This window comes from Cajanus cajan, chromosome 2 (genome assembly GCF_000230855.2).
Source record: "Cajanus cajan strain Asha chromosome 2, NIPB_CcT2T_4, whole genome shotgun sequence".
Taxonomy (NCBI): domain Eukaryota; kingdom Viridiplantae; phylum Streptophyta; class Magnoliopsida; order Fabales; family Fabaceae; genus Cajanus; species Cajanus cajan.
The window spans coordinates 45,548,621-45,620,709 of record NC_138518.1 but is presented as its reverse complement, the minus strand read 5'-3'; the positions used below and the strand labels follow the sequence as shown (position 1 = coordinate 45,620,709).

At 35.8% G+C, this 72,089-nt stretch overlaps 1 protein-coding gene across 1 annotated transcript; it reads right to left on the bottom strand.

The window, feature by feature from the left end:
- Positions 1 to 38,815: 38,815 nt before the first annotated feature.
- On the bottom strand, positions 38,816 to 67,838 carry LOC109792941 (uncharacterized). The gene is given in 15 exon segments (XM_083068285.1): positions 38,816 to 57,205; positions 57,349 to 57,467; positions 57,562 to 57,621; positions 59,127 to 59,222; positions 59,354 to 59,506; positions 59,754 to 59,840; positions 60,737 to 60,804; positions 61,501 to 61,624; positions 62,198 to 62,293; positions 62,401 to 62,510; positions 62,617 to 62,734; positions 64,982 to 65,047; positions 65,703 to 65,863; positions 67,052 to 67,169; positions 67,429 to 67,838. Coding segments are annotated over 14 exon segments (1,410 nt in total). The 5' UTR covers positions 67,065 to 67,169; positions 67,429 to 67,838; the 3' UTR covers positions 38,816 to 57,066.
- Positions 67,839 to 72,089: the final 4,251 nt, after the last annotated feature.

Below are 72,089 nucleotides of genomic sequence, written 5' to 3'. Positions count from 1 at the left end.
CATTATCCAATCTTTCCTTAAGAGTTTGAAACATACTCTCACATTTATTATCCCATACAAAGGCAAGTCTTTCCTAGTCAATCTAGTCAAATAGTAAGCAACCTAGAGAAGTAAGCGACGAAATGCTTTGGGGAGTTGAAAATAAGCATAGGTTCGGGGATCCTCGATATAGGTTAACCTTTTGAACTACTGTTGAATTCATGGGTAGGCAAAAGACAACTTAGTGAACTGAAACATCTTAGTAGCTGTCGCCACCGGCCCGAAACGGGCTTTTGGCATTCGCGAAGGATGGTTGGACTCTTTTTATTTGTTTAAAAATATGGATTGCTAGAATGACTTATTCTCAAACTGAGACCTTGTCAAACGAGCAATTTTATTAAAAGGCTCACCAATCCATGTTAATCCCAAGCGGGACCCTCCATGGATTAGTGGTTTTCATAAAAGGAAGGGTTCATGGAGTCGCCACCAATGTTTTACTCAAAACATTGGAAAAAGAGGTTTAAGGCAATCGATTCAAAAATCGACTTCGGCCATTACAACCAGAGTCGGGTAAGGGAGTCGGTTACGCGTGGGGAAGGTGTTAGCACCCCACAGCGCCCCTTTCGGGTTCCCTATGACAGATTATTTAAAAATAGTAGTACGAAATTACTAAATTACCCCTATTTATTCTAAGCAATTGTAAATTAACTATCTACATGATGACAATTTAAATATGTACACACAGAAAGCGGTAAAAGAAGGGACTTTAAAGAGATAAACCTTTGAAGCGTGCTTTCTTATATATCTTGACAGAAATTGGGAAGCGTTTTGGCGTTCCCTCCCTCTACAAGACCGCTCGCTCCCTCCTAAAAAATTATTTTTGACTTGGAAATCTGATGGATTTCCCTTCGACTTAGTTTGAGACGCAAGCAAAATGCTCAGAACTCAAAAACTTCGTCGGATCAACTCTCCGAGTGATTTCTAGGCAGAGCACTGCTCAAAAAAACCCAGAATACTCAAGAAGAGGGTTAAAACTCAGTCCAAAAGTGTGAAATGACGTCCCATTGACGTCATATTTATAGGGAAAAGGCTCAATACGGTCTCTGGGGGTCAATACGGTCAACATTGAAATTTTGAACTACAATACGGCCGTATTGGATTCAATACGGCCGTATTGAAGTTCAAAAAACCTCAATACGGCCGTATTGAAGTTCAGTGCAGCCGTATTGAAGTTCAGTGCAGCCGTATTGAATTCAATGCAGCCGTATTAAAGTTCAGTGCAGCCGTATTGAATTCAATGCAGCCGTATTGAAGTTCAGAAACTTCAATACGGCCGTATTGAGTTCAGTGCGGCCGTATTGAAGTTCAAAAAGTTCAAGACGGCCGTACTGAACCTCTGGGAGGCCGTATTGGGCTTCATTCCTCCCACTTTTCTTATTTTAGCTATTCTAAGACCTCTAAACCTACAGATAGTCATCCTATGGTCTTCTGGGAGTCCTTCCGGCTGACTTTCCTTTGGTCTTCGAGAGTCTTCAAGCTTTATTTCCGACCCGGACAATTTTAGGGGTCTACAGCTGCCCCCCCTTTACTTAGTCGGACGGCCTTTTGGTGTACCGGCTGACAAGTAAAGGAGTTGACCCAATTGTCCGGGTGATGTGCCAACCTTCTGACTTGTAGCGTCTTCCGGTGGAAAATTGTTGAGTAGCCTCTCCAGGTTGTTGCATACCTTGGCGTTTCTGACAACCTCGGTAGCTAAGTTTACCCTCTCCAGGGTCAACTTCACTCGACGCCCGAGCCGGAAGTTGAACACCAACGTGCCTCTGACGACGCTGATGGTTGAGTACCGCCTCTCCAGGCCTAGCCTCACTCGACGCCCGAGCCGGAAGCTAGACACCAGTGTTAACATCACCGATGATTGAGTACTGCCTCTCCAGGCTCTGCTTCGGTTGTTTCTGAGGACCTAGGCAGCTAAGTTTACCCTCTCCAGGGTCAACTTCACTCGACGCTGTCGCCACCGGCCTGAAACGGGCTTTCGGCATTCGCGAAGGATGGTTGGACTCTTTTATTTGTTTAAAAAATATGGATTGCTAGAATGACTTATTCTCAAACTGAGACCTCGTCAAACGAGCAATTTTATTAAAAGGCTCACCAATCCATGTTAATCCCAAGCGGGACCCTCCATGGATTAGCGGTTTTCATAAAAAGGAAGGGTTCATGGAGTCGCCACCAATGTTTTACTCAAAACATTGGAAAAAGAAGCTTAAGGCAATCGATTCAAAAATCGACTTCGGCCATTACAACCAGAGTCGGGTAAGGGAGTCGGTTACGTGTGGGGAAGGTGTTAGCACCCCACAACGCCCCTTTCGGGTTCCCTATGACAGATTATTTCTAAAAATAATAGTGCAAAATTACTAAATTACCCCTATTTATTCTAAGCAATTATAAATTAACTATCTACATGATGACAGTTTAATATGCACACAGAAAGCAGTAAAAGAAGGGATTTTTAGAAAAGAAACCTCTTGAAGCGTGCTTTTTATATATCAAGTAAAACTGGGAAGCTTTTTGGCGTTCCCTCGCTCTACAAGCCCGCTCACTCCTTCCTAAAAATAATTTTTGACTATGGAAATCCGGAGGATTTCCCTTCGACTAAGTTCGAATCTCCAAGCTAAATGCTCGGAATTCCAGAACTTCGTCGGATCGACTCCCAGAGAGATTTCTAGGACAGAACACTGCTCAAAAACCCCAGAATACTCAAGGAGGGAGTCAAAACTGTGTGGAAAAGTGTCAAATGACGTCCCATTGACGTCATATTTATAGGGAAGAGGCTCAATACGGTTTATGAGGGTCAATACGGTCAACATTGAAATTTTGAACTAATACGGCCGTATTGAATTCAATACGGCCGTATTGAAGTTCAAAAAACCTCAATACGGCCGTATTGAAGTTCAGTGCGGCCGTATTGAAGTTCAGTGCAGCCGTATTGAATTCAATGCAGCCGTATTGAAGTCCAGAAACTTCAATACGGCCGTATTGAGTTCAGTGCGGCCGTATTGAAGTTCAAAATGTTCAATACGGCCGTACTGAACCTCTGGGAGGCCGTATTGGGCTTCATTCCTCTCACTTTTCTTATTTTAGCTATCCTAAGACCTCTAGACCTATAGAGAACCCTCCTTGGGCCTTCTGGAAGTCCTTCTGGCTGATCTTCCTTCAGTCTTCGAGAGTCTTCAAGCTTTATTTCCGACCCGGACAATTTTAGGGGTCTACAGCTGCCCCCCCTTTACTTAGTCGGACGGCCTTTTGGTGTACCGGCTGACAAGTAAAGGAGTTGACCCAATTGTCCGGGTGATGTGCCAACCTTCTGACTTGTAGTGTCTTCCGGTGGAAAATTGTTGAGTAGCCTCTCCAGGTTTTGTGCATACCTCGGTGCTCTGGACATCTGGGTAGCGTGAGTTTTGCCTCTCCAGGCTTGTGCATACCTCGGTGCTCTGGACATCTGGGTAGCTGAGTATTGCCTCTCCAGGCTTGTGCATACCTCGGTGCTCTGGACATCTGGGTAGCTGAGTATTGCCTCTCCAGGCTTGTGCATACCTCGGTGCTCTGGACATCTGGGTAGCTGAGTATTGCCTCTCCAGGCTTGTGCATACCTCGGTGCTCTGGACATCTGGGTAGCTGAGTATTGCCTCTCCAGGCTTGTGCATACCTCGGTGCTCTGGACATCTGGGTAGCTAAGTATTGCCTCTCCAGGCTTTGTGCATACCTCGGTGCTCTGGACATCTGGGTAGCTAAGTATTGCCTCTCCAGGCTTTGTGCATACCTCGGTGCTCTGGACATCTGGGTAGCTGAGTATTGCCTCTCCAGGCTTGTGCATACCTCGGTGCTCTGGACATCTGGGTAGCTAAGTATTGCCTCTCCAGGCTTTGTGCATACCTCGGTGCTCTGGACATCTGGGTAGCTAAGTATTGCCTCTCCAGGCTTTGTGCATACCTCGGTGCTCTGGACATCTGGGTAGCGTGAGTTTACCCTCTCCAGGGATTTGTGATAGTTTTGTCTCCAAAGTCCACGATGCTGCTTCGACAGTTGTTTTTGATTTTGGTGCCGCTGAGGGCTGGATAACGCAGGGATCCGTCTAGGGGATGTGCAGTTACTCATAGGTTCCTGTGTCCCAACTTTCCATTGCGTAGTTGGTACCCATTGGGGAATTTCTGATTCCTTAGGGTGCAGACACAAAGATGCTCTTTCTGATGTGAGCGATGCCTTATGATTGGCTGACGTCCTTTCGACGTTGGTGGAGTATCCCGGTTATCCTTATTCGGGTATCTCTTTTGGATTTTCTAATTTTTGCTGCCTCTGTGTAGGCTGTTATCCGCTGGGGATTCTGGATGTTGATTTTTGATTAGCCTCTTCTGTTAGGCGGATCATCTTGACGCTTGATTTTTGGCTGAAAGCCGATTTCCACTTGGGGAATGGTTTATTGATTTTCTTTTTTGGATTTTCCTTTTTGTAGGAATGCCTCTTGAGTAGGCGACTGGGGATTTAGGGATCTTATGTATCCCAGAGTATTATTTAGGAAGCCTCTACAGGCTTAGACTCACTCAATGCCTGAGTTGGAGAGCTATCTTCCACTGAGGAAGTTTTAAGTCCTTTGACTGAATATTTTGCTTTGGATGATCGCGCTTCCATTGGGGAATTTTACTGATCTTGGTTTGATAGCTTTCACTGGGGGATTTGGCCCGTGAGTGGAAGCTGAGATATCTCTGGGGAGTATTATTTCTGCGAGCCTCTCCAGGCTCATTTATTCTGTACAGTTGGGGAGTATTATTTCAGCAAGCCTCTCCAGGCTCAGTTATTCTGAGAGAGTATTATTTCGGCGAGCCTCTCCAGGCTCAATTATTTTAAGAGGGAGTATTGTTTCGGCAAGCCTCTCCAGGCTCAATTATTCCGAGAGAGTATTATTTCAGCAAGCCTCTCCAGGCTCAGTTATTCTGTACGAGTATTATTTCGGCAAGCCTCTCCAGGCTCAGTTATTCTGTAGGAGTTTTATTTTTTGTTCAGCCCGAGAATGCGAGCTGAGACGTCTTTTGGAGAGTATTATTTCGGCAAGCCTCTCCAGGCTTAATTATTTTGTGGGAGTATTTTTTCAGCAAGCCTCTCCAGGCTCAATTATTCTGTGGGAGTATTATTTCGGCAAGCCTCTCCAGGCTCAGTTATTCTGTGGGAGTATTGTTTCGGCAAGCCTCTCCAGGCTCAGTTATTCTGTATGAGTATTGTTTCGGCAAGCCTCTCCAGGCTCTGTTATTCTGCATGAGTATTGTTTCGGCAAGCCTCTCCAGGCTCAGTTATTCTGTACGAGGCGATCGATTTTCTAAATCTTTTGCCTTTTTTGTCATTTTTGGCTTTTTCTGTATTTTTTGCCTTTTTTGTCATTTTTTTGGCTTTTTCTGTATTTTTGCCTTTTCTGTTGATTTGTGGCTTTTTCTGTTGACCGCTACCATACACAAGCAATTTTTCCTATTTTCTATTTTATGCAATTGCCTCATGATAAGGTCTTTGAATGTGCAACTAATGTGTGTGATGCACAAATGCAAGTTTTATTATTTAATGTTTTTAGAAAAATGAATGGCTCTCCCTATCCTCCTTTTCTTGGAGGAATTTCTGTCATCGACGTGAGGGAATATTTTTGTGAGCCTTTTATGCAGGAGATTATGGATTTTATAGGAACCCCTCCAATTTTCTTTATTGACCGATTATTAAGGAATTTCATACAATTTTTAGAAATACCAATTTAGAGGCATAATCACATGGTCAAGAGAGAAAATAAATGAATAGATATTTTATTAATATTCACAAGTGTTTTTACAGAAAGATATACAGAAGGAAATTTCTGAAGAATGGCTGGCCTGGGTAGGCTATATACATTGGGCTTAACAATTATATCTGTAATTGTTGCTCTTTACATTCCCCTAGTTGCTTTGGGTGAGATGCCTGAGCCAGGAGTGTAGATGCTGCAAGACGCTTGCTTCTAGAAGATAATCACTTGAACCGCCTTTCGGTTTTCGATTCAAGTGACCGTTGCTTGCTTTGCTTTTACATCTTATTCTTTTGCCCCTAACTTTTGCCCAGGACGTATCCTAGCGGGGATAATTTTGCCTTTGTTTTGCCTAGTACCCTTGTACTGGCGGGCTTTTTGTTTTGCCCTAACTTTTGCCTAGGATGCCCTTTTTCGGGTTTTCATCCTAGCGGGCTTATGCAAGCAACGTCTTCAAGCATAGTACTTCTTTACCTCGTCAGCGTTGACTGGGTATCGAAGTTCTTTTCCATCCATGTCTGTGAGGATCAATGCTCCTCCTGAGAAGGCTCGTTTTTCCACGTATGGTCCTCCGTGATTTGGGGCATACTTTCCGATTTTGTCCTTTTGAGTTGGTAGCAATTTCTTCATTACCAACTCTCCCTCATGGTAGACTCGAGGGTGGACTTTCTTGTCAAAAAGCCTTTTTGATCTTCCTCTGATAGGCTTGACCATGGCATATGGCGTTCAGCCGTTTTTCTTCAATGAGGTTCAACTGGTCATACCGGCCTTGAACCCATTCTGCTTCGGAAAGTTTTGCTTCCATGATTACCCTTAGGGAAGGTATTTCGACTTCGACGGGTAGAACTGCCTCCATCCCATAGACGAGGGAGAATGGAGTAGCTCCTGTGGATGTGCGTACAGAAGTCCTATAACCACGGAGGGCGAAGGGTAACATCTCGTGCCAGTCTTTAAATGAGACAACCATCTTTTGCACTATTTTCTTGATGTTCTTATTGGTTGCCTCGACTGCCCCATTCATCTTTGGCCGATATGGGGAAGAATTATGGTGTTGGATCTTGAATTCTTGGCACAGTTCTTCCACCATTTTATTATTCAGATTAGATCCATTTTCAGTGATGATTTATTTCTCCATGCTTCCACTAGATTATCCTAAAATCTTTTGGGACAAGAGAGAAAAGAAAAGAAAGATATTTTTGTTCTGAAGTTTGTGTTTTAGAGGGGATTTATTTTTCAAAAATGGTTTTTGTAAGAATGGATGGCCAATGGTAGGCTTAAGTGTTTAGGCTTGTTTGATTAAACACTTATGAAGTTAAGAAAATCTTTGTTTATTGACGTTGTGATTTGACAACTTAGATAACTTCCCTTGAACCTTTCTTTTTGAATTCGGTTCATGGTACCATCATGGATTTATTTTTGTTTTTTGATTGTCCTTATTTTTGCCTAAAACACCCTTTTGTGGCGTTTTAGCGGACCTTTGTTTTTGTTTATTTTTGTAACCCTAACTTTTGCCTAGGTCACCCTTTCGTGGGATTCCTAGCGGGTCTTTTGCTCTTATTTTTGCGCAGTCCCCTTTTTGAGTTTCCTGCCGAGCTTCTTTTATTTTGAAAGGTTTCTTTTTACCCATGATGGCATTTGTCAAGGCCAAGGGAAGGTGCTCCAAGTTGTCACGCACACCTCCACATGAAAATGATGTGAGTTTATTATTAAGATGATTTTAACCTCATTCATGTTTATTCAAACAGGGTTAAAAATAATGTGGTTTAGAATTTTATTATAAGCAAGAAAAGAAGCAATGAAGAATGATTTTATTATAATCATAGCGGAAACATGTGTCCTTATTTCATCACTGATATGGGTCCCAATGTTGACCTCTTATATCTCTCGGCCATGCCCCAAATTCACAGTCTCCAATTTCTCTTGACGAGCTTCTTGATCTAGCAATCTTTGCAGATCCGGAGAGATGGTCTCCTCATCACTGTCCAACTCAACCCATTTATCCTCAACTTTCGGATCCCGGTCAAAGCGAACAATTACAGACATAATTATTTTATTGGTTCTGTTTAGGTTTAGAATTTTTAATGAGGAAAGAGAGAAAAGAACAAAAGAGAGAATGATATGTGAAAAATGCCTCTTTATTGATATGTATTAAAACTGTAAAACCCTTATTTACATGAAAAGGTTCTCATGATCTCGGGTACTGATCATGAGTCCCTAAAAGAAGAATATGGAAAATTAAGGAGGGGCCCTATCGTGGCTTGTTCTTCTCTCTAATCCTGCTTTGGCCGAGGATTCTTGCTCACGTCGGGCGCTGTTGAATCAAAAGTGATCCACCCGGCATCAATAAGGCTTTGGACCTTGTGTTTGAGAGCTAGGCAGTTCTCTGTTGAATGCCCTGGTGCCCCCGAGTGGTATAGGCATTTATCTTGTGGTTTGTACCACTCGGGATAAGGTGGATCCATCTTCTTTGGTGGAACGTAAGCTAGAAGACGTGCTTCCGCTAGCTTCGGCAGGAGATCGCTGTAGGTGGTCGGAAGTTTATCAAACTTCTTCACAGGGGTGAATTGCGATCTTCCTGACTTCGAAGTGGAGGAAGATGAGGAAATGGTTATGGCACTGACTCCTCCCTCCTTCTTCTTCCCAAAGGTCTTCTTAGCTTTAAATGATTGGGAAGGTTTAGCTAGCTTCCCACTTTCTTGTTCCACTCTTCCTCCAACATGATGGGACTCATGGTCACTGTGCTCAGCCCCTTGTATGTTGTGGTGACGCATGAGTTCCATCATTTGCGCCATTTGCTCCTTGAGCTGTGAGAGCTCGGTTGTGAGCTTCTTATATTGTTCCTCCAGCGCTTCCATCTTCTTGATTTTCTGTGCGCGTGTGAGGACAGAGAGATGACCAGCCACTTTCTAAAATGAATGTTTTAATTAGTTTATTTATGGGATGAATACGCTCTTGACATGAGCTTGATAACCCTCCATTTTTAAGGCGCTGCCTTTTTAAAATGGAGTGTTACCACCCTCCTTGACTTATGATCCCTCCCCAACGGAGAATCTCGATAATTATGGGTCTCTTTTACTCATGTCAAGAGGTATTGGTGAACCTAGAATGCATGGTTTATGAGGATGCATGATATCTTATTGGTAATGATGCACATGCTCCTCACTTTTATTATATTTTCACACATTGGTTTTTCCTCTCATGTCATGACATTTTCATGCATGGGGATTATTCCTTAGACCTTATCGCGAGGTTATTTATTAATGCACAAATAATTGCACATAAGCATTTACACAAACAATTCACTCATCCACGAACAGTCACGAGCGAATCACGAGGTAGGGGTTTCCTGCAGAAAGGTGCATATTCAAGGTGGTTCTAACTGTTCTCACCGGTCTGAGGCCCCCAAGGTGCCCCCATTATAGGGACCCAATTCCTCTCGTCGTAAGCCGATGGAAAGCTCCAACGCACTGTCGGACTCGAGTTCATGGTTATCACCTTGAGTGATGCTTTCCGACAACGGTCTACGGGCACCTATAGACCCATTCGACAACCGGCCGTACTAACATCCACTCCCTATGGCTTACCACTCATGCCCCCGGGTATAGAGGGAACTGTTGTGTGCAAAGGTTTGTGTGCAGTTTTTATTTCAAACATTTGCGAAAATTAAACAAACAACAGCTATTAAAAGCCAAATAGGTAAAACATGTTATTATACAAGCGAGGGGTAATGAAGTAATTTTAACTATTATTTGTTAAAAATAATCTGTCACTAAATGGGACTGACTCTCAAGGCTTCCCCAGTGGAGTCGCCATCTGTCGCCACCGGCCCGAAACGGGCTTTCGGCATTCGCGAAGGATGGTTGGACTCTTTTATTTGTTTAAAAAATATGGATTGCTAGAATGACTTATTCTCAAACTGAGACCTCGTCAAACGAGCAATTTTATTAAAAGGCTCACCAATCCATGTTAATCCCAAGCGGGACCCTCCATGGATTAGCGGTTTTCATAAAAAGGAAGGGTTCATGGAGTCGCCACCAATGTTTTACTCAAAACATTGGAAAAAGAAGCTTAAGGCAATCGATTCAAAAATCGACTTCGGCCATTACAACCAGAGTCGGGTAAGGGAGTCGGTTACGTGTGGGGAAGGTGTTAGCACCCCACAACGCCCCTTTCGGGTTCCCTATGACAGATTATTTCTAAAAATAATAGTGCAAAATTACTAAATTACCCCTATTTATTCTAAGCAATTATAAATTAACTATCTACATGATGACAGTTTAATATGCACACAGAAAGCAGTAAAAGAAGGGATTTTTAGAAAAGAAACCTCTTGAAGCGTGCTTTTTATATATCAAGTAAAACTGGGAAGCTTTTTGGCGTTCCCTCGCTCTACAAGCCCGCTCACTCCTTCCTAAAAATAATTTTTGACTATGGAAATCCGGAGGATTTCCCTTCGACTAAGTTCGAATCTCCAAGCTAAATGCTCGGAATTCCAGAACTTCGTCGGATCGACTCCCAGAGAGATTTCTAGGGCAGAACACTGCTCAAAAACCCCAGAATACTCAAGGAGGGAGTCAAAACTGTGTGGAAAAGTGTCAAATGACGTCCCATTGACGTCATATTTATAGGGAAGAGGCTCAATACGGTTTATGAGGGTCAATACGGTCAACATTGAAATTTTGAACTAATACGGCCGTATTGAATTCAATACGGCCGTATTGAAGTTCAAAAAACCTCAATACGGCCGTATTGAAGTTCAGTGCGGCCGTATTGAAGTTCAGTGCAGCCGTATTGAATTCAATGCAGCCGTATTGAAGTCCAGAAACTTCAATACGGCCGTATTGAGTTCAGTGCGGCCGTATTGAAGTTCAAAATGTTCAATACGGCCGTACTGAACCTCTGGGAGGCCGTATTGGGCTTCATTCCTCTCACTTTTCTTATTTTAGCTATCCTAAGACCTCTAGACCTATAGAGAACCCTCCTTGGGCCTTCTGGAAGTCCTTCTGGCTGATCTTCCTTCAGTCTTCGAGAGTCTTCAAGCTTTATTTCCGACCCGGACAATTTTAGGGGTCTACAGACGCCCGAGCCGGAAGTTGAACACCAACGTGCCTTTGACGACGCTGATGGTTGAGTACCGCCTCTCCAGGCCCTGCCTCTCAACATGAGGTAGTTGAGTATCGCCTCTCCAGGCCCTGCCTCTTAACATTCGGCAGTTGAGTATCGCCTCTCCAGGCCCTGCCTCTTAACATTCGGCAATGTGAGTTTACCCTCTCCAGGGTCTGCGTCTGTGTCTTCTGATCACTTCGGCAATGTAAGTTTACCCTTTCCAGGGATTTGAGATGATTTTTGTCTCCACAGTCCACGATGCTGCTTCGACGGTTTTTCTGATTTTGTGCCGCTGAGGGCTGGATAACGCAGGGATCCGTCTAGGGGATGTGCAGTCATTCATAGGTTCCTGTGCTCCAATTTGCATTGCATTGTTGGTACCCATGGGGAATTTCTGACTCCTTGGGGTGTAGACACAGATGCTCTCTCTTTGAGTTGAGAGGTGCCTTTGGCTGACGTCCTTTTGACGTAGGTGGAGTATCCCGGTTGTCCTTATTCGGGTGTCTCTTTTCGATTTTTTTTTTTTTTTTTTTTTTTGATTTTTTGTAGCCTCTGTGTAGGCTGTTTATCCACTGGGGATTCTAGATGTTGATTTTTGATTAGCCTCTTCTGTTAGGCGGATCATCTTGACGCTTGATTTTTGGCTGAAAGCCGATTTCCACTTGGGGAATGGTTTATTGATTTTCTTTTTTGGATTTTCCTTTTTGTAGGAATGCCTCTTGAGTAGGCGACTGGGGATTTAGGGATCTTATGTATCCCAGAGGATTATTTAGGAAGCCTCTACAGGCTTAGACTCACTCAATGCCTGAGTTGAAGAGCTATCTTCCACTGAGGAAGTTTTAAGTCCTTTGACTAGATATACTGCTTGGGCGATCGTGCTTCCATTGGGAATTTTGTCGATCTTGCTTTGATAGCTCTCGCTGGGGAATTTGGCCCGTGAGTGGGAGCTGAGATATCTCTGGGGAGTATTATTTCAGCGAGCCTCTCCAGGCTCAATTATTCTGAGAGAGTATTATTTCGGCAAGCCTCTCCAGGCTCAGTTATTCTGTACGAGGCGATTGATTTTCTACATCTTTTGCCTTTTTTGTCGTTTTTGGCTTTTTCTGTACTTTTTTGCCTTTTTTGTTGATTTGCGGCTTTTTCTGTTTGACCGCTGCCATACACAAGCAATTTTTCTATTTTCTATTTTATGCAATTGCCTCATGATAAGGTCTTCGAATGTGCAACTAATGTGTGTGATGCACAAATGCAAGTTTTATTATTTAATGTTTTTAGAAAAATGAATGGCTCTCCCTATCCTCCTTTTCTTGGAGGAATTTCTGTCATTGACGTGAGGAAATATTTTTTGTGAGCCTTTTATGCAGGAGATTATGGATTTTATAGGAACCCCACCAATTTTCTTTATTGACCGATTATTAAGGAATTTCATACAATTTTTTAGAAATACCAATTTAGAGGCATAATCACATGGTCAAGAGAGAAAAGAAACAAATGGATATTTTATTTGATATTCAAAAATATTTTTACAGAAAGATTTGCAAAGGGAATTTCTGAAGAATGGCTGGCCAAGGTGGGCTATTTATACATTTGGCTTAAACAATCATATCTGTAATTGTCGCCCTTCTCGTTCCCCTAGCTGCTTCGGGTGAGATGCCTGAGCCAGGAGTGTAGATGCTGCAAGACGCTTGCTTCTAGAAGATTATCACTTGAACCGCCTTTCGGTTTTCGATTCAAGTGATCGTTGCTTGCTTTGTTTTTTCATCTTATTCTTTTGCCCCTAACTTTTGCCTAGGACGTATCCTAGCGGGGATAATTTTGCCTTTGTTTTGCCTAGTACCCTTGTACTGGCGGGCTTTTCGTTTTGCCCTAACTTTTGCCTAGGATGCCCTTTTTGGGTTTTCATCCTAGCGGGCTTGTGCAAGCAACGTCTTCAAGCATAATACTTCTTTACCACGTCAGCGTTGACTGGGTATCGAAGTTCTTCTCCGTCCATGTTTGTGAGGATCAGTGCTCCTCCGGAGAAGGATCGCTTCACCACGTATGGTCCTTCGTAATTTGGGGCCCACTTTCCGATTTTGTCCTTTTGAGCTGGTAGCATTTTCTTCATCACCAGCTCTCCCTCGTGGTAGACTCGAGGGTGGACTTTCTTGTCAAAAGCCTTTTTGATCTTCCTTTGGTAGGCTTGACCATGACATATGGCGTTCAGTCATTTTTCTTCGATAAGGTTCAATTGGTCGTATCGGCTTTGAACCCATTCTGCCTCGGAAAGTTTTGCTTCCATGATTACTCTCAGAGAAGGTATCTCGACTTCAACAGGCAGAACTGCCTCCATTCCATAAACAAGGGAAAATGGAGTAGCTCCTGTGGATGTGCGCATTGAAGTCCTGTATCCATGGAGAGCGAAAGGTAACATCTCATGCCAGTCTTTGAATGAGACAACCATCTTCTGTACTATTTTCTTGATATTCTTATTGGCTGCCTCGACTGCCCCATTCATCTTTGGTCGATATGGGGAAGAGTTGTGGTGTTGGATCTTGAACTCTTGGCACAGTTCTTCCACCATCTTGTTATTTAGATTGGATCCATTATCAGTGATGATCTTATCGGGAATACCGTATCTGCATATAATGTTTTTTCTGATGAAGGATGTTACCACCTTTCGGGTCACATGAGCATACGATGCCGCTTCTACCCATTTGGTGAAATAATCAATGGCCACCAGGATGAATCTATGTCCATTGGATGCCTTTGGTTCGATGGGTCCAATAACATCCATGCCCCACATTGCAAATGGCCAAGGTGAAGCCAATACATTGAGTGGCGTTGGTGGGACATGAATATTGTCGGCATATGCTTGACATTTGTGGCATTTCCGAATGTATTGGTAACAATCCCTTTCCATGGTCGACCAAAAGTACCCTGCCCTAAGGATTTTCTTAGCCATTGCAGGTCCGGGAATGTGGGTACCGAAAACCCCCTCATGAACTTCTTTGATCACATTTTGAGCTTCGACTTGGTCTACACACCTCAACAAAACCGAGTCATAATTCTTTTTGTAGAGGGTTTCTCCTATCAGCAGAAATCCCATGGCCCTTCTTCGGATATGCTTTTTGTCATTATCGTTGGCCATATCAGGATATTCCCCTTTTTTCAGATATTGTTTGATATCGTGGAACCATGGACAATCGTCGATAACTTCATCTATCAAAAGGCAGAACGCTTGCTTATCATGCCGCCGGATATTAATGATGGGCATTTCATGCTCTTTATCCAAGGCGAACATCGACGAGAGTGTAGCAAGAGCGTCGGCAAACTGATTTTCCTCCCTTGGAATATACTCAAAGACGACACTTTGAAAAAGATGTGTCAAGTCTTTGATATGCTCAACATATGGTATTAGTTTAGGATTTCGGACTTCCCAGTCACCTCGTAGCTGATGAATGACTAAAGCCGAATCTCCAAACACTTTGAGCTTTAGGATACCATTGTTGATAGCTGCTTGGATTCCTAGCGCGCAAGCTTCGTATTCGGCCATGTTGTTTGTACAGTCGAAATTGAGTCTTGCTGTTAGGGGGATATGCTTTCCTTGTGGGGAGATTAACACTGTTCCAATCCCCTGTCCAAGCATGTTGGAGGCTCCATCAAAATACATGGTCCACGCATCATCTTTGCGCTCTTCATGTTGTAAGTTCATGATATCCTCATTGGGGAAATCATCCTGAAGGGATTGATAGTCATTGGTCGGCCCGTGTGCTAGGTAATCAGCTAGGGTACTGCCCTTGATGGCCCTTTGGGTGACATGTATGATGTCAAATTCTGATAATTGCACTTGCCATCGGGCAATCTTCCCAGTGATTATGGGTTTGTCGAACACATACTTAATTGGGTCCATTTTGGAAACCAACCAAGTAGTATGCCTAATCATATACTGCCTGAGCCTTTGTGTTGCCCATGCTAACACGCAGCACGTCTTTTCTAGCGGCGTGTAGCGGGTTTCATAATCAAGAAACTTTTTGCTCAGGTAGTAGATGGCTTGTTCTTTCTTCCTTGTTTCATCTTGTTGTCCTAGCACAGCTCCCATGGACTCATCAAGTACCGTTAGATAGAGGATTAATGGTCTTCCTTCGACAGGTGGCACCAACACTGGTGGATTGGCCAAGCACTGTTTGATCTTATCGAAAGCTTGTTGACAATTCTCATCCCAAATTTCAGAATGATTCTTGCGCAACAGCTTGAATATCGGTTTGCACGTGTCAGTCAATTGTGCGATGAACCTCGCGACGTAGTTCACCCTGCCGAGGAATCCTCTTATTTCTTTCTCGGTTCTAGGAGGAGGCATTTCCATTATTGCCTTTACTTTATCGGGGTCCACCTCTATGCCTTTTTCACTGACGATGAACCCGAGAAGCTTACCCGACCGAACTCCGAAAGTACATTTAGCCGGGTTTAGCTTAAGCTGATACTTACGAAGCCGATTGAATAATTTTCTCAAATATTGGATGTGGTCCATCTCGTCCTTCGACTTTGCGATCATGTCATCCACGTATACTTCAATTTCTTTGTGGATCATATCGTGGAATAGCGTCACCATCGCTCGTTGGTAAGTGGCACCCGCATTTTTAAGTCCAAAAGGCATCACCCTGTAGCAGAAAGTGCCCCAGGGTGTAATGAAAGAAGTTTTCTCGCGGTCTTCTATATTCATCTTTATTTGATTATACCCCGAGTATCCATCCATAAAGGAATAGAGTGTGTTTGTGGCAGTGTGATCCACAAGTGTATCGATGTGGGGCAAGGGAAAATCGTCCTTTGGACTGGCACGATTCAAATCCCTATAATCAACACACACTCTAACCTTCCCATTCTTTTTAATGACTGGCACAATGTTAGCCAGCCATTCGGGATACTGGGACACAACCAGGAACCCCGCGTCTAATTGTTTTTCTACCTCCTCCTTGATATTTAAAGACCATTCGGGCTTGACTCGTCGGAGCTTTTGTTTGACGGGTCGAAACCCTTCTTTCAATGGTAATTTGTGCTCGACGATATTAGAGTCCAAACCGGGCATATCATGGTACGACCATGCAAATACATCTTTGTATTCCTTTAACAACTGGATCAATTGCTCCCTTATTTCATCACTGATATGGGTTCCAATATTGACCTCTTTTATTTCTTGGCCTTGCCCCAAATTCACGGTCTCCAATTTCTCTTGATATGGCTGGAGTAGACGAGCTTCTTGATCTAGCAGTCTTTGCAGATCCGGAGAGATGGTCTCCTCATCACTGTCCGACTCAACCCATTCATCCTTGGCTTTCGGATCCCGATCAGAGCGAACAATCACAGACATAATTATTTACTGGTTCTGTTTAGGTTTAGAATTATTAATATTGATGAGAGAGAGAGAATAGAACAAAATGAGAGAATAATGTATGAAAAATGCCTCTTTATTGATATATGTATGTAAAACTGTACAAAACCCTTATTTACATGAAAAGGTCCTCATGATCTCGGGTACTGATCATGAGTCCCTAAAAGAAAAATGTGGAGGGGTCCTATCATGGCTTGCCCTTCTCTCTACTCCTGTTTTGGAAGAGGGTTCTTGCTCACGTCGGGCGCTGTCGAATCGAAAGTGACCCAACCAGCGTCAATAAGGCTTTGGACCTTGTGCTTGAGAGCTAGGCAGTTCTCCGTTGAATGCCCCGGCGCTCCCGAATGGTATAGACATTTGTCTTGTGGTTTGTACCAATCGGGGTAAGGTGGGTCGATCTTTCTCGGTGGAACATAAGCTAGAAGTTGGGCTTCTACTAGCTTCGGCAGGAGATCGCTATAAGTGGTCGGAAGTTTGTCAAACTTCTTCACAGAGTTGTATTGCGATTTACCTGACTTCGAAGTGGAAGAAGATGGAGAAATGGTTACAGCGTTGACTCCTCCTTCTTTCTTCTTCCCGAATGCCTTCTTAGCTTCATATGGTTGGGAAGGCTTAGCCAGCTTCCCACTTTTGAGTCCTTGTTCCACCCTTTCTCCAATGGTGATGATGTCCGAGAAGAGTGTTGTCGTTTTCCCTATCATCTTGTCATAATAGGGACCAGTCAACGAATTGATGAACAAGGACACCGTCTCCTTATCCGACAGCGGGGGCTCTATCTGTGCCGCCAACTCCCTCCAACGTTGGGCTTACGCCTTGAAGGATTCATCGTTCTTTTTACTCAAGGCTTGAAGATCTGACCTATCGGGTGTTAGGTCGATGTTGTATTTATAGCGCTTGAGAAAGGCGTCGGCCAACTGCCTCCATGTATGTACTAGATTTCCATCTAGCTGCATATACCAATTGAGCGCAGTATCGGCTAAGCTCTCTTGGATGTCAAAATCATGCCCCTCCATAGCCCTCAACCGATCCTCTAGGGCGTGGAATTGTTCCTTTGAAACCTCGGGCTCTTTGATTACAATTCCAGCCCCTATAGGTATAGCGTGTGGAGGCTCTTCCTCGTGTTCTTCTTCCTCTCCATGATGGGACTCATGGTCATTGTGGTGTGATCCATGCACATTGTGGTGACGCATGAGCTCCATCATTTGCGCCATCTGTTCTTTGAGCTGAGAGAGCTCGGTTGTGAGCTTCTTATTTTGCTCTTCCAGCGCTTCCATTTTCTTGATTTTCTGCGCGCGTGTGAGGACAGAGAGATGACCAGCCACTTTCTAAAATGAATATTTTAATTAGTTTATTCATAGGATGAATACGCTCTTGACATGAGCTTGATAACCCTCCATTTTTAAGGCGCTGCCTTTTTAAAATGGAGTGTTACCACCCTCCTTGAATTATGATCCCTCCCCAACGGAGAATCTCGATAATTATGGGTCTCTTTTACTCATGTCAAGAGGTATTGGTGAACCTAGAATGCATGGTTTATGAGGATGCATGATATCTTATTGGTAATGATGCACATGCTCCTCACTTTTATTATATTTTCACACATTGGTTTTTCCTCTCATGTCATGACATTTTCATGCATGGGGATTATCCTTTAGACCTTATCGCGAGGTTATTTATTAATGCACAAACAATTGCACATAAGCATTTACACAAACAATTCACTCATCCACGAACAGTCACGAGCGAATCACGAGGTAGGGGTATCCTGCAGAAAGGTGCATATTCAAGGTGGTTCTAACTGTTCTCACCGGTCTGAGGCCCCCAAGGTGCCCCCATTATAGGGACCCAATTCCTCTCGTCGTAAGTCGATGGAAAGCTCCAACGCACTGTCGGACTCGAGTTCATGGTTATCACCTTGAGTGATGCTTTCCGACAACGGTCTACGGGCACCTATAGACCCATTCGACAACCGGCCGTACTAACATCCACTCCCTATGGCTTACCACTCATGCCCCCGGGTATAGAGGGAACTGTTGTGTGCAAAGGTTTGTGTGCAGTTTTTATTTCAAACAATTGCGTAAAATTAAACATACAACAGTTATTAAAGCCACATAAATAAAACGTGTTATCATGCAAGCAAGGGGTAATAAAGTAATTTTAACTATTATTTGTTAAAAAAAATCTGTCACTAAATGGGACTGACTCTCGAAGCTTCCCCAGTGGAGTCGCCATCTGTCGCCACCGGCCCGAAACGGGCTTTCGGCATTCGCGAAGGATGGTTGGACTCTTTTTATTTGTTTAAAAATATGGATTGCTAGAATGACTTATTCTCAAACTGAGACCTCGTCAAACGAGCAATTTTATTAAAAGGCTCACCAATCCATGTTAATCCCAAGCGGGACCCTCCATGGATTAGTGGTTTTCATAAAAGGAAGGGTTCATGGAGTCGCCACCAATGTTTTACTCAAAACATTGGAAAAAGAGGTTTAAGGCAATCGATTCAAAAATCGACTTCGGCCATTACAACCAAAGTCGGGTAAGGGAGTCGGTTACGCGTGGGGAAGGTGTTAGCACCCCACAGCGCCCCTTTCGGGTTCCCTATGACAGATTATTTAAAAATAGTAGTACGAAATTACTAAATTACCCCTATTTATTCTAAGCAATTGTAAATTAACTATCTACATGATGACAATTTAAATATGTACACACAGAAAGCGGTAAAAGAAGGGACTTTAAAGAGATAAACCTTTGAAGCGTGCTTTCTTATATATCTTGACAGAAATTGGGAAGCGTTTTGGCGTTCCCTCCCTCTACAAGACCGCTCGCTCCCTCCTAAAAAATAATTTTTGACTTGGAAATCCGATGGATTTCCCTTCGACTTAGTTTGAGACGCAAGCAAAATGCTCAGAACTCAAAAACTTCGTCGGATCAACTCTCCGAGTGATTTCTAGGCAGAGCACTACTCAAAAAAACCCAGAATACTCAAGAAGAGGGTTAAAACTCAGTCCAAAAGTGTGAAATGACGTCCCATTGACGTCATATTTATAGGGAAAAGGCTCAATACGGTCTCTGGGGGTCAATACGGTCAACATTGAAATTTTGAACTACAATACGGCCGTATTGGATTCAATACGGCCGTATTGAAGTTCAAAAAACCTCAATACGGCCGTATTGAAGTTCAGTGCAGCCGTATTGAAGTTCAGTGCAGCCGTATTGAATTCAATGCAGCCGTATTAAAGTTCAGTGCAGCCGTATTGAATTCAATGCAGCCGTATTGAAGTTCAGAAACTTCAATACGGCCGTATTGAGTTCAGTGCGGCCGTATTGAAGTTCAAAATGTTCAATACGGCCGTACTAAACCTCTGGGAGGCCGTATTGGGCTTCATTCCTCCCACTTTTCTTATTTTAGCTATTCTAAGACCTCTAAACCTACAGATAGTCATCCTATGGTCTTCTGGGAGTCCTTCCGGCTGACTTTCCTTTGGTCTTCGAGAGTCTTCAAGCTTTATTTCCGACCCGGACAATTTTAGGGGTCTACAGTAGCTAGAAGAAAAGAAAGCAAAAGCAATTCCTATAGTAGCGACGAGAGAAACGAGAGCAGCCTAAACCGTGAACGGCTATCTTAAAAATTTACTCAATAAATTTCCTATAAACTATCTCAATAAAACTTCTAACCTCACAAATTGACTTTTGATATCTCCCACTTAAGCACAACTTCTACCATAGGTAGATCTATGTTATATCCGCGCAAGAAATTACAAGGCCTAAATCTATCTTGGATATATCTTCAAAATTAACTCTAATATGATGATCTCACATCTTAAGGTCAATCTCACTAAACACACAACCATTCACTAATTAATCCATAAGGTCATCTATCCTCATATCCACATACATGCATATCATATTAGAATACCTATTTAAACCTTCATATATACATCATTTCCAATCATATATATAAATCTATCACTATTTTACACCATATAACATGTGCATGAACTTAACTTTACCACATAGCATCATAAAACCTTGAATAACCTTACAATCCACATGACAACACCTCAGAACATCATAACAAAATCATTTTTATCCTTGCATTGCCTAGTAACTCAAAAACATCATGATAGCATACATATCCCATCAATAACTGTCAAGGAAAATGATACCTAGAGAGTTACACTTGTCCAACGATCTCAATCCTATCTCAAAAGAAAGATAAAAGAATAAGCTATAACTCTTATGAAAACATGAGATTCTGAATAGATCCTCTTCTCAGCTAACAATTCAAAAATCACAACAGATATATTTAACGCTTATAACTAGCCTCTGATTACCAAAACAACTATAACTGAAGTTCTAAACCTTCATTTTACCTGATTCCAGTGCCATTGAAAAGATCACATCCAAGAAGACAACTTCCATGAAGACCACAAAATCCAAATCTATCAATACGGTACTCCTACTAGCATAACAAAACTACAGCGAAAACATCTCCTACACTAGACAACAATAGTGCACTAACAACCCACAAAATACCTCAACCCTTCCAAACTTACTTCTTTCTACCTTAAACTCATATCCAAGCTTCCAACTACAATCCCTAAACGAAAATAATTCACCTATTCCACAAAAGACTTAGAGCTAAAATCAAATCCTCATGCAACCTAACCACTAACAAGATTAATATGCAAGCATCAAAACTTAAGGAAATCACCAACACTTTGACCTTTCATCAAGAACACTCAAAGTTCTAATGCTCGACACATAACCTCTTGGATTCAATCATTACCACTATAACTTTCAGAAACGCCACCAATCGTAAACTCTTAATACATTCGATAAGTCAACTTCTTACCCACATCCAAGCTTCCACTAGTTCTAGTTGGTTAGCAAGATACTTCGTCTACTACCACTACTTGCACCTATGCTCGCAACAAGAGCGATGCCACCCAACCACTACTTCTTACATAAGCAAGAAGTATCAAAATAATTAAGCAATCATGAGATTAAGAAAGAGCAATCGAAAATAGCATCATCAAGTTATATCATGTCTATCAGACAAATCCTGAGAACACAATGCACACAAATAAATAACAATAACATAATCAATCATCACATTAGCACATCAATAAGCTTCACACACAATGCATTCCATCATTCATCTATCAAACAAGCATAGTAGACTCACAACTCACGGCCGATTGGATAGACCTGCTCTGATACCACTAAATGTGACACCCTTACTACCCCAACACATATATAATATAATTTAATTAAGAAGAATAAACTTTCAAAGGGTTCGTAAAAGGGTTCACATAAAACTTCGAAACTGTTCTTTCTTCAATATAAGAAAATGACTGAAAAATAAAACTTGAAAGGTAAAATTTAAGAGTTTACAATTTTAAACACATTTATTACAATACCAAATCCATATAAATATTCTGTCCTAGAAATCCTCTGCCCCGATGTCATATTATCAGAGCATTCCCATAATTTAACTGTTGGCATTCTAGATGCCACTCGTAGCCGGATCTTCTTCACCTAAAATATCCACAGTTTATACGGTGAGAAAAGAAAATATCTATATGCAAAGTACATACAAACACATCACAATATAATCTCATCATAATTCATTATTTAATAAATATATATATATATATATATATATATCAATCATTCATCATCTTCACATCCCAATTCACATTTAACATATCTCATTTCACATACATATCTCAATCCATCATAATCCACACCAATTATACAATTAACAACATCATTTCCATATTCATAATTCATGTCAATCTTACAATTAACACTATGCCAAGACCTCGCCACATCTGACACAAGTGATACAGGTTAGTTGCCTCCCACACCAAACCAGGGTCACGCCCTCCCTGTAGCATCACTTACCCAGGGGCCGTGCCATCCCTAGTCATTAAGGAGTACGCTCGTCCCTGAAGGATCACCTACCCAGGGTTCGTATCATCCCTGATCATCCGGGAGTACGCTCGTCCCTGAAACATCAACTACCAGGGTTCGTATCATCCTTGATCCTCTAGTGTGAGGAATCACAATCAAATTACAATCCATACAGTCTCTTGCAATTAACCCTATGCCAGGGCTGCCATAATCGACATAAGTGGTGTGTGTTAACTGTCTTACTCATCCCACACCATGCTAGGGTCACGCCCTCCCTGTAGCACCACTTACCCAGGGGCCGTGCCATCCCTAGTCACTGATGTGAGGTACCATAATCACAATCATAATCACATTCATACAACATCTCATCTCATAATTCAAATTCACATCACGTACACAATTCCACACACAGTGGTCCACCATTGTTATATATATATATATATACACACACACACACACACACACACACACATATATATATATATATATATTATTATGCTTGGAAGAGGAGTTGGCTTACTAGGCTGCAAGTGTATGAAAGCCAAAGGAGGAATAAGGGGTAGAATATGTTGAGAGAAATTTGTGAATAAAAACCAAGCTAGCTGGTATACTTGGAGTGAAAAAAAGAATAGAATTCTTGTATAACACCAAAATGCAAGGAAGAGGAAAGATAAAGCGATGGAGCACTTTAGGATCTTCATAGCTACTGTATCTATGTGCATGTTTTTTGTTCTAAAGTTTTCTTTTTAGGATTTTACCACTATTGTAAAGAGCTAGACTCCAAATTTTCTTGGTCAACCTAATTCTTATTTTTCTTTTGGTTGCATACCTCACTTCCTTTTGTGATTCAGGATAAGTATTTTGAATCTAGAAAACATAGCACCAAAAGCATTATTAAGAGGGTGAGGTGATAAAATATTTTTATGCAAAAGATGGTTTTCTTTAAGAATTGGTTACATGAGATGAGTATTAATTTAAAGTAATTCATACAGTTGCAATTGTATAAGAAAGACAAATTGCTTTTAGAAATAGTCCTTAGATTAATAAGATCGTATACATCTTTAATCATTTGTTGACAAAAATAATCATCATGTAAATACAAGCAATTTTTACCAAGATGAGGGACAAAGGCAAATATATAGGACTTTCATGCCCTGTATTTTTTCACAATGCATACAACATGCATCTAATAATAACCGTCTCAATTTTTTGACATCAGGATGAGGCATAAGAAGATCGTATACCTCTTTCATCATTTGTCGAAAAAAATAATCATCATGTAAATAGAACCATTTTTTACCGAGATGAGGGACAAAAGCAAAAATATAGGACTTTCATGCCCTATATTTTTTCCCGATGCATACAACATGCATCTAATAATAACCGTCTCAATTTTTCGACATCAGGATCAGGCAAAAGAAAATCGTATACTTCTTTCATCATTTGTCGACAAAAATAATCATCATATAAATACAACCAATTTTTACCGAGATGAGGGACAAAGGCAAATATATAGGACTTTCATGCCTTATATTTTTCTACGATGACTACAATATGTATCTAATAATAAGTGTCTCAATTTTTTGACATCAGGATGAGGCATAAGAATATCGTATATCTCTTTTATCATTTGTCGACAAAAATAATCATCATGTAAATTCAACCAATTTTTAACGAGATGAGGGACAAAGGCAAATCTATAGGACTTTCATGCCCATTATTTTTTCACGATGCATACAACATCCATCTAATAATAACTATCTCAATTTTTCGACATCAGGATGAGGTATTACAAGATCGTATACCTCTTTCATCATTTGTCAACAAAAATAGTCATCATGTATATACAAGCAATTTTTATCGAGATAGGGACAAAGGCAAATATATAGGACCTTTATGCCCTATATTTTTTCACGATGCATACAACATGCAGCGAAAAATAACTGTCTCAATTTTTCAACATCAGGAAGAGGGATAAGAAGAACGTATACCTCTTTCATCATTTGTCGACAAAAATAATCATCATGTAAATACAACCAATTTTTACCGAGTTGAGGGACAAAGGCAAATATATAGGACTTTCATGCCCTATATTTTTTGACGATGACTACAACATGCATCTAATATTAACCGTCACAATTTTTCGACATCAGGATGAGGCATAAGAAGATCGTATACCTCTTTCATCATTTAAATACAACTAATTTTTACCGAGATGAGGGACAAAGGCAAATATATAGGACTTTCGTGCCCAATATTTTTTGCGATGACTACATCATGCATCTAATAATAACCGTCTCAATATTTTGACTTCAGGATGAGGCTTAAGTAGAACGTATATCTCTTTCATCATTTTTGGACAAAAATAATCATCAGGTAAATACAACCAATTTTTACCGAGATGAGGGAAAAAGGTAAATATATACGAATTTCATGTCATATATTTTTTCACGATGACTACAACATGCATCTAATAATAACAGTCTCAATTTTTCGACATCAGGATGATGAGGCATAAGATCGTATACCTCTTACATCACTTATCGACAAATATAATCATCATGTAAATACAACCAATTTTTAACGAGATGAGGGACAAAGGTAAATATATAGGACTTTCATGCCATATATTTTTTCACGATGACTACAACATGCATCTAATAATAACCGTCTCAATTTTTTGACATCAGGATGAGACATAAGAGGATCGTATATCTCTTTCATCATTTTTCGAGAAAAATAATCATGTAAAGACAACCAATTTTTACCGTGATGAGGGACAAAGGCAAATTTATAGGACTTTCATTCCCTATATTTTTTCACGATTTTAGGGAACATGCATCGAAAAACAACTGTCCCAAGTTTTCAACATCAGGATGAGGCATAAGAAGATCGTATACCTCTTTCATCATATGTCGACAAAAATAATCTTCGTATAGATACAACTAATTTTTACTGAGATGCAGGACAAAGGCAAATATATAGGACTTTCATGCCCTATATTTTTTCACGATGCATACAACACGCATCTAATAATAACCGTCTCAATTTTTTGACATCTGGATGAGGCATAAGAAAATCGTATACCTCTTTCATCATTTGACAACAAAAATAATCATCATGTAAATAGAACCATTTTTTACCGAGATGAGGGACAAAGGCAAGTATATAGGACTTTCATGCCCTATATTTTTTCACGATGCATACAACATGCATCTAATAATAACCGTCTCAATTTTTCGACATCAGGATCAGGCAAAAGAAGATCGTATACTTCTTTCATCATTTGTCGATAAAAATAATCATCATGTAAATACAACCAATTTTTACCGAGATGAGGGACAAAGGCAAATATATAAGACTTTCATGTCTTATATTTTTCTACGATGACTACAACATGTATCTAATAATAACTGACTCGATTTTTCGACATCAGGATGAGGCATTAGAAGATTGTATACCTCTTTCATCATTTGTCAATAAAAATAGTCATCATGTATATACAAGCAATTTTTACCAAGATGAGGGACAAAAGCAAATATATAGGACTCTCGTGCCCAATATTTTTTACGATGACTACATCATGCTTCTAATAATAACCGTCTCAATATTTCGACTTCAGGTAAACACAACCAATTTTTACCGAGATGAGGGACAAAGGTAAATATATAGGAATTTCATGCCATATATTTTTTCACCATGACTACAACTTGCATCTAATAATAATCGACTCAATTTGTCGACATCAGGATGATGAGGCATAAGATCGTATACCTCTTTCATCATTTGTCGACAAATATAATCATCATATAAATACAACCAATTTTTACCGAGATGAGGGACAAAGGTAAATATATAGGACTTTCATGCCCTATATTTTTTCACAATGACTACAACATGCATCTAAAAATAACCGTCTCAAGTTTTTGACATCAGGATGAGACATATGAAGATCCTATATCTCTTTCATCATTTGTCGAGAAAAATAATCATGTAAATACAACCAATTTTTACAGAGATGAGGGACAACGCCAAATTTATAGGACTTTCATGCCCTATATTTTTTCCCGATGCATACAACATGCATCGAAAAATAACTGTCCCAAGTTTCCAACTTCAGGATGAGGCATAAGAAGATCGTATACCTCTTTCATCATTTGTCGACAAAAATAATCTTCGTGTAAATACAACCAATTTTTACCGAGATGATGGATAAAGGCAAATATATAGGATTTTCATGCCCTATATTTTTTCACGATGCATACAAAACACATCTAATAATAACCGTCTCAATTTTTCGACATCTGGGTGAGGCATAAGAAGATCGTATACCTCTTTCATCATTTAAATACAACTAATTTTTACCGAGATGAGGGACAAAGGCAAATATATAGGACTTTCGTGCCCAATATTTTTTGCGATGACTACATCATGCATCTAATAATAACCGTCTCAATATTTTGACTTCAGGATGAGGCTTAAGTAGAACGTATATCTCTTTCATCATTTTTGGACAAAAATAATCATCAGGTAAATACAACCAATTTTTACCGAGATGAGGGAAAAAGGTAAATATATACGAATTTCATGTCATATATTTTTTCACGATGACTACAACATGCATCTAATAATAACAGTCTCAATTTTTCGACATCAGGATGATGAGGCATAAGATCGTATACCTCTTACATCACTTATCGACAAATATAATCATCATGTAAATACAACCAATTTTTAACGAGATGAGGGACAAAGGTAAATATATAGGACTTTCATGCCATATATTTTTTCACGATGACTACAACATGCATCTAATAATAACCGTCTCAATTTTTTGACATCAGGATGAGACATAAGAGGATCGTATATCTCTTTCATCATTTTTCGAGAAAAATAATCATGTAAAGACAACCAATTTTTACCGTGATGAGGGACAAAGGCAAATTTATAGGACTTTCATTCCCTATATTTTTTCACGATTTTAGGGAACATGCATCGAAAAACAACTGTCCCAAGTTTTCAACATCAGGATGAGGCATAAGAAGATCGTATACCTCTTTCATCATATGTCGACAAAAATAATCTTCGTATAGATACAACTAATTTTTACTGAGATGCAGGACAAAGGCAAATATATAGGACTTTCATGCCCTATATTTTTTCACGATGCATACAACACGCATCTAATAATAACCGTCTCAATTTTTTGACATCTGGATGAGGCATAAGAAAATCGTATACCTCTTTCATCATTTGACAACAAAAATAATCATCATGTAAATAGAACCATTTTTTACCGAGATGAGGGACAAAGGCAAGTATATAGGACTTTCATGCCCTATATTTTTTCACGATGCATACAACATGCATCTAATAATAACCGTCTCAATTTTTCGACATCAGGATCAGGCAAAAGAAGATCGTATACTTCTTTCATCATTTGTCGATAAAAATAATCATCATGTAAATACAACCAATTTTTACCGAGATGAGGGACAAAGGCAAATATATAAGACTTTCATGTCTTATATTTTTCTACGATGACTACAACATGTATCTAATAATAACTGACTCGATTTTTCGACATCAGGATGAGGCATTAGAAGATTGTATACCTCTTTCATCATTTGTCAATAAAAATAGTCATCATGTATATACAAGCAATTTTTACCAAGATGAGGGACAAAAGCAAATATATAGGACTCTCGTGCCCAATATTTTTTACGATGACTACATCATGCTTCTAATAATAACCGTCTCAATATTTCGACTTCAGGTAAACACAACCAATTTTTACCGAGATGAGGGACAAAGGTAAATATATAGGAATTTCATGCCATATATTTTTTCACCATGACTACAACTTGCATCTAATAATAATCGACTCAATTTGTCGACATCAGGATGATGAGGCATAAGATCGTATACCTCTTTCATCATTTGTCGACAAATATAATCATCATATAAATACAACCAATTTTTACCGAGATGAGGGACAAAGGTAAATATATAGGACTTTCATGCCCTATATTTTTTCACAATGACTACAACATGCATCTAAAAATAACCGTCTCAAGTTTTTGACATCAGGATGAGACATATGAAGATCCTATATCTCTTTCATCATTTGTCGAGAAAAATAATCATGTAAATACAACCAATTTTTACAGAGATGAGGGACAACGCCAAATTTATAGGACTTTCATGCCCTATATTTTTTCCCGATGCATACAACATGCATCGAAAAATAACTGTCCCAAGTTTCCAACTTCAGGATGAGGCATAAGAAGATCGTATACCTCTTTCATCATTTGTCGACAAAAATAATCTTCGTGTAAATACAACCAATTTTTACCGAGATGATGGATAAAGGCAAATATATAGGATTTTCATGCCCTATATTTTTTCACGATGCATACAAAACACATCTAATAATAACCGTCTCAATTTTTCGACATCTGGGTGAGGCATAAGAAGATCGTATACCTCTTTCATCATTTGTCGACAAAAATAATCATCATGTATATACAACCAATTTTTACCGAGATGAGGGACAAAGGCAACTATATACGATTTTCATCCCTATATTTTTTCACGATGCATACAACATGCAACGAAAAATAACTGTCCCAATTTTCCAACATCAGGATGAGTCATAAGAAGATCGTATACCTCTTTCATCATTTGCGACAAAAATAATCTTTGTGTAAATACAACCAATTTTTACCGAGATGAGAGACAAAGGCAAATATATATGACTTTCATGCCCTATATTTTTTCCCGATGCACATAACATGTATCTAATAATAACCGTCTCAATTTTTTGACTTCAGGATGAGGCATAAGAAGATTGTATACCTCTTTCATCATTTGTCGACAAAAATAATCATTATGTATATACAAGCAATTTTTACCGAGATGAGGGAGAAAGAAAAATATATAAGACTTTCGTGCGCTATATTTTTTCACGATGACTACAACATGCATCTAATAATAACCGCCTCAATTTTTCGACATCAGGAAGTCGCTTAAGAAGATAGTATACCTCTTTCAACATTTGTCGACAAAAATAATCATCATGTAAATACCACCATTTTTAGCAAGATGAGGAACAAAGGCAAACATATAGGACTTTCATGCACTATATTTTTTCACGATGCATGCAACACACATCGAATAATAACCGTCTCAATTTTTTGACATCAGGATGAGGCATAAGAAGATTGTATACCTCATTTATCATTTGTCGATAAAACAAATCATCATGTCAATACAACCAATTTTTATCGAGATGACGGACAAAGGCAAATAAATAGTACTTTCATGTCCTATATTTTTTCACGATGACTACAACATGCATCTAATAATAACCGTCTCAATTTTTTGACATCAAGATGAGACATAAGAGGATCGTATACCTCTTTCATCATTTGTCGACAAATATAACCATCATGTAAATACAACCAATTTTTACCGAGATGAGGGACAAACGTAAATATATAGGACTTTCAAGTCCTATATTTTTTAATGATGACTACAACATGCATCTAATAATAACCGTCTCAATTTTTTGACATCAAGATGAGGCATAAGAAGATACACTTCTTTCATCATTTGTCGACAAATATAACCATCATGTAAATACAATCAATTTTTACCGAGATGAGGGACAAACGTAAATATATAGGACTTTCATGTCCTATATTTTTTAACGATGACTACAACATGCATCTAATAATAACCGTCTCAATTTTTCGACATCAGGATGACCGATAAGAAGATCGTATACCTCTTTCATCATTTGTCGACAAAAATAATCATGTAAATACAAACAATTTTTACCGAGATGAGGGACAAAGGCAAATATATGGGACTTTCGTGCCGTATATTTTTTCACGATGACTACAACATGCATCTAATAATAACCATCCCAATTTTTCGACATCAGGAGAGGCATAAAAAGATCGTATACCTCTTTCATCATTTGTCGACAAAAATAATCATCATGTAAATATAACCAATTTTTACAGAGATGAGGGACAAAGGCAAACATACAGGGCTTTCGTGCCCTATATTTTTTGACGCTGACTACAACATGCATCTAATAATAACCGACTCAATTTTTTGACATGAGGATGAAGCATAAGAAGATCGTATACCTCTTTCATCATTTGTCGACAAAAATAATCATCATGTAAATATAACCAATTTTTACCGAGATGAGGGATAAAGGCAAATATATAGGACTTTCGTGCCCTATATTTTTTGACGATGACTACAACATGCATCTAATAATAGTCATCTCAATTTTTCGACATCATGATGAGGCATAAGAATATCGTATACCTCTTTCATCATTTGTCGACAAAAATAATCATCATTTAAATACCACCAATTTTTACCATGATGAGGGACAAAGGCAAATATATAGGACTTTCATGCTCTATATTTTTTCACGATCCATGCAACATGCACCTAATAATAACCGTCTCAATATTTTGACATCAGGAAGAGGCATAAGAAGATCGTATATCTCTTTCATCATTTGTCGACAAAAATAATCATCATGTCATTAAACCAATTTTTACCAAGATGAGGGACAAAGGCAAATAAATAGGACTTTCAAGCCCTATATTTTTTCACGATGACTACAACATGCATCTAAGAATAGCCCTCTCAATTTTTTGACATCATGATGAGGCAAAAGAAAATCGTATATCTCTTTCATCATTTGTCGAAAAAATAATCATCATGCAAGTACAACCAATTTTTACCGTGATGAGGGACAAAGACAAATAAATAGGACTTTCATGCCCTATATTTTTACACGATGCATACAACATGCATCTAATAATAACCGTCTCAATTTTTTGACAACTGGATGAGGCATAAGAAGATCGTATACCTCTTTCATCATTTGTCGACAAAAATACTCATCATGTAAATATAACCAATTTTTACCGAGAAGAGGGACAAAGGCAAATCTATAGGATTTTCGTGCCCTATATTTTTTGACGATAACTACAACATGATTCTAATAACAACTGTCTCAATTTTTTAACATCAGGATGAGATATAAGAAGATCGTATACGTATTTCATCATTTGTCGAAAAAAAGAATCACCATGTAAATACAACCAAATTTTACCGAGATGAGGGAGAAAGGCAAATATATAGGACATTCATGCGTTATATTTTTTCACGATGCATACAACATGCATCGAAAAATAATTGTCCCAATTTTCAAACATTAGGATGAGGCATAAGAAGATCGTATACCTCTTTCATCATTTGTCGAAAAAAATAATTTTCCTATAAATACAACCAATTTTTACCGAGATGAGGGACAAAGGCATATATATACGACTTTCATGCCCTATATTTTTTCACGATGCATACAACATGCATCGAAAAATAACTTTCCCAATTTTCCAACATCAGGATGAGCCATAAGAAGATCGTATACATCTTTCATCATTTGTCGACAAAAATAAACATAATGTAAATACAACTAATTTTTACCGAGATGAGGGACAAAGGCAAATATATTGGACTTTCATGACATATATTTTTTGACAATGACTACAACATGCATCTAATAATAACCGTCTCAAATTTTTTGATATCAGGATGAGGCATAAGAAGATCGTATACCTCTTTCATCATTTGTCGACAAAAATAATCATCATGTAAATATAACCAATTTTTACCGAGATGAGGGATAAAGGCAAATACATAGGACTTTCGTGCCCTATATTTTTGGACGATGACTACAACATGCATCTAATAATAGTCATCTCAATTTTTCGACATCAGGATGAGGCATAAGAATATCGTATACCTCTTTCATCATTTGTCGACAAAAATAATCATCATTTAAATACCACCAATTTTTACCATGATGAGAGACAAAGGCAAATATATAGGACTTTCGTGCCGTATATTTTTTCACGATGCATACAACATGCATCGAAAAATAATTGTCCCAATTTTCAAACATTAGGATGAGGCATAAGAAGATCGTATACCTCTTTCATCATTTGTCGAAAAAAATAATTTTCCTATAAATACAACCAATTTTTACCAAGGATGAGGGACAAAGGCATATATATACGACTTTCATGCCCTATATTTTTTCACGATGCATACAACATGCATCGAAAAATAACTTTCCCAATTTTCCAACATCAGGATGAGCCATAAGAAGATCGTATACCTCTTTCATCATTTGTCGACAAAAATAAACATCATGTAAATACAACCATTTTTTACCGAGATGAGGGACAAAGGCAAATATATTGGACTTTCATGACATATATTTTTTGACGATGACTACAACATGCATCTAATAATAACCGTCTCAATTTTTTGACATCAGGATGAGGCATAAGAAGATCGTATATCTCTTTCATCATTTGTCGAGAAAAATAATCATGTAAATACAACCAATTTTTACCGTGATGAGGGACAAAGGCAAATATATAGGACTTTCATGCCACATATTTTTTCACGATGACTACAACATGCATCTAATAATAACCGTTCCAATTTTTCGACATCAGGATGAGGCATAAAAAGATTGTATACCTCTTTCATCATTTGTCGACAAAAATAATCATCATGTAAATATAACCAATTTTTACCGAGATGAGGGACAAAGGCAAATATATAGGACTTTCATGCCCTGTATTTTTTCACAATGCATACAACTTGCATCTAATAATAACCGTGATAGACCATGGACCAAGGGTCCAGTGACTAGAGCTATGGCTAGAAGAATACAGGAAGAGTTGGACCTTGTAAAGACTAGTGGGCTTGTCAAGCCCAAGGTAATCTTCACTTGAATGCTCTATTATGAAGAGAAGGCCTAGTTCTACTTGTTTATATTGTACAGTTTATACATAGTCTTTTATATAGGTTATTTTTGCCTTTGTATTTGTGAGGCACTTTACTTGTTTTTCCTAGTGTTTGTATATTGATTTTGAAGTAGGTTACTTGGAGAGTTTAACTCCATTTAGCCTCCCTAGTTGATACATTCATTTTGTATTTTTTCAGTAAGGAAAAGGGGGTGACATTTAGCAAAGCTAGGGAGTGTGCTTAGAAATTGGGCCTGAGTTGGGCCTAGGCAAAATTTTGCATATTGGACTCATTTTGCTCCTAATTTTTCATAGATTTGATTTAGCTAGGTTTCGTCATCATATGATGAACCTAACTAAACCAAATCAAAGATTTTCAAATTAAATCTTGGAGCCATTTGAGACCAAGGCCGCCTAGCCCAAATGCTCTCCCTTTGGCCGGATTTCCAAGCTTCTCCTCTTGGTTTTTGAAGCTTGCCTTGCAAGCTACTAAACCAAGGGAGGTTAAGCCAACCTTACCATGGTTCTTAAGTGAACCATGGTCAAGGTTAGCTTCTCCTAGAAGCTAGCTAAACCGTGGGAGTTAAGCCTACCTTACCATGGTTCCTAGTGAACCATGGTTAAGGTTAGCTTCTCCTAGAAGCTACCTCTACCCTATATATTTGTAATTCCTTCCCTTGTACTCACTTTTGAACAATTTGAGAATAGAAATCTGAATTTTCTCTCTCACTCAAGAGTCCCGAAATCGAAGAGAACCCTCACTCTAAGGATTCTCTCAAAGTTCTTCTACTTTTGGCTTGGTTCCTCAAGCTTCCTTCACAAGCTTAAGGAACCTCCTTCAAGGACTTCATATCAAGGTCAACCTCAAGAACATTCGGTCCAAGCATGGAGCTATTGAAGATTATCAATCATCTTTAACTTATCTCCATCAAACCGTCTCAATTTTTTGACAACAGGATGAGGCATAAGAAGATCGTATACCTCTTTCATCATTAGTCGACAAAAATAATCATCGTGTAAATACAACCAATTTTTACCGAGATGAGGGATAAAGGCAAATATATAGGACTTTCATGCCATATATTTTTTCACGATGACTACAACATGCATCTAATAATAACCGTACCAATTTTTCGACTTCAGGATGAGGCATAAGAAGATCATATACCTCTTTTATCATTTGACGACAAATATAATCATCATGTATATATAAGCAATTTTTACCAAGATGAGGGAGAAAGACACATATATAGGACTTTCGTGCCCTATATTTTTTGACGATGACTACAACATGCATCTAATAATAACCGTCTCAATTTTTCGACATTAGGATGTGGCATAAGAAGATCATATACCTCTTTTATCATTTGTCGACAAAAATAATCATCATGTAAATATAACCAATTTTTACCGAGAGGAGGGACAAAGGCAACTATATAGGACTTCCGTGCCCTATATTTTTTCACGATGACAACAACATGCATCTAATAATAACCGCCTCAATTTTTCGACATCAGGATGACGCATAAGAAGATCGTATACCTCTTTCATCATTTGTCGACAAAAACAATCATCATGTGAACACCACCAATTTTTTCCGAGATGAGGGACAAAGACAAATATATAGGACTTTCATGTCCTATATTTTTTCACGATGCATTCAACACTCATCTAATAATAACCGTCTCAATTTTTTGACATCTGGATGAGGCATAAGAAGATCGTGTACCTCTTTCATCATTTTTTGACAAAAATAATCATCATGTCAATACAACCAATTTTTACCGAGATGAGGGACAAAGGCAAATAAATAGGACTTTCATGCTCTATATTTTTTAACGATAACTACAACATGCATCTAATAATAACTGTCCCAATTTTTTGACATCAGGATGAGGCATAAAAAGATCATATACCTCTTTCATCATTTTTCGACAAAAATAATTATCATGTAAATACAACCAATTTTTACCGAGATGAGGTACAAAGGCAAATAAATAGGACAATCATGCCCCGTATTTTTTCACGATGACTACAACATGCATCTAATAATAACAGTCTCAATTTTTTGACATCAAGATGAGGAATAAGAAGATCGTATATCTCTTTCATCTTTTGTCGAGAAAAATAATCATCATGTAAATACAACCAATTTTTACCGAGATGAGGGACAAAGGTAAATATATAGGACTTTCATGCCCTATATTTTTTCACGATCACTATAACATGCATCTAATAATAATTGTCTCAATTTTTTTACATCAGGATGAGACATAAGATCATATATCTTTTCACCATTTGTCGAGAAAAATAATCATGTAAATACAACCAATTTTAACGGAGATCAGGGACAAAGGCAAATTTATAGGACTTTCATGCCCTATATTTTTTCACAATGCATACAACATGCATCGAAAAATAACTGTCCCAAGTTTCCAGCTTCAGGATGAGGCATAAGAATATCGTATATGTCTTTCATCATTTGTCGACAAAAATAATTTTCATGCAAATATAACCAATTTTTACCGAGATGAGGGATAAAGGCATATATATAAGACTTTCATGCCCTATATTTTTTCACGACGCATACATCACGCATCTAATAATAACCGTCTCAATTATTCGACATCTGGATGAGGCATAAGAAGATCGTATACGTCTTCCGTCATTTTTCGACAAAAATAATCATCATGTATATACAACTAATTTTTACCGAGATGAGTGACAAAGGCAAATATATACGACTTTCATGTCCTATATTTTTTCATGATGCATACAACATCCATCGAAAAATAACTGTCCCAATTTTCCAACATCAGGATGAGCCATAAGAAGATCGTATACCTCTTTCATCATTTGTCGACAAAAGTAATCTTCGTGTAAATACAACCAATTTTTACCGTGATGAGGGACAAAGACAAATATATGGGACTTTCATGGCCGTGTTTTTCACGATGCATACAACACGCAACTAATAATAACTGTCTCAATTTTTTGACTTTAGTATGAGGCATAGGAAGATCTTATACTTCTTTCATCATTTGTCGACAAAAATAATCATTATGTATATACAAGCAATTTTTACCGAGATGAGGGAGAAAGACAAATATATAGGACATTCGTGCCCTATGTTTTTCACGATGACTACAACATGCATCTAATAATAACCGTCTCAATTTTTTGACATCAGGAAGACGCATAAGAAGATCGTATACCTCTTTCATCATTTGTCGACAAAAATAATTCTCATGTAAATACTACCAATTTTTACCAAGATGAGGGACAGAGGCAAATATGTAGGACTTTCATGCACTATATTTTTTCGCGATGCATGCAACACACATCGAATAATAACCGTCTCAATTTTTTGACATCAGGATGAGGCATAAGAAGATCGTATACCCCTTTCATCATTTGTCGACAAAACAAATCATCATGTCAATACAACCAATTTTTATTGAGATGAGGGACAAAGACAAATAAATAGGACTTTCATGCCCTGTATTTTTTCACGATGACTACAACACGTCTCTAATAATAACCTTCTCAATTTTTTGACTTCAAGAAGAGACATAAGAAGATCGTATACATCTTTCATCATTTGTCGACAAATACAATCATCATGTGAACACCACCAATTTTTTCCGAGATAAGGGACAAAGACAAATATATAGGACTTTCATGTCCTATATTTTTTCACGATGCATTCAACACTCATCTAATAATAACCGTCTCAATTTTTTGACATCTGGATGAGGCATAAGAAGATCGTGTACCTCTTTCATCATTTTTTGACAAAAATAATCATCATGTCAATACAACCAATTTTTACCGAGATGAGGGACAAAGGCAAATAAATAGGACTTTCATGCTCTATATTTTTTAACGATAACTACAACATGCATCTAATAATAACTGTCCCAATTTTTTGACATCAGGATGAGGCATAAAAAGATCATATACCTCTTTCATCATTTTTCGACAAAAATAATTATCATGTAAATACAACCAATTTTTACCGAGATGAGGTACAAAGGCAAATAAATAGGACAATCATGCCCCGTATTTTTTCACGATGACTACAACATGCATCTAATAATAACCGTCTCAATTTTTTGACATCAAGATGAGGAATAAGAAGATCGTATATCTCTTTCATCTTTTGTCGAGAAAAATAATCATCATGTAAATACAACCAATTTTTACCGAGATGAGGGACAAAGGTAAATATATAGGACTTTCATGCCCTATATTTTTTCACGATCACTATAACATGCATCTAATAATAATTGTCTCAATTTTTTGACATCAGGATGAGACATAAGAAGATCATATATCTTTTCACCATTTGTCGAGAAAAATAATCATGTAAATACAACCAATTTTAACGGAGATCAGGGACAAAGGCAAATTTATAGGACTTTCATGCCCTATATTTTTTCACAATGCATACAACATGCATCGAAAAATAACTGTCCCAAGTTTCCAGCTTCAGGATGAGGCATAAGAATATCGTATACGTCTTTCATCATTTGTCGACAAAAATAATTTTCATGCAAATATAACCAATTTTTACCGAGATGAGGGATAAAGGCATATATTTAGGACTTTCATGCCCTATATTTTTTCACGACGCATACATCACGCATCTAATAATAACCGTCTCAATTATTCGACATCTGGATGAGGCATAAGAAGATCGTATACCTCTTCCGTCATTTTTCGACAAAAATAATCATCATGTATATACAACTAATTTTTACCGAGATAAGTGACAAAGGCAAATATATACGACTTTCATGTCCTATATTTTTTCATGATGCATACAACATCCATCGAAAAATAACTGTCCCAATTTTCCAACATCAGGATGAGCCATAAGAAGATCGTATACATCTTTCATCATTTGTCGACAAAAGTAATCTTCGTGTAAATACAACCAATTTTTACCGTGATGAGGGACAAAGACAAATATATGGGACTTTCATGGCCGATATTTTTTCACGATGCATACAACACGCAACTAATAATAACTGTCTCAATTTTTTGACTTTAGTATGAGGCATAGGAAGATCTTATACCTCTTTCATCATTTGTCGACAAAAATAATCATTATGTATATACAAGCAATTTTTACCGAGATGAGGGAGAAAGACAAATATATAGGACATTCGTGCCCTATGTTTTTTCACGATGACTACAACATGCATCTAATAATAACCGTCTCAATTTTTTGACATCAGGAAGACGCATAAGAAGATCGTATACCTCTTTCATCATTTGTCGACAAAAATAATCATCATGTAAATACCACCAATTTTTACCAAGATGAGGGACAGAGGCAAATATGTAGGACTTTCATGCACTATATTTTTTCGCGATGCATGCAACACACATCGAATAATAACCGTCTCAATTTTTTGACATCAGGATGAGGCATAAGAAGATCGTATACCCCTTTCATCATTTGTCGACAAAACAAATCATCATGTCAATACAACCAATTTTTATTGAGATGAGGGACAAAGACAAATAAATAGGACTTTCATGCCCTGTATTTTTTCACGATGACTACAACACGTCTCTAATAATAACCTTCTCAATTTTTTGACTTCAAGAAGAGACATAAGAAGATCGTATACATCTTTCATCATTTGTCGACAAATATAATCATCATGTAAATACAACCAATTTTTACCGAGATGAGGGACAAACGTAAATATATAGGACTTTCATGTCCTATATTTTTTCACGATGACTACAATATGCATATAATAATAACTGTCTCAATTTTTTGACATCAGGATGAGACATAAGAAGATCGTATATCTCTTTCATCATATGTCAACAAAAATAATCATGTAAACACAACCAATTTTTACCAAGATGAGGGACAAAGGCAAATATATAGGATTTTTATGCCCTATATTTTTTCACGATGCATACAACATACATCGAAAAATAATTGTCCCAAGATTCCAACATCAGGATGAGGCATAAGAATATCGTATACCTCTTTCATCATTTGTCGACAAAATTAAACTTCATGTAAATACAACCAATTTTTACCGAGATGAGGGACAACGGTAAATATATAGGACTTTCATGCCCTATACTTTTTCATGATGACTACAACATGCATCTAATATTAACCATTCCAATTTTTCGACATCAGGATGAGGCTTAAAAAGATCGTATGCCTCTTTCATCATTTGTCAACAAAACTAATCATCATGTAAATATAACCAATTTTTACCAAGATGAGGGACAAATACAAATATATAGGACTTTCATGTCCTATATTTTTTCACGATGCATACAATACGCATTTAATAATAACCATCTGAATTTTTCGACATCAGAATGAGGTATAAGAAGATCGTATACCTCTTTCATCATTTGTCGACAAATATAATCATCATGCAAATACAACCAATTTTTACCGAGATGAGGGACAAACGTAAATATATAGGAATTTCATGCCCTATATTTTTTCACGAAGCATACAACACACATCTAATAATAACCGTCTCAATTTTATGACATCTGGATGAGGCATAAGAAGATCGTATACCTCTTTCATCATTTGTCCAAAAAAATAATGATCATGAAAATATAACCAATTTTTACCGAGATGAGGGACAAAAGCAAATATATAGGAATTTCATGCCCTATATTTTTTCACGAAGCATACAACACACATCTAATAATAACTGTCTCAATTTTTTGACATCTGGATGAGGCATAAGAAGATCGTATACGTCTTTCATCATTTGTCGAAAAAAATAATGATCATGTAAATAAAAGCAATTTTTTCCGAGATGAGGGTCAAAGGCAAATATATAGGACTATCAGGCCCTATATTTTTTCATGATGCACACAACATGAATCTAATAATAACCGTCTCAATTTTTCTACATCAGGATGAGGCACAGGAATATCGTATACCTTTTTCATCATTTTTCGACAAAAATAATTATCATGTAAATACAACCAATTTTTATCGAGATGAGGGAGAAAGGCAAAATATATAGGACTTTTGTGCCCTATATTTTTTCACGATGACTACAAAATGCATCTCATAATAACCGTCCCAATTTTTCAACATCAGGATGAGGCATAAAAAGATCCTCTACCTTTTCTTTCATTTGTCAACAAAAATAATCATCATGTAAATGTAACCAATTTTTTACCGAGATAAGGGACAAAGGCAAATATATAGGACTTTCGTGCCATATATTTTTTGACGATGATTACACCAAGCATCTAATAATAACCGTCTCAATTTTTCGACATCTGGATGAGGCATAAGAAGATCGTATACCTCTTTCATCATTTGTCGACACAGATAATCATCATGTACATATAACCAATTTTTACCGAGATGAGGGACAAAAGCAAATATATAGGACTTTCATGCCCTATATTTTTCACGATGCATACAACATGCATCTAATAATAACCGTCTCAATTTTTCGACATCAGGATGAGGCATAAGAAGATCGTATACCTCTTTCATCATTTGTCGACAAAAATAATCATCGTGTAAATACAACCAATTTTTACAGACATGAGGGACAAAGACAAATATATAGGACTTTCATGCCATATATTTTTTCACGATGACTACAACATGCATCTAATAATAACCGTCCCAATTTGTCGACATCAGGATGAGGTATAAAAAGATCGTATACCTCTTCAATCATTTGTCGACAAAAATAATCAACATGTAAATATAACCAATTTTTACCGAGATGAGACACAAAGGCAAATATATAGGACTTTCGTGCTCTATATTCTTTGACGATGACTACAACTTGCATCTAATAATAATAGTCTCAATTTTTTGACATTAGGATGACGCATAAGAAGATCGTATACCTCTTTCATCATTTGTCGAAAAAAATAATCATCATTTAAATACCACCAATTTTTACCGAGATGAGGGACAAAGACAAATATATAGGACTTTCATTCCCTATATTTTTTCACGATCCATGCAACACGCATCTAATAATAACCGTCTCAATTTTTTAACATCTGGAAGAGGCATAGGAAGATCGTTTTCCTCTTTCGTCATTTGTCGACAAAAATAATCATCATGTCATTAATCCAATTTTTACCGAGATGAGGGAGAAAGCCAAATAAATAGGACTTTCAAACCTTATATTTTTTCACGATGACTACAACATGCATCTAATAATAAACGTCTCAATTTTTTGACATCATGATGAGGCATAAGAAGATCGTATATCTCTGTCATCATTTGTCAAGAAAAATAATCATCATGCAAGTACAACCAATTTTTACCGTGAAGACAGGGCAAAGGCAAATCTATAGGACTTTCATGCCCTATACTTTTTCACAATGCGTACAACATGCATCTAATAATAACCGTCTAAATTTTTTGACAACTGGATGAGGGATAAGAAGATCGTATACCTCTTTCATCATTTGTCGACAAACATAATCATCATGTAAATACAACCAATTTTTACCGAAAAGAGGGACAAAGGCAAATATATAGGATTTTCGTGTCCTATATTTTTTTATGATGACTACAACATGAATCTAATAATAACCATCTCAATTTTTTGACATTAGGATGAGGCATAAGAAGATCATATATCTCTTTTATCATTTGTCGACAAGAATAATCACCATGTAAATACAACCAATTTTTACCGAAATGAGGGAGAAAGGCAAATATATAGGAATTTCATGCCCTATATTTTTTCACGATGCATACAACATGCATCGAAAAATAATTGTCCAAATTTTCCAACATCAGTATGAGGCATAAGAAGATCGTATACCACTTTCATCATTTGTCGACTAGAATAATTTTCCTATAAATACAACCAATTTTTACCGAGATGAGGGACAAAGGCAAGTATCTAGGACTTTCATGCCCTATATTTTTCCATGATGCATACAACACGCATCTAATAATAACCGTCTCAATTTTTCGACATCTAGATGAGGCATAAGAAGATCGTATACCTCTTTCATCATTTGCCGACAAAAATAATCATCATGTAAATACAACCAATTTTTACCGAGATGAGGGACAAAGGCAAATATATAGGACTTTCATGCCATATATTTTTTCACAATGACAACAACATGCATCTAATAATAACCGTCCAAATTTTTCGACATCAGGATGAGACATAAAAAGATCGTATACCTCTTTCATCATTTGTCGAACAATTAATCATCATTTAAATATAACCATTTTTTACCGAGATGAGGGACAAAGCCAAATATATAGGACTTTCGTGCCCTATATTTTTTGACGATGACTACAACATGAATCTAATAATAACCGTCTCAATTTTTTGACATCAGGATGAGGTATAAAAAGATCGTATACCTCTTTCATCATTTATCGACAAAAATAATCAACATGTAAATATAACCAATTTTTACCGAGATGAGGCACAAAGGCAAATATATAGGACTTTCGTTTCCTATATTTTTTGACGATGACTACAACATGCATATAATAATAATAGTCTCAATTTTTCGACATTAGGATGACGCATAAGAAGATTGTATACCTCTTTCATCATTTGTCGACAAAAATAATCATCATTTAAATACCACCAATTTTTACCGAGATGAGGGACCAAGGCAAATATATAGGACTTTCATGCCCTATATTTTTTCACGATCCACGCAACACGCATCTAATAATAACCGTCTCAATATTTTGACATCAGGAAGAGGATAGGAAGATCGTTTTCCTCTTTCGTCATTTGTCGACAAAAATAATCATCATGTCATTAATCCAATTTTTACCGAGATGAGGGAGAAAGGCAAATAAATAGGACTTTCAAACCCTAAATTTTTTCACGATAACTACAACATGCATCTAATAATAAACGTCTCAATTTTTTGACATCATGATGATGCATAAGAAGATCGTATACCTCTTTCATCATTTGTCGACCAAAATAATCATCATGTAAATATAACCATTTTTTACCGAGATGAGGGACAAAGCCAAATATATAGGACTTTCGTGCCATATTTTTTTACGATGACTACAACATGAATCTAATAATAACCGTCTCAATTTTTTGACATCAGGATAAGGCGTAAGAAGAGTGTATACCTCTTTCATCATTTGTCGACAAAAATATCATCATGTAAATACAATGAATTTTTACCGAGATGAGGGACAAAGCAAATATATAGGACTTTCATGCCCTATACATTTCCACGATGACTACAACATGCATCTAATAATAACCGTCCCAATTTGTCGACATCAAGATGAGGTATAAAAAGATCGTATATCTCTTTCATCATTTGTCGACAAAAATAATCATCATGTAAATATAACCAATTTTTACCGAGATGAGGCACAAAGACAAATATATAGGACTTTCATTCCCTATATTTTTTCACGATGCAAACAACACGCGTTTACTATTAACCGTCTCAATTTTTCGACATCAGGATGAGGTATCAGAAGATCGTAAACCTTTTTCATCATTTGTCGACATAAATAATCATCATGTAAATATAACCAATTTTTACCGAGAAGAGGGACAAAGGCAAATATATGGGACTTTCGTGCCCTATATTCTTTCACGATGACTAGAACATGCATCTAATAAGAACCGCCTCAATTTTACGACATCAGGATGACGCATAAGAAGATCATATACCTCTTTCATCATTAGTCGACAAAAATAATCATCGTGTAAATACAACCAATTTTTACCGAGATGAGGGATAAAGGAAAATATATAGGACTTTCATGCCATATATTTTTTCACGATGACTACAACATGCATCTAATAATAACCGTACCAATTTTTCGACTTCAGGATGAGGCATAAGAAGATCATATACCTCTTTTATCATTTGACGACAAATATAATCATCATGTATATATAAGCAATTTTTACCAAGATGAGGGAGAAAGACAAATATATAGAACTTTCGTGCCCTATATTTTTTGACGATAACTACAACATGCATCTAATAATAACCGTCTCAATTTTTCGACATCAAGATGTGGCATAAGAAGATCATATACCTCTTTTATCATTTGTCGAGAAAAATAATCATCATGTAAATACAACCAATTTTTACCGAGATGAGGGACACAGGCATATATATTGGACTTTCATGCCCTATATTTTTTCACGATGCAGACAACATGCATAAAAAAATAACGGTGTCAATTTTCCAACATCAGGAAGAGGCATAAGAAGATCGTATACCTCTTTCATCATTTATCGACAAAAATAATCATCATGTCAATACAACCAATTTTTACCGACATGAGGGACAGGCAAATACATACGACTTTCATGCCCTATGTTTTTCCACAATGACAACAACATGCATCTAATAATAACCGTCTCAATTTTCGTCATCAAGATTAGGCATAAAAATATCGTATACCTTTTTCATCAATTGTCAACAAACATAATCATCATGTAAATTCAACTAATTTTTACCGAGATGAGGGACAAAGGCAAATATATAGGACTTTCACGCCCTATATTTTTTCACGATGCATACAACATCCATATAATAATAACCGTCTCAATTTTTCGACATCAGGATGAGGCATAGGAAGATCGTATGCCTCTTTCATCATTGTCGACAAAAAGCATCATCGTGTAAATCTAACCAATTTTTACCGAGATGAGGGACAAAGCCAAATATATAAGACTTTCATGCCCTATAATTTTTCAAGATGCATACAACATCCATATAATAATAACCGTCTCAATTTTTTGACATCTAGAGGAGGCATAAAAAGATCGTATACCTCTTTCATCATTTTCGACAAAAAGCATCATGTAAATCCAACCAAATTTTACCGAGATAAGGGACAAACGCAAATATATAGGACTTTCATGCCCTATAATTTTTCATGATGCATCCAACATGCATATAACAATAATCGTCTCAATTTGTGCACATCAGGATGAGGTATAAGAAGATCGTATACCTCTTTCATCATTTGTCGACAAAAATAAACATCATGTCTGTACAACCAATTTTTACCGAGATGAGGGACAAAGGCAAATACATAGGACTTTCATGCCCTATATTTTTTCACCATGAATACAACTTGCACATAATAATAACCGTCTCAATTTTTTGACATCAGGATGAGGCATAAGAAGATCGTATACCTCTTTCATCATTTGTCGACAAAAATAATCATCATGTCTATACAACCATTTTTTACCGAGATGAGGCACAAAGGGAAATACATACGACTTTCATGCCCTATAATTTTTCATGATGCATCTAACATGCATATAACAATAACCGTCTCAATTTTTGGACATCAGGATGAGGCATAAGAAGATCGTATACCTCTTTCATCATTTGTCGACAAAAATAAACATCATGTCTATACAACTATTTTTTACCGAGATGAGGGACAAAGACAAATATATAGGACTTTCATGCCCTATATTTTTTCATGATGCATACAACATGCATATAATAATAACTTTCTCAATTTTTTGACATCAGGATGAGGCATAAGAAGATCGTATACCTCTTTCATCATTTATCGACAAAAAGCATCATCATGTAAATCCAACCAATTTTTACCAAGATGAGGGATAAAGGCAAATATATAAGATTTTCATGCCCTATATTTTTTCACGATGCTTACAACATGCATCTAATAATGTCTCAATTTTTCGACATCAAGATGAGGCATAAGAAGATCGTATACCTCTCTCATCCTTTGTCGACAAAAATAATGATCTATATACATCCAATTTTTACCGAGATGAGGGACAAAAAGGGAAATATATAGGACTTTCAATCCCTATATTTTTTATGATGCATACAACATCCATATAATAATAAATGTCTCAATTTTTCGACATAAGGATGAGGCATAAGAAGATCGTATACCTCTTTCATCATTTGTCGACAAAAATAATCATCAAGTAAATCTAACCAATTTTTACCGAGATGAGGGACAAATGCAATTACATTGGACTTTCATACCTTATATTTTTTCATGATGCATACAACATTCATATAATAAGAACCGTCACAATTTTTCGACATCTGGATGAGGCATAAGAAGATCGTATACCTCTTTCATCATTTGTCAACAAAAAGCATCATTATGTAAATCCAACAATTTTTTACCGAGATGACCGACAATGGCAAATATATAGGACTTTCATGCCCTATATTTTTTCATGATGCAAACAACATGCATATAATAATATCCTTCTCAAATTTTTGACATCAGGATGAGGCATAAGAATATCGTATAACTCTTTCATCATTTGTCGACAAAAAGCATTATCATGTAAATCCAACCAATTTTTACCAAGATGAGGGATAAAGGCAAATATATAAGATTTTCATGCCCTATATTTTTTCACGATGCATTCAACATGCATTTAATAATAACCGTCTCAATTTTTTGACATCAGGATGACGCATAAGAAGATCGTATACCTCTTTCGTCATTTGTCGACAAAAATAATCATGTAAATACAACACATTTTTACCGATATGAGGGACAAAAGAAAATATATAGGACTTTCATGCCCTATTTTTTTTCATGATCCATACAACATCCATATAATAATAAGCGTCTCAATTTTTCGACATCAGGATGAGGCATAAGAAGATCGTATACCTCTTTCATCATTTGTCAACAAAAAGCATCATAATGTAAATGCAACCAATTTTTACCAAGATGAGGGACAAATACAAATATATTGGACTTTCATACCCTATAATTTTTCATGATGCATACAACATTCATAAAATAAGAATCGTTTCAATTTTTCGACATCAAGATGAGGCATAAGAAGATCAAATACCTTTTTTATCATTTGTCGACAAAATGCATCATGTAAATCCAACCAATTTTTACCGAGATGAGGGACAAAGGCAAGTATATAGGACTTTCATACGCTATATTTTTTCATGATACATACAAAATGCATATAATAATAATCGTCTCAATTTATCGACATCAGGATGAGGCATAAGAAAATCGTATACCTCTTTCATCATTTGTCGACAAAAAGTATCATCATGTAATTCCAACGAATTTTTACCGAGATGAGGGACAAAGGCAAATATATAGGACTTTCATGTCCTATATTTTTCATGATGCATACAACATGCATATAATAATAACCATCTCAATTTATCGACTTCATGATGAGGCATATGAAAATCGTATACCTTTGTCATCATTTGTCGAAAAAAATAATCATGTAAATCCAACCAATTTTTACCGAGATGAGGGACAAAGGCAAATATATAGGACTTTCATGCCATATATTTTTTCATGATGCATACAACATGCATATAATAATAACCGTCTCAATTTTTTGACATCAGGATGAGGCATAAGAAGATCGTATACATCTTTCATCATTTGCGACAAAAATAATCATCATGTAAAGCCAACTAATTTTTACCGAGATAAGGGACAAAGGCAAATATATAGGACTTTCATGCCCTATATATTTTCGGCATGCATACAACATCCGTATAACAATAACCGTCTCAATTTTTCGACATCAGGATGAGGCATAAGAAGATCGTATACCTTTTTCATCATTTGTCGACAAAAAGCAATATCATGTAAATCCAACCAATTTTTACTGAGATGAGGGATAAAGGAAAATATATATGAATTTCATGCCGTATATTTTTTCATGATGCATATAACATGCATATAATAATAACTGTCTCAATTTACCGACCTCAGGATGAGACATAAGAAAATCGTATACGTTTTTCATGCTTTGTCGACAAAAAGCATCATCATGTAAATCTAACTAATTTTTACCGAGATGAGGGATAAAGGCAAATATATAGGACTTTCATGCCCTATATTTTTTCATGATGCATACAACATGCATATAATAATAACCGTCTCAATTTATCGACATCAGAAGGAGGCATAAGAAAATCGTATACCTCTTTCATCATTTGTCGACAAAAATAATCATTATGTAAATCCAACTAATTTTTACCAAGAAGAGCGAAAAAGGCAAAAATATAAAACATTCATACCCTATATTTTTTAACGACGACTATAACATGCATCTAATCATAACCGTCTCACATTTTCGTCATCAAGATGAGGCATAAGAATATCGTATATCTCTTTCATCATTTATCGACAAAAAATAATCATCATTTAAATACAACCAATTTTTACCGACATGAGTGACAAAGGCAAATATATGGGACTTTCATGCCCTATATTTTATCAAGACGCATACAACATGCATATAATAATAACCTTCTCAATTTATCAACTTCAGGATGAGGCATAAGAAAATCGTATACCTCTTTCATCATTTGTCGACAAAAATAATCATGTAAATCTAACCAATTTTTACCGAGATGAGATACAAAGGCAAATATATAGGACTTTCATGTCCTATATTTTTTCATGATGCTTACACCACTCATAATAATAACCGTCTCAATTTTTCAACATAAGGATTAGGCATAAGAAGATTGTATACCTCTTTCATCATTCGTCGACAAAAAACATCATGTAAATCCAACCAATTTTTACCGACATCAGGGACAAAGGCAAATATATAGAACTTTCATGCCCTATATTTTTTCATGATGCATACAACATTTATATAAGAATACCGTGTCAATTTTTCGACATCAGGATGAGGCATAAGAAAATTGTATACCTCTTTCATCATTTGTCGACAAAAAGCATCATCATGTAAATCCAACCAATTTTTACCGAGATGAGGGAAAAAGACAAATATATAAGACTTACATGCCGTAAATTTTTTCATGATGCATACAACACGCATATAATAATAACCGTCTCATTTTATCGACATCAGGATGAGGCATAAGAAAATTGTATACCTCTTTTATCATTTGTCGCCAAAAATAATCATCATGTATATCCAACCAATTTTTACCGAGATGAGGGACAAAGGCAAATATATAAGACTTCCATGCCCTATATTTTTTCACGATGCATACAACATGCATATAATAGTAACCGTCTCAATTTTTCGAATCAGGATGAGGCATAATAAGATTGTATATCTCTTTCATTATTTATCGATAAAAAGAATCATCATGTAAGTACAACCTATTTTTACCGAGATTAGGGACAAAGGCAAATACATAGGACTTTCATGTCTTATATTTTTTTACGATGCATACAACATGCATATAATAATAACCGTCTCAATTTTTCGACATCAGGATGAGACATAAGAAGATCGTATACCTCTTTCATCATTTGTCAACAAAAAGCATCATCATGTAAATCCAACCAATTTTTACCGAGATGAAGGACAAAGGCAAATATATAGGACTTTCACGTCCTATACTTTTTGATGATGCATACAACATGCATATAATAATAACCGTATCAATTTATCGACATCAGGATGAGGCATCAAAAAGTCGTATACCTCTTTCATCTTTTGCCGACAAAAAGCATCATCATGTAAATCCAACCAATTTTTACCGAGATGAGGGACAAAGGCAAATATATAGGACTTTCATGCCCCATATATTTTCATGATGCATACAACATGCATATAATAATAACCGTCTCAATTTATCGTCATCAGGATGAGGCATAAGAGAATCATATACCTCTTTCATCATTTGTCGACAAAAGGCTTCATCATGTAAATCCAAACAATTTTTACCGAAATGAGGGACAAAATCCAACCAATTTTTACCGAGATGAGGGATAAAGGCAAATATATAGGACTTTCATGCCCTATATTTTTTCATGATGCATACAGCATCCATGTAATAATAGTCGTCTCAATTTATCGACATCAGGATGAGACAAAGGAAAATCGTATACCTCTTTCATCATTTGTTCTCAAAAAGTATCATCATGTAAATCCAACCAATTTTTATCGAGATGAGGGACAAAGGCAAATATATAGGACTTTCATGTCCTATATTTTTCATGATGCATACAACATGCATATAATAATAACCATCTCAATTTATCGACTTCATGATGAGGCATATGAAAATCGTATACCTTTGTCATCATTTGTCGAAAAAAATAATCATGTAAATCCAACCAATTTTTACCGAGATGAGGGACAAAGGCAAATATATAGGACTTTCATGCCATATATTTTTTCATGATGCATACAACATGCATATAATAATAACCGTCTCAATTTTTTGACATCAGGATGAGGCATAAGAAGATCGTATACATCTTTCATCATTTGCGACAAAAATAATCATCATGTAAAGCCAACTAATTTTTACCGAGATAAGGGACAAAGGCAAATATATAGGACTTTCATGCCCTATATATTTTCGGCATGCATACAACATCCGTATAACAATAACCGTCTCAATTTTTCTACATCAGGATGAGGCATAAGAAGATCGTATACCTTTTTCATCATTTGTCAACAAAAAGCATCATCATGTAAATCCAACCAATTTTTACTGAGATGAGGGATAAAGGCAAATATATATGAATTTCATGTCGTATATTTTTTCATGATGCATATAACATGCATATAATAATAACTGTCTCAATTTACCGACCTCAGGATGAGACATATGAAAATCGTATATGTTTTTCATGATTTGTCGACAAAAAGCATCATCATGTAAATCTAACTAATTTTTACCGAGATGACGGACAAAGGCAAATATATAAGACTTACATGCCGTAAATTTTTTCATGATGTATACAACACGCCTATAATAATAACCGTCTCATTTTATCGACATCAAGATGAGGCATAAGAAAATTGTATACCTCTTTTATCATTTGTCGCCAAAAATAATCATCATGTATATCCAACCAATTTTTACCGAGATGAGGGACAAAGGCAAATATATAAGACTTCCATGCCCTACATTTTTTCACGATGCATACAACATGCATATAATAGTAACCGTCTCAATTTTTCGAATCAGGATGAGGCATAACAAGATTGTATATCTCTTTCATTATTTATCGATAAAAAGAATCATCATGTAAGTACAACCTATTTTTACCGAGATTAGGGACAAAGGCAAATACATAGGACTTTCATGTCTTATATTTTTTTACGATGCATACAACATGCATATAATAATAACCGTCTCAATTTTTCGACATCAGGATGAGACATAAGAAGATCGTATACCTCTTTCATCATTTGTCAACAAAAAGCATCATCATGTAAATCCAACCAATTTTTACCGAGATGAAGGACAAAGGCAAATATATAGGACTTTCTCGTCCTATACTTTTTCATGATGCATACAACATGCATATAATAATAACCGTATCAATTTATCGACATCAGGATGAGGCATCAGAAAGTCGTATACCTCTTTCATCTTTTGCCGACAAAAAGCATCATCATGTAAATCCAACCAATTTTTACCGAGATGAGGGACAAAGGCAAATATATAGGACTTTAATGCCCCATATATTTTCATGATGCATACAACATGCATATAATAATAACCGTCTCAATTTATCGACATCAGGATGAGGCATATGAGAATCATATACCTCTTTCATCATTTGTCGACAAAAGGTTTCATCATGTAAATCCAACCAATTTTTACCGAAATGAGGGACAAAATCCAACCAATTTTTACCGAGATGAGGGATAAAGGCAAATATATAGGACTTTCATGCCCTATATTTTTTCATGATGCATACAGCATCCATGTAATAATAGTCGTCTCAATTTATCGACATCAGGATGAGACAAACGAAAATCGTATACCTCTTTCATCATTTGTTCTCAAAAAGTATCATCATGTAAATCCAACCAATTTTTACCGAGATGACGGACAAAGGCAAATATATAGGACTTTCACGCCCTATATTTTTTCATGATCCATACAACATGTATATAATAATAACCGTCGCAATTTATCGACATCACAATGAGGCATAAGAAAATCGTATACCTCTTTCATCATTTGTCGACAAAAATAATCATCATGTAAATCCAACCAATTTTTGCCGAGATGACGTACAAAGGCAAATATATAGGACTTTCATGCCCTATATTTTTCATGATGGATACAACATGCATATAATAATAACCGTCTTAATTTTTCGACATTAGGATGACACATAAGAAGATCGTATACCTCTTTCATCATTTGTCGACAAAAGGCATCATCATGTAAATCCAACCAATTTTTACCGAAATGAGGGACAAAGGCAAATATATAGGACTTTCATGCGCTATATTTTTTCATGATGCATACAACATGCATATAATAATAATCGTCTCCATTTATCGACATCAGGATGAGGCATAAGAAAATCGTATACCTCTTTCATCATTTGTCGACAAAAATAATCATCATGTAAATCCAAATAATTTTTACCGACATGAGAGACAAAGGCAAATATATAAAACTTTCATGCCCTATATTTTTTCACAATGCATACAACATGCATATAATAATAACCGTCACAATTTTTTGACAACAGGATGAGGCATAAGAAGATCGTATACCTCTTTCATCATTTGTCGACAAAAATAATCATCATGTATATCCAACCAATTTTTACCGAGATGAGGGACAAAGGCAAATATATATGACTTTCATGCCCTATATTTTTCATGATACATTCAACATGTATATAATAATAACCGTCTCAATTTATCGACATCAAGATGAGGCATAAGAAAATCTATACCTCTTTCATCATTTGTCGACAAAAATAATCATCATGTAAATCCAACCAATTTTTACCGAGACGTGGGACAAAGTCAAATATATAGGACTTTCATGCCCTATATATTTTTGGCATGCATACAACATCCGTATAACAATAACCGTCTCTATTTTTTGACATCAGGATGAGGCATAAGAAGATCGTATACCGTTTTCATCATTTGTCGACAAAAAGCATCATCATGTAAATCCAACCAATTTTTACTGAGATGAGGGATAAAGGCAAATATATATGAATTTCATGCGGTATATTTTTTCATGATGCATATAACATGCATATAATAATAACCGTCTCAATTTACCGACCTCAGGATGAGACATAAGAAAATCGTATACGTCTTTCATCATTTGTCGACAAAAAGCATCATCATGTAAATCTAACTAATTTTTACCGAGATGAGGGATAAAGGCAAATATATAGGACTTTCATACCCTATATTTTTTCATGATGCATACAACATGCATATAATAATAATCGTCTCAATATATCGACATCAGGAGGAGGCATAAGAAAATCGTATACCTCTTTCATCATTTGTCGACAAAAATAATCAACATGTAAATTCAACTAATTTTTACCGAGAAGAGCGAAAAAGGCAAAAATATAAAACATTCATACCCTATATTTTTTAACGACGACTATAACATGCATCTAATCATAACCGTCTCACATTTTCATCACAAAGATAAGGCATAAGAATATCGTATATCTCTTTCATCATTTATCGACAAAAAATAATCATCATTTAAATACAACCAATTTTTACCGAGATGAGTGACAAAGGCAAATATATGGGACTTTCATGCCCTATATTTTATCAAGACACATACAACATGCATATAATAATAACCGTCTCAATTTATCAACTTCAGGATGAGGTATAATAAAATCGTATACCTCTTTCATCATTTGTCGACAAAAATAATCATGTAAATCTAACCAATTTTTACCGAGATGAGATACAAAGACAAATATATAGGACTTTCATGCCCTATATTTTTTCATGATGCATACACCACTCTTATAATAATAACCGTCTTAATTTTTCAACATAAGGATTAGGCATAAGAAGATTGTATACCTCTTTCATCATTCGTCGACAAAAAGCATCATGTAAATCCAACCAATTTTTACCGACATCAGGGACAAAGGCAAATATATAGAACTTTCATGCCCTATATTTTTTCATGATGCATACAACATTTATATAAGAATATCGTGTCAATTTTTCGACATCAGGATGAGGCATAAGAAGATTGTATATCTCTTTCATCATTTGTCGACAAAAAGCATCATCATGTAAATCCAACCAATTTTTACCGAGATAAGGGAAAAAGGCAAATATATAAGACTTACATGCCGTAAATTTTTTCATGATGCATACAACACGCATATAATAATAACCGTCTCATTTTATCGACATCAGGATGAGGCATAAGAAAATCATATACCTCTTTTATCATTTTTCGCCAAAAATAATCATCATGTATATCCAACCAATTTTTACCGAGATGAGGGACAAAAGAAAATATATAGGACTTTCATGCCCTATATTTTTTCACGATGCATACAACATGCATATAATAGTAACCGTCTCAATTTTTCGAATCAGGATGAGGCATAAGAAGATTGTATATCTCTTTCATTATTTATCGATAAAAAGAATCATGTAAGTACAACCTATTTTTACCGAGATTAGGGACAAAGGCAAATACATAGGACTTTCATGTCTTATATTTTTTTACGGTGCATACAACATGCATATAATAATAACCGTCTCAATTTTTTGACATCAGGATAAGGTATAAGAAGATCGTATACCTCTTTCATTATTTGTCAACAAAAAGCATCATCATGTAAATCCAACCAATTTTTACCGAGATAAAGGACAAAGGCAAATATATAGGGCTTTCACGTCCTATATTTTTTCATGATGCATACAACATGCATATAATAATAACTGTATCAATTTATCGACATCAGGATGAAGCATCAGAAAGTCGTATACCTCTTTCATCTTTTGCAGACAAAAAGCATCATGTAAATCCAACCAATTTTTACCGAAATTAGGGACAAAGGCAAATATATTGGACTTTCATGCCCCATATATTTTCATGATGAATACAACATGCATATAATAACCGTCTCAATTTATCGACATCAGGATGAGGCATAAGAGAATCATATACCTCTTTCATCATTTCTTGACAAAAATAATCATGTAAACCCGACTAATTTTTACCGACATACGGGACAAAGCAAATATATAGGAGTTTCATGTCTTATATTTTTTCATGATGGATACATCATGCATATAATAATAACCGTCACAATTTTTAGACATCAGGATGAGGCATAAGAAGATCTTATATCTTTTTCATCATTTGTCGAAAAAAAGCATCATGTAAATCCAAACATTTTTTACCGAGATGAGAGACAAAGGTAAGTATATAGGACTTTCATACGCTACATTTTGTCATGATGCATACAACATGCATATAATAATAATCGTCTCAATTTATCGACATCAGGATGAGGCAAAAGAAAATCGTATACCTCTTTCATCATTTGTCGACAAAAATAATCATTATGTAAATCCAACCAATTTTTACCGAGACGAGGGACAAAGTCAAATATATAGGACTTCCATGCCCTATATTTTTTCATGATGCATACAACATTCATATAATAATAACCGTCTCAATTTGTCGACATCAAGATGAGGCAGAAGAAGATCGTATACCTCTTTCATCATTTGTCGACAAAAAATATCATGTAAATCTAACCAATTTTTACCGAGATGAGGGACAAAGGCAAATATATAGGACTTTCATGCCCTACATTTTTTCACAATGCATACATTAAGCATATAATAATAACCGTCTAAAATTATCGACATCAGAATGAGGCATAAGAAGATCGTATACGTCTTTCTTCAGTTGTCGACAAAAAGCATTATCATGTAAATCCAACCAATTTTTACCGATATGAGGGACAAAGACAAATATATAAGACTTTCATACCGTATATTTTTTCATGATGCATACAACATGCATTTAATAATAATCGTCTCAATTTATCGACATCAGGATGAGGCATAAGAAAATCGTATACCTCTTTCATCATTTTTTTACAAAAATAATCATCATGTATATCCAATCAATTTTTGCCGATACGAGGGACAAACCCAAATATATAGGACTTCCATGCCCTATATTTTTTCACGATGCATACAAGGTGCATATAATAATAACCATCTCAATTTTTCGACTTCAGGATGAGGCAAAAGAAGATCGTATACCTCTTTCATCATTTGTCGACAAAAATAATCATGTAAATCCAACTAATTTTTACCGAAATGAGGGACAAAGGCAAATATATAGGACTTTCATGCCCTATATTTTTTCACGATGCATACAACATGCATATAATAATAACTGTCTCAATTTTTCGACATCAGGATCAGGCATAAGAAGATCGTATACTTCTTTCATCATTTGTCGACAAAAAGCATCATCATGTAAATCTAACCAACTTTTACCGAGATGAGGGACAAAGGCAAATATATAAGACTTTCATGCCCTATATTTTTTTATGATGCATACAACATGCATATAATAATAACCGTCTCAATTTATCGACATCAGGATGAGACATAAGAAAATCGTATACCTCTTTCATCATTTGTCGACAAAAATAATCATCATGTAAATGCAACTAATTTTTACCGAGATGAGGGACAAAGGCAAATATATAGGACTCTCATGTTCTATATTTTTTTACGATGCATACAATATGCATATAATAATAACCTTAATTTTTCGACATCAGGATGAGGCATAAGAAGATCGTATACATCTTTCATCATTTATCAACAAAAAGCATCATCATATAAATCCGACCAATTTTTACCGAGATGAGAGACAAAGACGAATATATAGAACTTTCATGCCCTATATTTTTTCATGATGCATACAACATGTATATAATAATAACCGTCTCAATTTATCGACATCATGATGAGGCATAAGAAAATCGAATACCTCTTTCATCATTTGTCGACAAAAATAATCATCATTTTTTTTTAGACAGATGATGCCTTGTGCTCACCAACTCTGTACTTGTACTTTTGTACTCCCCATGTTTATTAATTAAAAGGAATTTTCATACCATAAGTTATTTATACTAAAGAAAACAATAGATCAGCCTTCAGCAAACAACATAAATACAAATTACTAAACATAAATGTCCTAACATACAACCAAAGTCATTTTTCAATTAAAGTTTTACGCTGTGTCGTGATGCAAATTTAATGAATGGAACAAAGATAATATGCAAAAAAAATTGTTGTGCAGTATACCTGACTGTGTATTTCGCTGTCAGTTACATTAATTAACTGTAAATCTCGAGCTGAAAGTTCAGCATCAAGTACTTCCTGGGATTCAACACTGCATATAAAAATGTTAAAAGTAAATAAGACTACAAACAAGTTGATACATCATATGCTATGAAGACTGCTCAGAACTTATTTGGCAGTCCTCCATATTCCAAATTTCCAATTTGCAAAGGCAAGAGCTGAAAAGGTTTTTACCTACAACCGGTACACTGTTTTATCTTAAGAATTGCAGCAATTATATGAACAATCCAAGCAAGTTTATCTTCAATCACAGTGAGGTCACGGTTATCAGGAACATGTAATCTTGCTCTTTCCTATTCCAGTCATTAAAAATAGTTAAGCATCAATCTTTAATTCATTTCTCTCAACAAAAAAAGTACCAGCCTTCATTGAAAGTTATAATCACACCGTGTATATTTGCAGGACTGGCTCCATTATGTTTATTATAAATAAACTACTGCTTTCATACTGCACAATGAATTCAAAGGAGTCAAACAACCGACATAGTTCAATAAATTGCAGCAGAACTGAAAAGGACTAAAACTTAAGAATGAAGAGTTTCCCATGTTGGAAGCTAGATTATATTCAGTAAATGAGTAAAAACAATGATATCTATCCGACTCCTTGATCAGCCACAAGGTTTGGACTAAGTTGGATGAATTAATTCAAAGTTCACTCTTGATGGTCATTTTCTCTCTGGTTGAAAGGTTAACCCCTCTTTAGTAGGTTTCAAGTTTAGAATTAGAAACACTCTAAATACCCTTTTTGCTTAAGATTAACAGCCAATTTTCTCAGTATAATGAATATCAAGAGAATCATTGATTTTGAATATAACAATTTATTATATATATCAGAAAGAATAAGATATCCTATGTAACGAGGCAACATGGTAAACTGAAGGGGGAAAAGGCCATATCCAAAATGTTACAGTTAGACACCCTTCTATGCATATCAGCTAGAAAGATTCCCTCAAGTAAACCACCGCATATCTGATTTCAATGCAAACTGTAACAGACTCTGTACAAATGGTAATTTTTCATTTTCAACTTTCTGAGGCAGATCGGCATAATTTAACAATTGCTCAAACTCAATCAGATTTTTTGTAAGTAAATTCTTACTTGCAACTCAATTTGGCAAGATTGGATTAGCAGTTATTGATGTGAAGAGATAGATCCATAAATCCTCCAACTCTAGTCATGTACCGGTGTGTTGTCAGGTTTGGTAATGATTGGCAGGAAACTGTTGGGCTGTTTCTTATTGGGACTCTTAAGATTCATAATATCCCAGAATTTGGAAGGGTGACTCATTTTCCATTGGGAGGATAACTTGCTCATAGGAGAGGTAAGATTTTGACTCTCAGTAATTTGGTTCCCAGAACCATTGCTTCAGAGTATTAACTAAAGGTATCTTCCTAGTAGCACCAGGCTGTTAAAAGTAAGTCTAGTTTAAACCATAATATGTGGAATGCTAACATTGCAATGATCACAACTCATTCAAAACCTAAAAAGTTCATTTACATGATCATGTTTCTTTTAGACCACTGGCTTTTTTAAATGTGACTTGATATTTCAGAGGATCTTTCAAAGGTAGATGTTATCTTTATCAAGGCCCCTCTCCATTACTGTCTTTCTTCTTTGCAACATTCTCCAAATCTAAGCTTCAAGAAATTTTGAACATTTCTTTTATTGCTACTTTTTTCTCTCAGTAACTTGGAGGACTGACTTTGATCCAGAATCACTAATCTGGAATTCAAGAGCTCCTACCAAGATCCTTCTATGAATTAGGATAGTATCAATTCTTTATCACACTTTAATTAGGCACAGGAGATGGAAAGATTTCTTTACTTCCTGTTAGTTTCAGCTTTGTCTTCTACTGCTTTGTTTATATCCTCCTTTGGAATCCTTCTTGCCTTCTAATTAAATTTCTTCTTTTATTAAAATGAGAAGAATGAAAACATTAAATATGGATGATACCTGAAATCTACATAGGTATGGGAAGCAATCTAATTGATCCTGAAGAAGTTCAGCATTGTCTAAGGGGTTCTCAGAAAGATCGTCAGGTAATCCAGCCTATAAGAAACAGACAGAAGATATTATACTTCCGAAAGTTCTCTTATTAACAGAAGTTTTAAATTAAATACATACAGCCTTGGAGTATGCAGTAGGCAACAAGTAAAGCAGGCATGGATAATTGGAAATACCTGCACAGAGTTGAACCGTGATGTGATGAAACTTTCAGTAATCTTGGGAACAAATTCATCCAGTAAGCTTGGAGCGTCGCCTTTTAAATATGGAACAGAAGACACCAATCTAGACCACATCCCTAATAGGTAGTACACACTATTGCTTGCCCACTGACAATAAGGTATCAGCTTAATAAAGATCTCAATATTTCACAATACAAATGCAAAAAAAAACTGTTAAAATTTTATTAACTAATGAAATATGTTATTGATAATTCTCACATGATGTCACCCTGAACTTTGTTTCCAAAGGGTCCCAAAAAAGATAAATTGCTCAAATAGTCATCAGAATGTATTTTTGAGCAGCAATATATCATGTATTCTCTGGAAAATATTTTAAAGCAAAACAATAGTTAACCTGCCATGACTGCAATGATTTGAGAGTAAACTCTGCAACCGAACGTATCCAATCGCTGTAGCCTTCCACATTAACAAGCTCTGACAACTGCAGCATTCAATTAACAAATATTGGTAACAGGTTCAAGGTAATTGAGGAAGGAGGTAACTATAGACCAAAAGGGTGTTCAAATGGAATAAATTATATTATAGAACAAGCAAATATTTTTAATCCTCCAAATTTTTCAACATAAATGTCGGTGTATTGTTACTGTAAGAAAACTAACAAATCCGGAAAAGTCTATTTCCTAGTTTAGAGGCAGCAGTTTTGGGAGAGTTAACATTTGATGTTTATTTCCAGGTGCATTAAATGCTCATCAATTTTGAATACTAAATTTTTAACAGTAGAATAAACATACAGTTAGCTGAGAGACAAAAAGGACAAGCTGCAAATAAAGAAGTGAGACAAGGATAGGATGTCCCTGTGGTAATTGACTTGAAATAAACAGCCCCACTTAACAAGTTCAAAATTAAACATTAATGCCTGTAATTAATGTGTGTATGGAATGAAGTATTTGAAACACTGGCGGAGTAAATATAGAAAGCAATGACAAAGTAGATTAAAAATATATTCCAGCTATTTGTATATCTCTTTTATATACTAAGTACATTAAATTAAAAACGAAAGTTAAATGATACGCTAACTAACTACAATAAACAGTGCCAAAGTGCCAAAGTCAAAATAAAAATATGGTCAATCTTTGAAGTTACTCTCCTAGCATGGTGTGTATTAAAGTTTAAAACTTAAAATCCCACAAGTATTACAAGGGCCATTTTGTATGATGCACACAGTTCAGTGCCCTTCTAACTTCTCAGCCAAAGTATGTACCTAGCCTCCACTGCATGAACCCCATATTTCCCTGCTTATGTACATTGCATTACTACCAATTAGAAATAAAAACCAGTAGATAGACCATAAAAGGAGAAAAAACTACACGAGTTTACCTAATAATTCACTCTGAACCGACCAAGAAGACGACAAAACTCATGGTAATTATCATGATCTGCAAGACCTGCTTTCCAACACATTTGAAATTATAAATGCATGGCCAGCAAGGCAAAAACAATGAAATGGAAATAACAAATTAAAGAGTGCTTAAAAATGTATATGCAAGACTGGCCAATATTTGTCGCAGGAACTTCTTTCTTCACAACATTTTTTGCTATCCTGAACCTAGAGGGATTTACTAGGGTTTTCCCTTTTCAATGCTACTGAAAAATAGAGTATGATTGGGTCCTAAATTAACTAATCTATTTCCTGACTAATGATTTATAAAAAGACAACCACATCTCCAGCCCAATTTCACCTGTAATTACAAAATCTCACCAAGAGCTTTTACCTATGTCGAGCATGGCACTTCTACAAATTACCATACAACCTGCTGATGCAAAAATTAGGTTGAAATTCTCATTTCCTAAACTGGCAGGAAATAACTGACTGGTTTGTTGAAGAGATAAAGAGATCAAACAACCCAAAGGCCAAAGCAAAGATAAATTGCCAAGATGACAAATGCATGCATAAAAAGAAAATGTGATAGAGAAATATTCTTTTTTATTTGGTGCTTCTCATAATCAATATGTAACAAGGAATCCAAAAAAAAGTGAAACAAAAAGACATTTTTCCCCTTTCACCTATAATAATGGAACATAATATTTCCAGTTTGTCATTACAATACAAAACAAGTGAAGAAGTAACAAGCCTACAACACCTTACCCTGTTTGCAGGATTACTTTGGTTCCTGTCATTAAATGGGCCAAAAATTTAGAACGAGCAGCATCATTTGTAAACAAAGAACGTCTTACAGACGCTAGTCGCACCAAGCACTCCAGTGCCTGGAAAGAAAAATAATTAAAACCTAAGAGAGAAAGTAGGTTCAAAAGTACAAGTCGATGAACCATCAATAAGACATTTCACAAAACAAAATAAACAATAATCAATCATTAGTCAAGAAACAATTATAGTATCAATTTTCTGAAATTGAACATAAACCAATAAGAAAACAAATTGTCAACTAATAGAAGTGATAATATAAAATTGAAATATATACATGACACATAATTTAATACCTCGGTAGTATGTTACTGTGGAACTATATTTTCATGCAAAACATAATATAAAAGGAAGGTAATGTTGAATAATGACTCTTCTCCATGTTGTGCATTTCATTTCAGAAGCAACTGTAATTTTACACTGCCATTCACTAACATACTTTGGTGAAGCTTGGAGTGTTTACGTTGAAAATTTTCATACTGATCAAAAGGTTTTCGAACAAGACCACCTTTCTAGAAAGTAGTAGACGATTTCCCAAGAACCAAAACAGATTCAAATTTTAACAGTTAATTAATTAACAAGGACTAAATGTTAAATATCAATCGTAGAAAGTAGAAACAAATGCTTGCACAGACCTCCTTTGAAAATGGGGGCTTTGTAATGGCATAGTAATCAAAAAATATTTGCAGTGTTGAAGAATCCTCCAAAACAGGCTTCCAAGGTGATGGAATCTGCAAACCACCATATAACAAGATATTAGATGAACCAACATACATAGAAGGAATTCATGCAGGATTTTCCAAAAATTAAAAATTAAAATGATAATAAAACAAGACACCTGAACTGTGCCAAACTCGTCTGAACTTTCATCAACAGACGTCCCCACAAAATCAAATGATAAACATTTCAAAGAAAGAGCAAGGGCCAATTCTTGCAATTGATTGACAACTGCATATTATATAATTTCAACTCTTAAACTCATGATCAGGAAAAAGTAATGAAAATGGTACTAAATGGAGGGATGAAATTTTAAGCATGAGTATACCCAGTTTACCATCATTCTTCAGTTGACCCAATGATGTTAAAGATATTTGAAATATCTGAAAAAGATGTTGGTCCCTAAAGGAGCAAGCAACCCTTCGATGATTTGTTGCAGGCATACCAGCATTAGCCTGAGGAAGGAATTAAGAAATAAGGGATGCAAGAACAATAGCAATGGTACAAAGTAATTTTGAAACATGTTTGCCAAATCAGTTTTTTAATTATTATTTATTAACACAAACCCATCCAAATGTGTCCGCAACCAACACAAACATTGGGAATATGGTTAGCACAAATTTCAATGATGACCTAATGAAGCATATAACATGACCAGTGCTTTAAACTAGTTAATGAATATGTGTCGGCATGAAAAATCATAAAAAGTACAATAAAACAGAAACCATTATATGAGCACAACTAAGCAAAAAAAAAAAACTCCAATATCGTTGAAATACCAAGACTAATACAGGAATATTGAGAAATTTCCCCCAACCAAAGGCAAATACTTCCACAAACTTGAAAGGGTCCTATTTTACTTACCTATGAAGCACATATACCTCTTTTGTTCAAAGTGTCATGGTGTAGGACATGTTTCAACATTGACACTCCACGACATGTTAGACATGTCTAATTAGGTGTCCAATTGAATTTTTTCTGTTTGGACACCTAAGCTGACACCTCTACACACTATTATTATTGTTTAAAAAAATATTCATTTTTTAACTTTTAGATAAGTCACCTTAAATATAATACAAAATTATAAAAATAATGTCTTGCTTTTGTTTAGGCTTGTTAACATAGAAGGTTGGTTTAAAAAGGTGAATGTACAAATTTGGATATTTTGTTAATGTTACTCATATTTTATTTCATTAGTCTCTCTCTCTCTGTGTATGTATGTATATGGTGTCCTGGGTCCTGTATTTAAGAAATTAGCCAAGTTGCCCTGGTGTTCATGTTAAAGTTTGTATTTCGTAGATACTTCCAATCTTACACTCTAGTCAAAATTGAGATTTTACTCAAGATTGGAAAGGGAAGTATGGGTCGTAAATCAGGAGGTTGTAACACGGATCATAAGATCCTACAAAATTTATGAAATTCATATATATGCACACATAATCATATATATGAGCATATTGAAGTAACATAAGTCATCATATCACACATGAAACACATAATTGAACTTCAATTCAACATGATAAGCAAAAAAAAATATAATATGCATTTAAAGCAGTAAGCCGATAGATATAATTACTAATTATTTATTAAACATAATTAATATATAATTTGGAAGCAAAGAGGGATGGGGGAACCAGTGCTTCACACCCACACAAACAGAGAACAAGAAAGATGGAATGGGATCCCAGCGTGATTGCAAGTGATTAAATTGGTTCAGAAATGTAATTAGGGGCGGTAATTTTTTGTTTATTGGTAAAGGAAGAGCGGCAGTTTCTCTTTTTTCATAAAGGGAGAGCGGTCGTTATATTATTTAGTGAAAGGGGGATGCCGGAGTCTTTGGACTTTGAAGGAAAAAAAAAAATAGGCTTAAGTTTTGGGGTTTTTTTTACAGAAGGATGTTTTAAACTTCGGGTTACAAAACCAGGTTGCAAACCCGACCCGCGAAATAACCTAGAAATAGGCTTGCAATAAGCACCATTCCACAGCTACTTGCAATCTTCAACATTGACCGGCTGCAATTTGACAAATTTCTGGTCCAGAGTAGGAGTGAACTCAGAAATGGAAGAGAAGATTGTGAACGCATTCGATCTTGCGAGTGAAACCGCGATTTTGACTACCTTACTTCCTTTCAAATATCACTAGAAAAAATTTCATAGTTATAAACAAAAAATAATGATATCATCATCGACAAGCAAATCATTTTCAATAAAAAGAAGCACAAGATTATAATATCTGAATACAAATACTCTTTCTCCGGTGTCAAGTATAAGGGGGAAAAACAGGTATATTAGTCTAAAAAATAAGTAAATTTCAACTAATTTCACTATATTTATTTATATCATCCTCAAAATACCCCTTCATTTAATTGAGAGTGTATTTCCAATGACCTCTTCTATACTTGGTATTGAGTTCCAATGAAGGATAGTTTACAAAAATGGGTTCTTATTTAAATGGAATTAGTAAAATTAAATGATGTTAACTAACTTTCTTAGTTTAGGAAAATATGGTTATTGTTATCATGCAACCCACCCCCACAAGGCACAGAACCGATAAACAACCACTTTTTTACTTCAACTAATTCTTGGATGGACTCCATGAACAAGCACAGACCCACTCAATATCATAAATCTACCCAACCATTGTAATGTCCACACTACACACCAGCACCAAACATATTCAAGTAGCACAAATTAAATCCTAACCTGATTCATCTCAGAGATAAGCTGACTTAGGATCTTCAAACCAATGGCATAATGACCTGGCGTTGCCTGGATTTAAAAAACCTGTCGTGAGCAATACGTCCCAGAAAACAAAAATTTACAGGTAAGAATTTCACATTATATATTGATTTCTAGTTAACCTAATAAGATTTAAGAAAAAATTTGCAGAAACCCAAGAAACTACTAAAAGTTATAAAAGATTCCTTTTTTTAAACCAAGGTATCCCTTAGTTCAAAGTTAAGGATTAATTCTCTAAGGTACTGAAATCCATTTAAGGGATTGACCACCTCCGACAAATGTTTTTCATACACAATGAACAGGATCGAACACCAAATAAGTTATAAAAGATTATAACATAAAGAATAACCAGTTATTTTCGCAATCAATACACATCTGAGAAGGTGAAGAAATCAGTAGTGGGTTACAGGGTTACTACTTCGAGTAAACTTTAGGATGTGGCTTACAATTCACTGCCGGGTGCTAAAGAGGATACATTATTTTACCAAAATATGTATGACTGCTATTATTTTTTTTCCTCTTCGACAGCCTTGATAGGATGTGGCTGTAACGTAATGCAAACAAACGCACTTATTCCTTTTATTTCTTTTAGTCCAGTAAATAATCCTTCGATACCTTACTGCATACAAATTAAACAATCACTTTTTCCTAATGTAAAGCCAATATAATAACCACTTTACATCACCTGACTCAAGAAGTTCATAGATTCTTTGACCAGGTCCCGGAATCGATCATCGTCAAACCATCCAAACTTTGTGACTCGACACAAAAGTTGGATCAAAGAAGCCGTTACAAAGGGCTGTAACCCGGGTCCTCTGGTCGCTAGATAGTTTATGAGATAGGTCCCTGACATGCATTAACAATAGTTTTATGAATTCCAGCATTTTGAGTTGCCAAAGAGGGGCAAAAGATAAATGAAGAGAAGGAATACATATATCTAGGCGAAGCATAAAGGCAAGGCTATGTTCGGTGACTTGTTTCAACAAACTAGAACTCGCTAGCATCAATGCATAAGGGGTAGGTCCCTGACATGCATTAACAATAGTTTTATCTTATGAATTCCAGCATTTTGAGTTGCCAAAGAGGGGCAAAAGATAAATGAAGAGAAGGAATACATATATCTAGGCGAAGCATAAAGGCAAGGCTATGTTCGGTGACTTGTTTCAACAAACTAGAACTCGCTAGCATCAATGCATAAGGGGTCAAGGCATGATCAAGAATGTATTTACTCACGTCACATTTTTTATTAACCAGGCAAGTGCAAAGACAACATGCAATAGAAGTATTTGCTTTTGAAATTCAAATATGGAAACACCCTGCCAAATAAACACTAGTGTAACCAAATGTAAGATCAAATTCCTTTTGATAAGAGGAGAAGCTAACTTAAGGCCTATTTAGATAATCTTCTCCAAAAACATTTCTAGGAGAGAAAAAAATAGGAAGATAAAATGAACTAAATTTTTCCAAAAGCTATAATTAGCTTATGTATAAACTAATTTGTAGAAGTTTTCTTTTATTCGCTTTCACCAAAATCTTATTTTTAACTTATGTATAAGGCTGATTTTAACTTATGGTAAATTTTATTTCAATTTTACTTCCTATTTTTTTTTCCTTAGAAGTGATTATGGAGAAGTTCACTCAAGCATACCCTTAAAAGAAACTCAAGCCTAGACAATTAGTCAACCACCCCGTGCAAAGTGAAACACAATTATGTCCACAAAATGCCTCTAACATAATCTACAACCATTTATTTGAGCATTACAATCCACAGAACAAATACACTCAAAAGGACAAAGCATTTGACATTTTGACTAGTCAAACAATAGTAAATCAAGATACAACGACCTGAAGGCTGAAGCCAAACCTTAGACCTTCCCTAAACAAAATCTATGGCAATGTTATTGGCTTTTGTCACACACGAAACCGGAATTAACAACACAACCAAACCATGCCAATAGCCAAACATCAAATCACAAATTCACAATCATTACGGTACTAAACCAAATCAAAAATTAAAAAAAGTGTAGTTATTACCGTGCTTCCCCATCGATCCTTGGCGTCAACTTCGGCAACTTTCTGGAGCAAAAACTCAACGACCTCAGTGAATCCCTAACACGCGGCAACATGAAGAGCAGTGTGATAATCAATATCCCTGAAATTGACACGGCGTCTCAGTCTTCTTGTTTTCAAAACTTCAACCGATCATAAATATCGAAATCGCGTTTCGCATAAACACAAAAAGAAAAATAACACAACCAAAACAGATTCAAGTAACAAACAAGAAAAATGAAATTAAGAAAAAAAATAGTTTATGAAAAGGCCTGCGTCCAAACTAGAGAGTAAAGAAAATAAAGAAGTTCCGAAATTAGGAAAAAGAAAGTAAAAGAGAAAATCAAAAAGATTATGTCTACCAGTAACTATGGAATTGGAAAGGGATCAACAAGAACGAAGCTCCATCGAGGCACGTTAACTTAGGTTAGGGTTTCGGGTCGAAGTGCGGTTTCAATGTGTTTCGGGTCGAAGTGCGGTTTCGAAGAGGGTTTCGGATCGAAGTGCGGTTTCGAAGAGGGTTTCGGGTCGGAGTACGGTTTCGGATCGGAGTACGGGTCGAAGTGCGGTTTCAATGTGTTTCGGATCAAAGTGCAGTTTCGAAGAGGGTTTCGGATTGAAGTGCGATTTCGAAGAGGGTTTCGATCGGAGTACGGTTTCGGATCGGAGTGCGATTTCGGATCGTTATCTCACTCTCTTTCGTTCTGTCTTCCTCTCACTCTGTTTCTTTCTTTTGAATATGCGGATAAATTTCTCTAACCTCTCTGTAAGGTTCTAAATAATTAGTTTCCACAGCAATAGATTGGCTAAGTACAGGCTAACATAAAATAAACCTGATAAAAAATATTTTTTATATATCTAAAAATACATGATAATACAAAAAAAAAAAAAAAACTCTAAACGTGTGGTTCAGTGGTAGGGGCTAATCCACGCTTAAGTAAAATCAGAAATTTGAATCATGCCTTGTGTATGTAGTCACGTTACTTTGAGGCTCCAATCTAGCGAGAAGATTAGTCACCGGTAGATATTTCAGGAACGAACCACAAAAAAAAAAACACAAAGTAAAAATCATATTACTTTTTCTTAAGAAACTCAAAATCAATATTAAGGCTTTTAGATAATATAATGACTGTAATTCAATTTTCTTCTATAGACCGGTCAGTGTTTTGATTTAATTTTTTTCATCATCCATTCTTTCTATTTATAATTTATAATACTTAACATAAAACAATTATTTGTTAATATCTAAAGTTGTTTGTTTTATTATATATAAGACTAAATTATATTATTTTATGTACTAATTATTTTTAGATTAAAATATTTTTAACTAAATAAATTCACTTAATTTAATAAAATATATTAATTTAAAAGACATACATAATAATTAGTTAAGAGAGAATAATATTAATTATAAAGAAAAAAGTAATATAAAGATATATATTGTAATTGATTAAGGGGGAAAAAAGTATTAATTAAAAAAAATAATATAAAAATATTTTTTTAAAATTATAAAAATAAAGAAAAAGCATGGCATGTTAAACCAAATTTATAGTCTAGTTACATTAGTGATAAAAATTTCTAGTGTTTATTAGTTTTAACAAAACGTGTATCTTTTAAATTGTTCAACATTTTTATGCTTGAATATTAACTAAATATTTTTTTATTTTCTAAAAAAATGATTTCTCAATTTGAACCCTTAAAAGGGTACTTGTTTCACAAATTAAAGGCACTCTTACCTATCAAAATACTAATCAAGAATCTTAACTAAAATTAACAAGTTATAAAAACTGTACCTAACCATATTTGAACAATCAAAAAATATATATAACAAAATTTTAACTCAAAAAATAAAAGTTAATTTTTTGTAATAGTTTTTAATTAACCAATTGTTATAAAACTAATTAATTTTGGTTATGGTTAAATTTTTTATAAGATCACCTTTAATTTAGGAATTATTTTTCTTCTCATAGTGTTAGACTTTTAGATATACCAAAGGGATCAAAACCTCAAAAAATAAAAAATAAAAAAGAAACAAGAAGAAGATTATATGTGTTTATCCTTTCCGGCATAGGAATTTTCTAACAAGAGAGATACACTAACATAAAATAATTGATAAAAATTTAACATTAACCCTTACTTTATGTGTCTCTCCTAGTGGACAAGATCCAGTGATCCACACACTTGAAAATGCCACCAAGGCATATATAATAGCTCTCGAACCGGTGATCACTAAGTCACATAACAAAGACTATAAAATACTTTTAAATTGTAAAAGATCATTATTATTAACAAAATGTGTGACACCCTTACTACCCCAACATATATATTGTAATAATAAAAACTTATAAATAAATTTTTTTATTTCGGTAAAAGGGTTCACGTGAGAATCTTAAAAATTATCCTTCAATAACCACAATAACAAAAATGAAACGCAAGAGTTTTCAAATTATTTTCAAAAATAACATTTACAATAAAAACCTATGTTCTAAAAAATCTTTTGCCCCGATGTCACAATATTAGAGCATCTCGACAATTCAACCGTTGGCATTCTAGATACCACTCGTAGCCAGATCTTCCTCACCTAAAATATCCACAAATCGCACGGTGAGAAAAGAAAACATCTATATATATAGCACATAAGAAAACACAATATATTATCTCATTATAATTTAATATTCATAAATATTTCAACATATCGTATTTCAATCAATCATGCATTGTCACGTCATAATTCTCAATCACACCAATCATCACAAATCTTGCACTTCACACTATACGAAGGTCACGCTACCCATTTAACAATCTCGGGCCGTGCTCACCCCTGATATAACACTGTGCCAAGGTCACGTTATCCCTATCCTAGGGTCGTGCTCACCCCTGACATGTTAACCAAGGTCACGATACCCACGTAACAATCCAGAGTCGTGCTCACCCCTGATATAACACTGTGCCAAGGTCACGTTACCCCTAACCTAGGGTCGTGCTCACCCCTGACATGTTAACCAAGGTCACGATACTCATGTAACAATCTCGGGCCGTGCTCACCCCTGGTCATAGGTGTAAAGAGCCACAACCACATCTCATTCACATTCCACACAACATCTCATAGTTCAATTCCATACACATATCAGATAAGTCCAAAATAATGGGTTTCATACATATCAAGCAATTCACGTTTAAATCATCAATTTTTATCAAATAATATAACAATGATATTCATAAATTAATATAATAATCAATAGAATTAGCAATTTAATATAATTTCAGCATAAACAGTAAAACCCCCCAATTGTTCCAAAACCAAGCTCACAGACACTTTTCTACAATTTTGTTCTCTCTATCGGATCATCATTCTTACAATTTAAATACATATTTCTAATCCTCAACACATACGGAATCTAATGGTATAATTAATTCCTCAAACAGAAATAATCCAATTTTTCCAAAACCTAACCTACAGACACTTTTCTATAATTTCGTTCTCTCTCCTAGAGCATCATTTTTACAAACAAATCATATATTTGTTGTCCTAAATATATACAGAATCAAATAATGTCAATAATTCTTCAAACAGAAATAATTCTAAAATTACTCATAATCCTAAGGGGTTCTTCCTCTACCCAATTTCCTCATGTAAATCTATATATAAATAATTTCCTTTTCCCCCGTACCTGGATATGAAGAAGCTGAATCTAGATATGTAGAAGCTAAATCTACACTAGATTTGGTTGATCTCCCTCGCTGGGTTCCCCTCGGTCTGAAGTAGAAAGTAGAGGAAAGAAGAGAGAGCAGAAGAAAAGAAATCAGAAATGAGAGGTGTGCTTTTTGGGAGTGGCAAACAACTCTATTTATAGGCTTTTTACGCCGGAACGGCCCGTTCCAAATCCGGAACGGCCCGTTCCAGACCCTTAAACCATGTCTAAAAATCACATCCAAAACGGCCCGTTCCAAAACTAGAACGGCCCGTTCTGCTGTGCATTAATTACACCCCACGGCCATAATTTTGGGAACGGCTCGTTCTGGTGTGCATTAATTACACCCCACGGCCATAATTTTGGGAGCGCCCCGTTCCAAGCCCGTTCCCATTTAGGGTTAATGGCATATTTAATAGTCCGGAACGGCCCGTTCCATCTTGAGAACGGCCCGTTCTAGGCTATTAACTCACATACAATTTGGTAGTTTGGAACGGCCCGTTCCAATTCCGGAACAGCCCGTTCCAAGCTACTAAATCACATACCTTTTGGTAGTTTGGAACGGCCCGTTCCAATTCCGGAATAGCCCGTTCCAAGCTACTAAATCACCCCCATCTCCTTTATAAAATTACCAAAATACCCTTAATTAAAATAAAATAAAATTGAAATAAGAAAAATGGGGTGTTACAAAATGAGCAGTTATTTTTTATATTTTTTCTTCTTATTACATCTTTAAATATATATTAATGAGAAAAGAAGTTAAAATATAAAATAAATTTCATTATTCTCACATGAGAGATATTATACCACTCTCTCCTTTTATGTTAAAATATATAAATTATGTTACTCTTCTTTGAGAGATAAGAATATTAGACTTTCATATCCTTTTAGGTTAAAATATACAATTTAATTCATTTAACTTAAGGTCATCAATGTAAATTATACTATTATTCTTTTAGAAATATAAGTATTACATTATCTACCATTTATATGTTAAAATATCAAATAAATTATCTTTTTATCTCTTAAACTTGAAAGATACAATTATTGTATCATTTTCTTCTATATTAACTTAACATCGCAAAAAAATAATTATTCTAATATTTTTAAAAAATAATTTTAGTTTAATTATTCATAAAAGTATATTTTTAATTTAATTAATCATAAAAATATACTTTAATTAAAATATATTTTCAAATACTTTTATTTCATTATCATTCATTTACTTATTAAAAAAATGTAAAATATATAATTAAATTTAAAATTAATTAATTAAAATAATAATAAAAATAAAAACTATAAAATAAATTTGATATGTATATTATATATAC